General features: G+C 25.2%; 12 protein-coding genes across 13 annotated transcripts in view; 8 read left to right on the plus strand and 4 right to left on the minus strand.

Moving 5' to 3' along the window:
- The first annotated feature begins 11,950 nt into the window (after positions 1-11,950).
- Positions 11,951-14,608, plus strand: LOC128953365 (peptidoglycan-recognition protein 1-like). Its single transcript, XM_054298849.1, has 4 exons — positions 11,951-11,987; positions 13,616-13,630; positions 13,768-13,821; positions 14,028-14,608. The coding sequence occupies exons 1-4, from the start codon at positions 11,951-11,953 to the stop codon at positions 14,606-14,608; spliced, it is 687 nt and encodes a 228-aa protein (XP_054154824.1).
- Positions 14,609-17,454: 2,846 nt separating this feature from the next.
- LOC128953239 (uncharacterized) lies at positions 17,455-19,515 on the minus strand. Its single transcript, XM_054298715.1, has 2 exons — positions 19,413-19,515; positions 17,455-19,140 (listed from the first exon to the last, which is right to left on the minus strand). Exons 1-2 carry the CDS (start codon positions 19,459-19,461, stop codon positions 17,510-17,512), a joined length of 1,680 nt encoding a protein of 559 aa, XP_054154690.1. The 5' UTR covers positions 19,462-19,515; the 3' UTR covers positions 17,455-17,509.
- Positions 19,516-20,643: 1,128 nt separating this feature from the next.
- LOC128953367 (uncharacterized oxidoreductase MexAM1_META1p0182-like) lies at positions 20,644-21,991 on the plus strand. The gene is made up of 3 exons (XM_054298850.1): positions 20,644-21,147; positions 21,206-21,312; positions 21,745-21,991. Exons 1-3 carry the CDS (start codon positions 20,644-20,646, stop codon positions 21,989-21,991), a joined length of 858 nt encoding a protein of 285 aa, XP_054154825.1.
- A 4,344-nt stretch (positions 21,992-26,335) lies between these two features.
- LOC128953368 (uncharacterized oxidoreductase MexAM1_META1p0182-like) lies at positions 26,336-27,719 on the plus strand. Its single transcript, XM_054298851.1, has 3 exons — positions 26,336-26,839; positions 27,279-27,385; positions 27,491-27,719. Exons 1-3 carry the CDS (start codon positions 26,336-26,338, stop codon positions 27,717-27,719), a joined length of 840 nt encoding a protein of 279 aa, XP_054154826.1.
- Positions 27,720-31,271: 3,552 nt separating this feature from the next.
- LOC128953253 (uncharacterized) lies at positions 31,272-32,790 on the minus strand. 2 transcript variants are annotated; one of them, XM_054298729.1, is made up of 3 exons: positions 32,659-32,790; positions 31,866-32,447; positions 31,272-31,409 (listed from the first exon to the last, which is right to left on the minus strand). In XM_054298729.1, the coding sequence occupies exons 1-2, from the start codon at positions 32,720-32,722 to the stop codon at positions 31,897-31,899; spliced, it is 615 nt and encodes a 204-aa protein (XP_054154704.1). In that variant the 5' UTR covers positions 32,723-32,790; the 3' UTR covers positions 31,272-31,409; positions 31,866-31,896. The 2 variants fall into 2 exon arrangements, with proteins under 2 accessions (XP_054154704.1, XP_054154703.1); XM_054298728.1 differs by having other exon boundaries at positions 31,272-31,414.
- Positions 32,791-38,675: 5,885 nt separating this feature from the next.
- On the plus strand, positions 38,676-40,185 carry LOC128953369 (uncharacterized). The gene is made up of 3 exons (XM_054298852.1): positions 38,676-38,729; positions 39,086-39,624; positions 40,051-40,185. Exons 1-3 carry the CDS (start codon positions 38,681-38,683, stop codon positions 40,183-40,185), a joined length of 723 nt encoding a protein of 240 aa, XP_054154827.1. The 5' UTR covers positions 38,676-38,680.
- Positions 40,186-42,559: 2,374 nt separating this feature from the next.
- On the plus strand, positions 42,560-43,898 carry LOC128953370 (uncharacterized). Its single transcript, XM_054298854.1, has 3 exons — positions 42,560-42,588; positions 42,764-43,290; positions 43,761-43,898. The coding sequence occupies exons 2-3, from the start codon at positions 42,766-42,768 to the stop codon at positions 43,896-43,898; spliced, it is 663 nt and encodes a 220-aa protein (XP_054154829.1). The 5' UTR covers positions 42,560-42,588; positions 42,764-42,765.
- Positions 43,899-44,469: 571 nt separating this feature from the next.
- On the plus strand, positions 44,470-48,022 carry LOC128953312 (uncharacterized PE-PGRS family protein PE_PGRS54-like). Its single transcript, XM_054298798.1, has 4 exons — positions 44,470-44,734; positions 44,828-45,844; positions 45,919-46,398; positions 46,475-48,022. The coding sequence occupies exons 1-4, from the start codon at positions 44,659-44,661 to the stop codon at positions 47,953-47,955; spliced, it is 3,054 nt and encodes a 1,017-aa protein (XP_054154773.1). The 5' UTR covers positions 44,470-44,658; the 3' UTR covers positions 47,956-48,022.
- Positions 48,023-48,716: 694 nt separating this feature from the next.
- LOC128953371 (ctenidin-1-like) lies at positions 48,717-50,314 on the plus strand. The gene is made up of 3 exons (XM_054298855.1): positions 48,717-48,723; positions 48,899-49,531; positions 50,194-50,314. The coding sequence occupies exons 1-3, from the start codon at positions 48,717-48,719 to the stop codon at positions 50,277-50,279; spliced, it is 726 nt and encodes a 241-aa protein (XP_054154830.1). The 3' UTR covers positions 50,280-50,314.
- A 13,172-nt stretch (positions 50,315-63,486) lies between these two features.
- Positions 63,487-65,358, minus strand: LOC128953372 (zinc finger protein 271-like). The gene has a single exon (XM_054298856.1). It carries the CDS (start codon positions 65,356-65,358, stop codon positions 63,487-63,489), a length of 1,872 nt encoding a protein of 623 aa, XP_054154831.1.
- A 285-nt stretch (positions 65,359-65,643) lies between these two features.
- Positions 65,644-66,300, minus strand: LOC128953373 (deoxynucleoside kinase-like). Its single transcript, XM_054298857.1, has one exon. It carries the CDS (start codon positions 66,298-66,300, stop codon positions 65,644-65,646), a length of 657 nt encoding a protein of 218 aa, XP_054154832.1.
- Positions 66,301-71,053: 4,753 nt separating this feature from the next.
- LOC128953374 (uncharacterized) overlaps positions 71,054-72,089 on the plus strand; it is a 1,253-nt gene continuing 217 nt past the window's right edge. Inside the window, exons 1-2 of the mRNA XM_054298858.1 lie at positions 71,054-71,089; positions 71,169-71,686. Of these exons, the coding sequence (XP_054154833.1) occupies positions 71,171-71,686 (516 nt within the window). The 5' untranslated portion in view covers positions 71,054-71,089; positions 71,169-71,170. The remainder of the gene's footprint in view (positions 71,090-71,168; positions 71,687-72,089) is intronic.

The raw sequence follows: 72,089 nt of genomic DNA on the forward strand, positions 1-72,089 counted from the left end.
CATAGTCATGTAGGGTATCAAATGACTCGGTATGACAAAATAAACAACCATAGTCATGTAGGGTATCAAATGACTCGGTATGACAAAACAAACTCAACCATAGTCATGTAGGGTATCAAATTACTCTGTATGACAAAATAAACTCAACTCTAGTCATGTAGAGTATCAGATGATTAATATAATGAAATAAACAAATATAATCATGTTTGGTATTAAATGATTTAGTATAACAAAATAAACAGTTAAAATCATACTTTTGCTGCCATTTTTTGAAAAAATAATATAATTTTGATCTATTATATCTTATTTTTAATACTATATACAATTCTAAGCGCTAAAATTTACCTTAATTTTTTATACGTCACCATTTTTTTAAAAAAAATAATTTTAATTTATTATATCTTATTTTTGATGCTCTATACAATTCTAAACGTTAAAATTTTTACCTAAATTTTTTTATTTTGGCCGCCATTTTCTCTATGTTCCTGAAGAGATATCAAAATTTTAATGCATATTTTTATGCTTGCTTTTGATGCTCTATTCAAATTTATACTTAAAATATTTTTTCTTAAAATTTTCTTTACTTTGGCCGCCATTTTCTATATGATCCCGAAGAGATATCAAAATTTTAATGCAACTTTTCAATACATTATTAGTAGTCCTCTAACCGAATCTGAAGTCAGAATTTCAAAATTCGCAAAAAAATTGCTACACACACACACACACACACACAAAAAAGGCTCGTATAGATTTCAGAAAACAAAACTTTTCAAGTTTTTTTTGAATATATATATTATTGATTGAAATTAGACTTAAAACATACTGTTTTATTGTATTTTATATTTTGACTAAATTTGTTTAGTAAAAATAGATTAACCAAAACAATTGATTTTTATTAAATTACAATACAAATAGAAAAATTACCTAGTACATATACTATATATATATATATATATAACATAATATATTTATACACTGACCTAATTAAATTTAGTAAAACAATTAATTAGCATACTTAAAAAATATTATTTTTTTCTAAAAATAAATGCTAATATAAATTAGCTAGTTTATTTTATTAGTTATTTTATTTGTTAGTTTAATTTATAAATAAATTAAATTTAAGCATTTTTTTGAGGCTATTTTTTTGGTGTTAAAATTTAATTACCAAAACTAGCTAATTATTTGTTGAAATGTATGAAAATAAAAAAAACAAACAACAAATAATTTATACAAAAATAATAATAATTTAACTATTTTTAAAAAAAAAATCTCTTAAATAATATTTTATTTTTTACTATTATTTTTATTTCAATTGTTGATTAACTATTAGTAGCTATAATTAAACACACATTAAAATATGTACAGTAAATATTGTATATCAATAGTTATTGTTTAACAAAACAATATATATATATATGTATATTATAATCACTACTAAAAATACTATACTAATAATACAATACATTGAATAAACTATACATTATATACTGTATATATACAGTATATTATCATATAATATAAATATTGTAATTGTATTGTTATACTAACATTGATATAATAGTTATGTAATATTGATATTATATATAAATAGATACATATTTTGTTAGACAATAAAACAAATATATATATATATATATATTATATTTGATATCAATTAGCTATATTAATAAATAAATAAATAGTGATTTTGATGAAAACCTAAATTTATCATAAAATGTTAGATTAGTTAGTAATATGTATGTATTTTTTATTAATAATAATAATTATTATTATTAAAAATAGTAAAAATTATTATATAAATTATAATAAAATATTATAGCGGAAATAAACATATTATTTATTTTTAAATAAAATATTAATTTAATATTTTTATAGTAAACATATTTTCCACTGAATATTTATGATGTATTTATTTACCAGAATATTACGGAAATAATAAATATTTATTATTATTATTGAGATTAAAATTTTTGATTTGAAATAATAATAATATAAAATTTGTTACAAAATTTAAATTTAATATAAACTAAATTATTATAATATTATATGTAAATATATATTAATAATAATAAAATATTATTTCTGATGTACTAATCGTTTAAATTATATATTATTATTATTATTATTATAAGTAATAATATAAATATTTCTATTGATTTAATTTATATTAAACTCAATAATACTAATAATAATAATAATAATAATTTTTCTTTATATATAAATATAGAAATACTGTATAATTTATTATTTTTGTTAAATTCAATATAATTTATTATTATAAAACATATGGTGGACATTGATTTTGGACATTAATTAATAATATTATTGCACGCAATAATAGTCTAGATTACACAATATTATATTACACAATATATATATATATATACTATATATATATATATACTATATATATATATATACTGTATATATATATATAGTGTATATACAGTACTATATATATATATAATAGATTACAGTAATTGTTGATAATTAATTCAACTTAATTTATTATTGAACACTATCTTATACTATACTAATAGATAAGACATTATATACAGTATCTACAGTATAGTATATAATATATATTAAATATATATACAATATATATATATATATATATATATATATAATTTATACTGTATATATATATATAGACTATATATATATAGTTAGATATATATATTAAAATATATATACACACACACATATATATATATACAATATATATACACATACAATATATATATACACACATATATATATACATATATACATACATATATATATATACACACACATATACATGCATATATATACACACACACACACATACATGCATATATATATACACACACACACACACACACACATATATATATATACAAACACATACACATACACATACATACATACACACACACATACATACATACACACATACATGCATAGACATACACACACACATACATACATACACACATACATGCATAGACATACACACACACATACATACATACACACATACATGCATAGACATACACACACACACACACATACACACACAYACACAYACACACACACRCACATACACACACACACACACACAYACAYAYACATACACACACATACAAACAAACACATGAAAAAAATATGTTTGACATTTAAAAAGTGTAGTTTATATTTATTTGCATCAAATTGTACCCAAAAGGATATCATTTAACTATAAATACAGTGATTTTTTTTGGTAGACTTTTATATCAAATCTAATGATGAGATTTATTTGAGTCAATGAAATAAAATTTATACAAAAATATTTAATGATAGATTAAAGTATCTAGATAAAATTTTTGTTTCTAACTAGATGATAAATAAAAATAAGAAAATTTTGTTAAAATATTTTTCTAGTTTACAAAAAAAAACATATTTAATATATTAAAAAAAAAAATTAATAGTTTTATAAATTTTTGTTATATAAAATATTTTTATTGTTTATATAAAAACTTGAATTTTTTTTAATAACTTTAAAATCTAAATATTTTTTTTCAACAAAAAAAACTTATATACAAACATAAAATAATTATATAATTTTTTTTATATAACTGTATAAATTAATTAATTTAAAAATAATTATGTTTATTAAAAATACATTTTTATTATTTAAAAAATACTAAATAAATTAAATAAATAATTTTTTTTCTAACAAATCATTTTAATTATTTTATAATAATTAATTAATTATAATAATTATATTATTTTTGTTATATAACTGTGTAAATAAATTAATTACAATATATATATCTTTATTAAAAATATATTTTAATTTTTTTAAAAAAAAATTAATTAATTAATTAATTTAACATAAATACCTTATCTTTACGATTTTCGTGACTAATATCCCGCTGCAGATCAGGATTACCGGGTATACCGTGACGCCAGATATTGTAGCCAATACGGGCGTAAACATAGGTCAGTATAGCCAATGGTAGGGCAAATGTGGCCACAAATATAATCAGTGTATAGATACGGCCCCAGTAGTCGTCGAAAGTTTCCCGACAATCGTGCAGCCGTTGGCCACCGTAATCAAACGGGACGGCCCTTGAAAATACTAGTTCAGCCGATCCGATCAGTGCACCGGACGTCCAGATTAGTCCGATTGCCCAGAGTTTGTGTTTGCGAAATATGATGACTACCGGTGCCAGCGGTCGCAGCGGATGTATGATTGCATTATATCTGTTGGTTATGTAATAATAATTAATAATAAAAATAATAATAATATTGTAAATAAAAATAATATTGAAAATAATATTTAGTAATAATATTGGAAATAATAATAATATTGTAAATAATAATAATATTGTAAATAATAATAATATTGTAAATAATAATAATATTGGAAATAATAATAATATTGTAAATAATAATAATATTGTAAATAATAATAATATTGGAAATAATAATAATATTGTAAATAATAATAATATTGTAAATAATAATAATAATATTGAAAATAATATTTAGTAATAATATTGGAAATAATAATAATAATAAATTAGATAAAATCAATTAAGTTAATTGCCAATAGTTTTATTTTATTTATTTTAATGTTTTTATTTTTTTTTTATTAATTTTGTAGTTGTTGTTGTTATTGATAATACTAATTGCAATATAATAGTAATAATGTTGGATTATCATTGTTAAATGTAACAAGATTATTTTATTTTTATATGTCTGCTATTTATTGATTGAATATAAATCTAATAAAAAAATTTTTTTATAGTATAATCGTTTTATACTGTTTATATATATAATAATAATAGAAAATCTATTATAACATATTTTTTATATATATATATATATATATATATATGTATATATGTATATAATAAAAATTTATAAAATTTAAAAAATAAATGTAATATCAATATTAAAAAAAAATTATGTAATCAATAAATGTATCATTAAGTTATTATATTGAACTTTTATATATTGAAAAATATTTTTTAATAATAATAAAAAAAATCTAATTTTTTATTTATCAATAAAACTATATTTATTTTTTTGATATTAATATCATTAATTCAAAAAAATAAAATAAAAATATTTCATCCCAAAATTTCATTGATAGCTAACAACATATATAAAATTATATATATATATATACTATATATATATACTGTATATATATATTAAATAATCGATAAAATATAATATAATGGGTATGTAAGTGTGTGCGTGTGTGAGCTTAACACTGATTTATTATATTATCATTTTATTATTATTATTATTATTATTATTATTATTATTATTATTATTATTATTAAAGTGTTTTATTAGTATAATAAAATACTATTATTATTAATAACATATTAGTTAAACAAAATAACAACAACAAAAAATAAAAGTATAATAACAAACAATAGTAAATCATAGACACTTAAACACAAACACACACACAAATACACACACATACACATACACACACATACACACACACACACATACACACACACACACATACACAYACACATACACATACACATACACATACACATACACATACACATACACACAYACACATACACATACACATACACATACACACACATACACATACACATACACATACACATACACATACACATACACATACACACAAATACACTCATAGACACTATGATTAATGATATAAAATTTAATTTTTAATATAAAATAATAATAATAATATTATTATTATTAAATTGTGTTTAAGTCAATGCTAAAAGTTAATCCAAAATTTATTATTAAATATTATATTATTATTATTATTATTATGAAAACAAATTCAAGTGAATCTATGTTTTAATTAAAAATATTTTTCAACTTTATTTTATAATGTGATAGAAATTAATATATCATTTAGTTTATTATTGTTTTACTCTAATATATATATATATATATATATATATATATATAATATATAAATTAATTAGATATTTTCATTACCCTAATGTAAGTTTTTTAGTTTTTATATTTTAGGTATAATAAAGCTATTTTTAGATATAAAATAAAGTATATTTTTAAAAAAAAAGTGTTATAATAATACTTATTTTACATAAAATGTTTTGGTATTAAAAATATTTTAATAATCTGTGTTATAGTGTAACAAAAAAAAATTTTGTAATTATTTTTCACATATAATAGTAATAATAATAAATCATATAAACTGTATATTATATAGTTATATATATAACACTAGTTTATTATTATATGAAAAAAATTTATTATAATATATATATAATATTATATCATTATGTCATACAATGCATATAAATATACTGTAATAATACTAATGATATATAAATATTTAATACACACTTTATATTATTTTTATAATAAAATTTTAGAGAAAAATATTTTATCATATTTTATATAAAACAATTATTATAATTTATTTTTTTGTAAAATTTTATTTAAATAAAATAATTAATTAAATAGTATTTTATTTTATATAAAAAAAACAATAAGACAAATGTATTAAAAAACAATATAATTGATTAAATTTATATCTTATAGTTTTTTTTTGGTAAAATCTATTTATAGTTTTAAAATCATATAAAATATTTAAAATTTTAAAACTGCTTATTTCAGTAAAATAAATTAGTTTAAAATAACTTATAAAATATTAATATAACAATAATACTAAACTAAATATATATATATATATATTTATATATGTATATATGTTAATTGAATTTAATAAATTAATTTTATTCAATCTAATAACAATTTATCACAATTAAAATTTATTTAAAAAATTTTTATTAATAATAATTAAGATATATTATACTGTTTATTTCAAACAACAAAAAATTATCTTTAAAAATATATATTTATTATTATTATTATTATTATTTAAATTTCATTTTTATTAAAAAAAAGTAATAATTATTTGCAATTAATATGCAAAAATATTTAAAGATATATAAAATAAATAATTTATATATAAAATTTTAAATATAATTTATTTTAATAAAATTCAATTTAGTTCTACAGTTGTTGTAAATATTTATATGTTTATTAAAAAAATAATGTTTATTTAAAAATAATGCAAATAAAACTAGTTTTAACTAAAATTAAAAACTAATAATAATTTTACACTTTTATAAGCAATATTTTTTTTAAGAAATAGTAATTATATTTTTTTATATATAAATAATATTTACATTATTATAATTATTTTCGATATAAAAAGATTAAAAAAAGATAATAACTTTAGGCAAAAATAAACACAAAAAAGTATTTGTTATAATAATAATAATAATAATGTATATCTCTATATGTATTTAAATGGATCATTAATAACATGCAAAATAAATGCTATATATATATATATATATATCAATATTATTTATTGTATATATATATATATATATATATCAATATTATTATATGCATGATAAACTTTATTTTTTATTTTGATTATGATTATTATTATTATTATTATTACAAGTAATATCCAGAAAATTGTCTTTCTAGAAATTTAGAAAACTAAAAATAATAAAATTTTATTATTTTTAGTTTTTTTTAAAAAGAAATATATGTATGACTCAGATATATATATATATATATATATATATATATATTTCCAATAAAATATTAAGTTTTTATTTTCTTATTATTCTTATTCATAGAAAAAAAACATATAAATCACAGAATATATATATATATCTATTATATAAAAATCCATTTAATATAACGACTATTTGTTTGGGAAATATGTCCATAAATAAGACACTCCTATCTCTAACTCTATTTTATTATCAATTTTTTATTTAAAATACATATTATATATATATATATATATATATATATATATATATATATATATAAAGTTTATATTAAATGTCACGCATATTATAAAAATATGTGTGAATATATCTATTGATAGTAAAAATATCTATATATATATACATTGTTTCTACAGTATATATAAAAAAGTAAAAAATATAAATAATATATTGTTTTTATCTATATTATTGCAGATATTTTAAATTTATATATATATATATATATAGTTTATATTTAAAACAACAAAACAAAAAAAGTTTTTAAAAAATAAATTATTTAATCTTATTGATTTTTTTTCATACATAACTATTTATTTACCTTAAATAAACCTACGCTAAATTTTTTTTTATATTTTTTAGTTTTCCTCTTTAAATTGATAGCCAAATGTTTAAATACTAAAGTATATAGTACTTACTAAACAAAATAGCTAAAAAAAAATTTAACATAAAAAATAAATAAAATTAACTAGATAAAAGTAAATATACTGCAATAAAACATTTTTTTATATATATATATTTGAAATTTCTATGCATATATGTATATATATAAGTAAAATAAATTTTATTTAGTAAAAAAAACTAAAAAAATGATACTGTAAAAAAATCTAAATTTTTGTTTATCTAGTTAATAAAAAATTTATATATAAAAGTATAACATTTTATAATAATAATACAGTATTTTTCATATATATGCAAAAAATAAAATAAATACATTTATATTTTATTATATGTATTGTATTGTATTGTATGCATTATATATTTTGTTAAGGTAAGCGCAAAAAATAATAATAAAATAAAAATAAAAATTTAAATTACAAAAAATAAATAATAAAATGAATCAAACTTTAATTTACACAAAAAAATAAATCAAACTTTAATTTACAAAATAAATAAAACTTAAATTTACACACAAATAAAATAATAATTACCTTATTCTAACACTTAATACATTACTCATTACATATCGTATACACATAAACACACACACACACACACACACACACACATACATACATACATACATACACACACATACACACACATACACACACATACACACACATACACACACATACACACACATACACACACATACACACACATACACACACATACACACACATACACACACATACACACACATACACACACATACACACACACACACACACACATACACACACATACACACACATACACACACATACACACACATACACACACATACACACACATACACACACATACACACACATACACACACATACACACACATACACACACATACACACACATACACACACATACACACACATACACACACATACACACACATACACACACATACACACACATACACACACACACACACACACACACACACATACACACACATACACACACATACACACACATACACACACACACACACACACACACACACACACACACACACACACACACACACACACACACACACACACACACACATACACACACATACACACACATACACACACATACACACACATACACACACATACACACACATACACACACATACACACACATACATACACACACATACAAACACTTACCTATCGATGCCGATGATAGTCAGTGTCCAGTTGCTGACAAAAACGGCACATAACTGTGCAAAGTTGACAACCGGACACAATTCCAGTGGAAATATCCACCGATTCAACATAAACCCCGTATAGGTAAACGGTATGCTAAATATGGACATCGATATATCGGATACGGACAGATTGATTAGGTATTGCCATATTTCGGTAGAAATACGGCCACCTTTCCATAGGACTGCAATGGTTATCATATTACTGGCCAACGATATGAATGCCGTAGTCGAGTACAGTAGTATCAGTAGGACCTGATAGGGCCAGAACTCCAGGGAATCCAATACTGGCAACTCTACTATCCATTCATAATCTTCATCTAAATTGTTATTTGAATTGTTTGCTGATAATGCTATGAACGAGTGATTATATGTGAGGTTATACGGTATTTCCGTTGGATAGGTATGTTTATATTTGTCTTGTAATATTTTTATCCAGTCCATTTTTGTTTTGTTTTTTATTTTATTTATTGATGATGATGATGATGCTAACTTTAATTGATATATAGTGGAAAATTATTAATTTTAATTTTTTAAATGTACAATATTCAAATTTTTATGATTTTTTTTTAATTAATTATTTTAATTAATTAAAATTAATTTTCTATAAACTAAAAATTGTTATTATTATTATTTAAATTATTTATTTTAGTTTTGTGTTATTGTTTTATATTTTGAATTAATTTAAAAATAAAATAATCATATTTTTTTCAATAATTATAGCTAATATTTTATGATATTAAGTTTTTAAAATAAATAAATTAATTAATTAATTATTTTTTAATTATAAGTAATTTTCTATAAAAAATTATTATCATTATTATTTTAATTATTTATTTTAGTTTTGTGATATTGTTTTCTATTTTGAATTAATTTAATTTTTTTTCAATAATTATAGTTAATATTTTATGATATTTATTTTTTTTTTAAATGTTACTAAAATATTTTTGTTTGAGTTTTTTTTTGCAATTTACTAATACATAATAAATTTATTTTTTCTTAAAATTTACAAAAATAAAAAATAAAAACAATATATATTTATTAATTAAAATAACAACAAAAAATCAATTTATAAATATTTTTTATATGATTTAAAATATAAAAAAAAATTATTATATTTAACCAAGTTAAATTATTAATACTTACATTATTTGAACAATTGAATATTGATGATAAAATTTGTTATTATTATTATCATATATTTTTTGGTTATCATTGACTTATTATTATTATTATTATTATTATTAAATATTTATTAAACTAATATTATATCAAATAATTTTATTTTATTTTTCTACTTGAATTCACATATAAATAAATAAAATATTTTTTTTGTGGGTGATATGTTTTTAGATGTTATTGACGACAACAAAAAAAATATTTATTATATATACAGTATATATTAATTATATTATATTTATGATTACTATGTTTATATGTGTTACTATATTTCAAATCATTTATTATATTATTATTATTATTATTAGACAGTTAGATAGTATTTAGATATTACTTGATATTAGTTTAGTGTATATATTACTGTATATTACTGTATATACACATAATCATTGACACATCCGACTCATGTATTAAATAATGATAAATAAAATAGTAGTGTCTGACTATACATACACAACTGTCCACACAATATATACTAGTATATATATATATATATATATATATATATATATATATATATATATATATACTGTATATATAAAAGAGTTAGTAGTAGTCGTAATAGTTGTCTGTATTATAGACAGACACCGACAGAGAGAGAGAGAGAGAGAGAGAGAGATCTGTTAAAAGTCACTATAAAAACACGTAATAAAGAGTTATATATATATATACAGTATATTTGATTTATTTTTGTTGGTTTTTTTTGTCACACTTTTTTTTATATATACAGTATATATACCGGTATATATATATCAGTATATATTAGTAGCAATGGTTTACTATTGGGAAAAAATAACGAAATGATATTATTATTATTATTATTATTATTTCTAATGTTATTTCACACACATATATACTGTATAAACTTGTTTCCCATTGCTTAATGAAAAAAAACCAAAAAAAAATTACAATTACAAACAAAATTTTTGTTGGTAATAATATTAGGTTGTATAATATTGATAGTAGTATAGCACATATACTTATCAAAAAAAATAATAGCTAACTGTCCAAATATATACTGTATATATATATTGTATAAATTACAGCATAGTATTAAACTGTATATTTAGGTGAAAGTTTTTTTTGTTGTTGATTTAAAAGTATTATTATTATTATTATTATTATTATTATTAGATAGTATTTAACAAAAATTTCAAATGTAATTGATATCTATTTGGATATACAGTAAAAAAAATGTTTTTTTCAAGTTAGTTATACTTAAAAAAATAGTGTATATATAATATATTGAATATATATATATATACTGTATATACTTTATATATATACTACTATTTTGAGTGGGAAAGGGATGTACTATCCTTTTGAATGGCGCGCACACTCTCATAGTCAGTGCACCGGTAGATGATATATATCAATGATTGATATATAATATTATATAATATGATAAATATATCAAATTTAAATATATAAATGCCTATTATTTAATATAATATATATTTTTTTTTAAAAATAAATATTTTTAAGCCTATTTTTTATAAATATTATTATTATTATCTAAATAATTTATATTATTTAATGTTATGTATTATTATTATTATTATTATTATTATTATTATTATTATTATTATTATTAATGATTATTATAAAATAATCTATTGAGATTATTTTTAAAAAAAAATATATTCAATAATAATAAATCTATAAAAAAATAAATATTTTTTATATATAATTTTAATGATTAAAATTTATAAATATATTTATTACTCAATAAATAAATTTACTGACTTTTATTTAATATATTTATAAAAAAAAGGTTATTTTGAATTAAGTACTTATTATTATTATTATTATTATTATTAAAAATATTGAAAATATAAATAATAATAATAATTTTTTAGTTTATATAAAATGTGCTATTTTTATACATTACTTATTTTTTAAAAAAATATATATATAATAACTAAAATAACAATGAAATATTAAATAAGTTTACATGTCAAATATATTTAATACATTATTATTATTATTATTATTATTATCTAAAAAAATATTTAGACTCAAAATTTAATATATATATTGACACATAATATACTACATTAATATTATATAAATATCAATATTATTATTTAAAAAATGTAAGTAATATAAAGAAATATAAAATAAAAATTTAGATTTTTATATAAATTATATTAAAATTTTATTTTCAATTAAATTCTAATATAGAAAATATAGTAAACATATTTCATATAATTTAAAATTATATATTTAATAAAAAATTTTGTGAAAAATTATATTGAATTGAATAAAAACATATAAATATCTTAATATAATATCAAAAAATAATATAATTAGATATTTTAATAAATAAAATATTTAGAAAAAAATATTAGTATAAAAATTAAGATCTATTGTCTAATGTTAATTTTATTTTATTTTTTAATTTAAAATAAATTTTTTACTTATTTGAAAATTTGTTTGTTTTTTATTGTTGATTATTACTTTATATTTAATTTAATATAAAATTTTAAGTAAATTAAACTATTTGTTGTATAATACTGTAAATTACTAGAATTAAAATTTAATAATTAAATTGTTTTAACAAAATTAAATTAGTATTTTAATTTTATGAGTATTATTAAAAAAAATAATAATAGTACAATAGTAATATACTTTATAAGTAAATTATTTTTATTGCATAAATAAAACTAAAAATGTTAAACAAAAATAATTATTTCAATAATATTTCAAAAAAACTACTATTTTATTATTTATTATATAATATTAAAGTAAATAAAGTGCCATCTGTGTATTATTAGATATATTTTTTTTATTAAATTAAATAAAAAAATAAATAAATTAAATTTTATAAATTATAATTAATTCATAAAAATAATTAGTTAATTTTAACATTTTTAAAAAATGCTAATTAAGCAAGTTGATTTATTATTATTATTATTATTATTATTATTATTACTAACAGTATTTAGTTATATCTATTGTACACAACAACAACAACAACAAGCTCAAGGTAATTTATTTATTATTATAATTTTAGTATAGATAAGTGTAAACATTTTTAAACAACATATTATATTATTATATATAAATATATATTTTTTAAAAAAATTTTAATTAATCAAGTTAGTTTTTAATTATTTCATACAGTAGTTAATAATATCTATTATACACAACAACAACAACAACAACAACAAGCTCAAGGTAATTTATTTATTATTAATAAAAATTAATTTAATTGTAATTATTAAGTTTTATTATTATTATTATTAAATATAAATTAAATTTGCTAAAAAAAAACTTTAAAATATTAATATTAGTAATAGAATTAAAACATATTATTTTTTATATAATTTTAAAAATTAAATTAATTAAAAAATATCTGTTTTTTTCTGGGCTATCATTTAAAGTATGCAATGAAATACAATGGGTATCGCGTAATGAATGGGCTGGCCGTCCGCCCAGACAACCGGCTAAAACATTGCCACTGCCTGTCGGACACGCATTCATACATCACACAGTTAGTCCCCTAAACTGTCTGAACCATAGCTCATGTATTCAAGCCGTCAAATGGGCACAAAACCTACATATGGATGGAAACGGTTGGGACGATATCGGCTATAATTTCCTATTAGGTGGTGACCATCGGATATATATAGCCAGGGGTTGGTCAGCTCAAGGTAGTCATACATTGGGTATGAATGACCGGTCAATAAATCTGGCATTTATTGGTAACTATGACCTCGAATGGCCAACCGCTGGGATGCTTGAAATGGCCCAAAAATGGCTGAAATGTTCACTAGCTATGGGTATACTAACCCCAGATTATCAACTGCATGGACACCGGGATCAGTCGTGTTTGTTTTCAAGTCCCGGTCAACATGTCTATGATCTAATTAAACAGTGGCCACATTTTCTAGGCGGACCGTTACCAACGTCTAAGTGCTATAAATCTAATATAACTACTACTACTACAAGTAGTAGCCATTGATAATGATTTTTATGATTTTAATTTTGATTAATTAAAATATCAATTAAATTATTTGATACTTATTTTTTTTGTTTGTTTGAAAATCTTGTAATAATATTATTATAGCTATAATTTGATGGACAGTTGTTGTTGTTTGTTGTCGGGCACCAGTAGTTCAATAGTAATAAATAGCAATAAAGTTAATATAACTACTACTACTACTACTACAAGTAGCCATTGATAATGATTTTTATGATTTTAATTTTGATTAATTAAAAATATCAATTAAATTATTTGATACTTATTTTTTTGTTTGTTTGAAAATCTTGTAATAATATTATTATTGCAATAATTTTATGGACAGTTGTTGTTGTTTGTTGTCGGGCACCAGTAGTTCAATAGTTTTGAAATTTTTTCAAATTAATAAATAAATAAAAATAAATAGTAGTTTCAATTTTAACAGTTAATTATATAATAGTTAACATACCTGTCCTGTTGTTGTTGAACTGTTGTCTATATCTGTAAAATGTGTTTATTTGAATCAATAAGTTTTTTTAATAGTCGACCTCCACCTCCAGATGCTGAGGGATGTCAACAAATTATTTTTTGAGTTATTTCTTTAAAAAAATTAAAAAGTTATTATAGCTATCAATATTTATTTTTAAAAAAATTATTTGAATTTATAAATATTAATTAAAAACATATATCAATATATATTTAGTAGTTTTAAAGTTGATTTTTTTAAAAAATAAATAAAAGTATAGTAAGTATTTAAGTTAAATTTATTTTAATTTTTTTAAATATATAAAATTTATATAAAATATCAGATAAATTGTTGACAATTTTTAAACAAACTAACTGAACGTTTAACGATCTCTGAATAAATTTTAAATTGTAATAATAATTACATATAATATTCAATCACAAAAAAACCGTTAAGCGCTTAGTTAGCTGTTTTAGGGTGTGTTTCATCCAAATATCATAATAAATATATTATTTTGATATCAACTAAACTGATTACATGTATATATATATAAGATATGTTTTATAAAACAAATAGTATTAATATTACTAATAATAGTGTAATAAATAAACTATATTTAATAATAAATAATAATATCATTAATGACTTTTTAAATAACAATTTCTAAATAATATATATTTATAATAGATTTTATTGTACTTAATATTATTATTAAAAATTTCTATTGAAATATGTAACTGGTACATTTATTATATTAATAAATATTATTTTTTAAAAATAGATATTTAATGAGTTAGCTAGATAATAAATAGAAATATTTTATATTATATTTTATATTCAATAATAATATTTTTGTCAGTTAATGCAAAAGTTTGATAATTATATTATTAGATATTAAATACTGTTTTGATATATATATATATATATATATATTTGTTATAATAAAAGTTATATTAATGATATAATATTCAATTAAATATATATATATAAATAATTAATAACTTTAAATATCTAAATAAGTATTATTTAAGTATATTTATCATCAAAAATAAACTAAATGTTAATTAAAAAGTAAATTAGTACTGAAAATGATAATAACTTTTTTATTACGTTAATATTAATTGAGATTTTTAAATATATATATATTAATAATCTTTATAAATATATTATATTTTTTTAATAAGATTAAACTGATTAAACAAAAAAAAAATTAGTTTTTTATATATGTTATATAAAAATAAAAAATTAAAAAACATTTATAATTTATATAGTTTTTTTTATTAGAAATAATAAATATTTATAATTGTGTGTTAGTTTAAATAATAAAAAAATTTAGCTAAAAAAATTCATTAATTATATAACATTTGTCCATATGTTTGTTAATTATATAAAAATAAAATCAATTAAATTACATTTTTTTCAAGTAAAATATATTAGTATACGATTTAACAAAATTTTTTATATTTATATCAATCGCAAACTATTGTAATCACTAATAGACTACAAACTAAAAACTAAAAAATTTTAATTAAATTTTATAAAGTTATTAATGGCCTACAAAATGCTAGTAAAACTATTGATAATTATTTCAGTAATAATACTAATCGTATTCATGGATTATTGTCAATCGATTCCAGGTAATTATTTATTTTTTTAGTTTATTTAAAAGAAAATAATTTATATATATATATATATATTTGATGTAATTTTTTTTAAAAAAAATATTAATTAAATATATATTTTTTTTTTAAAAATTAGGTAAAAATGTGCAATCCAATTTGCCTAGAAATGCAATATGTGATGAAAATAAACAATTTAAAAAGTGGAAAATGTTTACAGAATTCTGGTTCATGTTTTTAATTAAAAAAAACTTTAAAAAAAAATTCAATCAAATTAAAAACAAATTAATTACAAGAATATTATTAATTATTAATTTTTATTGCTATAAAGAGTTTCTGTTATATATATATATTGATATTATTATTATTATTATATATTAAATAAACTTTTTTATTGTAAATAATATAATGATAAATTGCAATTCAATTAGATATATGACTCATAAATATAATTTTAAATGTTTTTTTTTATATTACTTAAACTACATTTATATTATTAGATAAAAAGTTTTAATAATATTTTTTTTTGTTTAGAAAAAACTTTTTATAATAAAACAAAAAATATTTTTTATAAGTTACTAATAGTTGTTTATTTTTTTAAAAAAAATAATATATTTTTATTTAAATTCATAACTATAGTTTTAGTAACATTTATTTATTGACTTATATTTTTTTAGTTAACTTTTAATAAAATTTTAGGAATTTTTTTTTGATAATTATTTTTAACATTTATTTATTAAAAAATAATACATTCAACTAACAATTATTATTATTATTATTATCATATAATTGTTTCATATTTTTTCATTAATATTTAAATTACTTTAACAGCTTCTGTATGTAATCGTCTAATTTATTTTCAGCCCATTTCAGCGCATCGGCTAAACCTCGTTGTATGGCCCGTCCTATAGCTGACTTTGGATGATAATCCCGGAGCTTTTGCATGCCGTCAATAACCCCGTCCTCCAACAGTGTCAGTGCCTGGGCTTCAACTGTACGTCCTTTCAGCTCCAGTTCCTCGACTAACAGTTTGGCCTTTTCTACTAACATTTCACACGTTTTCAGTAAATCCGAAAATATATCATTACTATCATTGGACAGTTGTTGTTGGGCACCGTTAGGTATAAGCTTATGTATGTAATCATCTAGTTTTTGTTCAGCCCATTTCAGTAGGCGTTCCAATTCCTGTTGAATGAGGCGATCGTGCGGTAGTATGGGATGAAAATCCCGGAGCTTTTGCATGCCGTCAATAACCGCGTCCTCCAGCAGTTGCAGTGCCTTGGCTTCAACTGTATGGCCTTTAAGCTCCAGTTCCTCGACTAACTGTTTGGCTGTCTCGACAAGCTTTTCACCTTGTTTCATTAGATCCCCTATTATATCATTACTGTTGTCGTTGACTACCAGTTGTTGTTGGGCACCGGTAGCTGATGATAATGTAGGTATAAGCTTATGTATGTAATCATCCAGTTTAGTTTCAGCCCATTTCAGCGCATCGGCTAAACCTCGTTGTATGGCCCGTCCTATAGCTGACTTTGGATGATAATCCCGGAGCTTTTGCATGGCATCGATAACCCCGTCCTCCAACAGTGTCAGTGCCTGGGCTTCAACACTGCGACCTTTAAGCTCCAGTTCCTCGACTAACAGTTTGGCCTTTTCTACTAACATTTCACACGTTTTCAGTAAATCCGAAAATATATCATTACTATCATTGGACAGTTGTTGTTGTTGTTGGGCACCGGTAGGTATAAGCTTATGTATGTAATCATCTAGTTTTTGTTCAGCCCATTTCAGTAGGCGTTCCAATTCCTGTTGAATTAGTCGATCGTGCGGTAGTATAGGATGAAAATCCCGGAGCTTTTGCATGCCGTCAATAACCGCGTCCTCCAGCAGTTGCAGTGCCTTGGCTTCAACACTGTGACCTTTTAGCTCCAGTTCCTCGACTAACTGTTTAGCTGTCTCGACAAGTTTTTCACCTTGTTTCATTAGATCCCCAATTATATCATTACCTCCCGGAGCTGTTACCGGTCTATTCAATTCATCATTAATACGCTGAATCTCCCTATCCAGAGCCAGTTCCTCATCGGCTACCTGTGCCGTCAATCCCTCCAGGGCTAACCTACCGACCTCCGACCCCGGATCTAACTGATCATCGGTGCGTATCTGACTGTCCAAACCCAGGAGCCGTGCGTCCAATTTTTCCAGACCATCGGCCCATACGGACTGGTGTTGTTTGGCTAGACTTTCCTCAACGGTCTTAGAGTTGAGCATCAAATCATCGATTTTAGCCAATAACTGATCCCTGGTTAACATACCAGTCCTGTTGAACACTGGTTTACGCAGTTCATCGATCAGTTTGAGGACCTCCTGGTCCACCTCCTGGACAGTGCCATCGATAACGGTGTCGACTTCACGGCGCAAATCGTCGCCTAAATCGCCCGCAGTTTCCGAAACTATAAATTAATTTATTTAAAAAAAAATTATTAAAAATAATTATTTGTTTTTTTAATAAATTAAAATATAGTAATAATACAAATAATAATAATTATTATAATAATTATAATAATGATAATTATACTAATAATATTAATTTTAATAATAATAATAATAATTATAAAATAAATTAATAATAATAATAATAAGTATAAAATAAATTAATAATAATAATAATAATTATAAAATAAATTAATAATAATAATAATAATTTTAATAAAAATTTAATTACAATATGTTGAGCATAATAATGCTAGAAATAATAATATTATAGTTTTCATTATTGAATTTTTTTTACTGTATTTTTATTATTTTTATAAAATTAGTGATTAATTTAATTTTTTATATTATATATATATATATATTTATATACTGTTTAATTAATTTTTATAAACTATTTTATCTATAAAATAAAAAACACCTGGTTTAATTTTTGTTTTTCTTTGTTTAAAATCCTATTAATTATATATACAGTAATTTCAAGTTTATATTAAAATTATAGAGAAATGTTTTTATATATGATATATATTTTTTAATCAATAATTTTTTTAGACTTTAAACATTGATTAATAAAAATAATATATACTTTTTTCAAAAACAAAAAATTATGATAAATTTTGTATTATTATTATAATACCAGATAATTAAGTTGTTATATAATATGTTATTTAAAGTTTAATTATTTATTTAATAGTTATCTAAATACTAAAACTATAATTCAAACCTTATTATTAATTTATACTGTAGTTGAAAAAAAAATTAAAAGTTATTGATTTATAATTAAATAGTTTTTAAAAATTAATTTTAAAAAAAATAATCAAATAATTTTAAATATTTATAAAATGTAAAGTAAATTACATAAACATTATATTGTAAACTCAACTGCAATATTGTTAATAATTTTTTTTTAATTAATTAAACTATTTTTTGAAAACTTTTTTATTACAGAATTTTTTTTTATTTAACAGTAAAATTTTTATATTGTATTTAATAAATGTCAACTAAAAATATTTTGTATTACTTTATAATTAATTAGAAAAAAATGTTACTTTATATAACTTAATATATGTTTTTATACTTTATATACTGTATAATATACAGTGTATATATTAATACAGTACTATACTAATAGTGCATTAATAAGTGCAACTACAGTATTACGCAATAATTGTTATACACACATACATAAACACATACATACATAAATAAACACACATACATACATAAACACACACACATATACACTATAATAATAATATTATCAATGTCAATTTAATTATTTTTTTATCTAGTGCTACAATAGTACATAATATTACATATAAAATATATACATTACTAGTAAAAAACACTATAAATATAAAAACAAATATTATTTATTTAATATTATATTTATTAAATAAATATTTTATATAAAGTACTATAAAAAAGAAACTTTTAATTGAAAATAAATAATAATAATAATAATGTCTATTAAATATAATTTTGCGGGTAAAGTAGCCTTGATAACCGGGTCCAGTAGTGGTATAGGTGCCCAAATTGCCCGTATGTTTGCCCAATCGGGTGCCCAGGGAGTAGTCGTTACCGGTCGTAATGCCCGAAAAGTTACCGAAATTGGCCAACAGTGTCGCCAATTTTACCCACCAATAGGTACCGGTAGTTATTCCGATACTAATGATGACCCGGTACTCGAAATTGTAGCCGATTTGAACCTGGAGTCAGATATGCGTCGATTAGCCGACACGACTGTCCATCGATTTGGTCGTATCGATATACTAGTAAATAATGCCGGTTTCAGTACCCGATCGGGTATTCTAGAGGACAATTATGTCCGAAATTTTAGGAGTGTTTACCAAACAAATTTGGATTCCGTAGTATATCTAACACATTATTGTCTGAAATTTATGTGTCAACATCCGGGCACTGGTAGTTGTATTGTTAATATATCCAGTGTTCGCAGTACTCATACGGTAAGTCATACTATATTTTTTTTAATTAGTTTTAATTTTTTTTTTAAATTTTTATTAGAGATTAACGGCTTCGGCCTATTGTATGGCCAAAGCAGCGCTGGATATGTTTACCAAATGTATGGCCGCCGAGTTGGGACCGTTAGGTATCCGAGTTAATAGTGTTAAGTATGTATATATATTATATTATTTAAAAATTTAATTAATTTTTTTAAAAAATAAATATATTATTAGCATGCTAAGTTTTGTTGTTGTTGATACATTTAATTTTTAATTTAATTTTAAAAATAAATATTATTAGCATGCTAAGTTTTTATTTGTTGTTGATACATTTAATTTTAATTTAATTTTTAAATAAATATTATTAGCATTCTATTTTTTTTTATAAATTTACTTTTTAATTTATTTTTAAATAAATAATATTATAATGCTAATTAATCTTGATTGACATTTAATTTTTATTTAATTTTAAAAATAAATGTTAGCATGTTAAGTTTTTTTTAAACATTTAATTTTTAAATTATTATTTAAAAATATTATCAGCATGCTAATTTTTGTTTTTGTTAATATCTTTAATAGTAATTTTGTTTTTTTCAAAAGTCCCGGTACTGTTGTAACCAATTTTGCGTCGGTAGGCGCCACTGATGGTAACCCGACTGTGGCCAATAAAATTGCTGAGCAATATGAGCAATGGGCCCRGGTATACCCGATTGGCCGACCCGGTCAGCCCAGTGATATAGCATCGGCTGTACTGTATTTGGCCAGTCAGTCGGCCGAGTTTCTGACCGGTACGTTGTTGGTGGCCGACGGCGGACACCTTGCAGCCAATGCACAGATTAATTACTAATTAATTAATAAAAAATTAATAAATTATTAATTATTTTTTTTTTGAATTTAATATCTGTTATTCTAGTCTATTAGTATAATTAAAAAATTGTATTTTATTTAAAATTATTTACTAAAAAATAGTAAAATAAAATTATTAATAAATAATCCTATATTAATAGTTAATTTTTTTAATAATAAAAATTAAAAAAAACAGTTTTATATTTTCTAATTAATATAAATATAATTTAATATTTTTTTAGAAAACATTTTATTTTAAATCTATAATCAGATTTTTTTTTAAATTTAACTAATATAATATTTATAAATTGCATATAAATTAGTATTTTATTATAATATTAAAATTGTCTAGACAATATTTAGTTAAATATTAATAGTGTACTAAATAATCATTAATTTTATAATAAAATTAAAAAAAATTATATTACACAATTTGTTGACAAATATTTATTAAAACTTATTTAAATTTTTCAACAGTAAAAAACTATATTAAATTTTTCTATTTTTTAATTGTTTTTATTAATTTGTAAATTAAAATCTATTTTATAAACAAAAAAATCCATGATAATTGGACTAGTTGAATATATACTTAAATATTTTTAAAATCAATTTACAATAAATTGAAATCAACAATAAATATAATTGTGTTGAAAAAAATATAGTAATTTATTTTTCAAAATCAATATTTCTATAAATAATTAAAATTTTTATATTATACAATAATGATATCCTAGTATACTATTAATATTTAACTAGAATATAAAATTTAAAAATAATTTATATGCAACTATTATTTATTTATTAAAAATATATTTCATAAAATTTAATATTTAATTAGTTATTATTATAGATTGTCTATTAAACTATAAATTTCAATCATATATAAAGCATGTTTATTTCATTATATTTTAAATTTAAATAAAATAATATTATATTGAAAAATTTAAAATTTATTTTTAAAAAATTGTTTAAATAATATTGTAAAGTGTAAATTTAAAAAAAAATTACAAATGCTTGCTAATAGGATAATCAGAAATTTTAAATCAAAATTTATCAATTTAAATGCACTATTTAATTGTGCTAAAATTGTACTAGATGATGCAATAAATTTATTTGATAATTATAATAATACTACACCATTGATTGGCAACATTAGTGTCTATTTTAACCAAATTGTAATGTATTTTTTTTGTAAATTATAATTATAGTACTTAATTGTAAAATTTGTTTTTTGACATCTATTGAGTTAACAAAATTTTTTTAAATAATTTAATTAAAATTTGTTTTTAATTGTCTCAACAATCAAAAAAAAATAATTTATATAATGTTATTAAAAAATTTATTTATATAGATAAATTTGCATAATGGTTTTTATTTAATATGTTCAAGTCCAATGTTGATTATGGATACACTAGTTAAACGTACTAGACATAGGTAAAAATAATTTTAATTTTTTAAAAAATATTATATATTTATAAATATATATAAAAACATATAATTAATATATTTATACAAAAAAACTCAATAAATATTATTTAACTAAAAAATAAGATATATAATTTATTTATTTATTTTTGCAAATTTCATATAGTATCAAATTTATTAAAACTAACCATGATCAACATCAAAAAGATTTAACATTAGTATTGTTAAAAAATCAAGTATTTATTTAATAATTTTCATACAAAAAAAAATTTATTTGAAAATTTCTAATTTTTAGCTAATAATCAATTAATATATTTAATTTTTTAAAAATAATTCTTAAATAATTATAATTATTTTTGCAGACAATTAACCTAACAATAGATGTTAATTCAATAAATTATAAATCATTAAAATTTGCCGATAGTTTATCAACAATGATTGAAAATAGGCTAATAATAATGGGTAGTGTCTATCGTAAAACAATATCAACTAGCTACTTTGGATTTTTTAGCATATATGATTGGCAGGTCAGTATTTTTAATTAATAAAAAAATTACCAAGTAGTTTTTAAAAAATAAATTATTACTTTTATATATATAGACTTGGCTATCAATTATAATGTTATTAGTATCAAGTACAATCATACTAACAATACATAAATGTTTATTGAATAAAATTAGTAATATAATTATTAATAATAATAATTATTATTTATTTAAACTTATAATTAACTATTTAATTGATACAATTGATGTATTGACAATATCAAGTATATATAAAAAATATTTTTTTAGTTAATTTATTATCAATTATTACTAAAAAATTTATATTTATTTATTTATCTAGGTACAAAATTTTTCAAAATAGAAAAACAATTATTATTAATATGTTTCGTATTAATAATTGGTAAAACATTTATATTAAATTTTCTCAACAATGATATAACATCGGGAATGATTGAAATACCTGTCCAATTGATCGATTCGTTTCAAAATTTAGATAAAATTCAAATCAATAATAATAAAAAATTGCAACCAATTTGGTATCAAAATCCTATTGACGATTTTTCAACAAATGTAAATAAACTATTCATTAAAAAATATTATTAATTGTTTAGTATTTAGAATACAATTTTATTTTTATTAATTTTTTTAAAATTTAATAATTATATAATTTTTTAATTTTTAATAAGTTTATTAATTAATTAAATTTTTTAATTAGTTTATTTATTTTTTTTTAAATAAGTTTATTAATTTATTTAATTTTTTAATGAATTTATTAATTTATTTAATTTTTTTAAATAAGTTAATTAATTTATTTAATTTTTTTATTGAATTTATTAATTTATTTAATTTTATAAATAAGTTAATTAAATTATTTAATTTTTATTTTTATACGCAGAGTAAACTAACAAAAATTGAGAAAAAATATTATGATCAATCTAGATTAAATAATAATAATAATACTAAATATCAAATTGTTAGTACGTTTAAAAATTTTTTCCAAAATAATATCAGCAAAATTATACGATTGATACGCACCGATCGTACGCACGTACTAATTGGTCCAAATTTTTTGCGTAATATTTACACGTATTTACGCGATTCGCGTAATATTCATATATCTAAAGAGGAAACCTATTATCGTATTTTGGGTTATCTTATACATAAACAATACGCTAAATCATTAGTAGCTAAAGCATATAAATCAATGTATTTTTTTTATTAATTTTAAAAATATTTTCTAATTATTTTTTTTTTAAATTTTAATAATTAAAATTTTTTAATTTTAACTATTTTATTCAAAAGTCTAGTAAGTATGAAGGAAACAGGTATTACACGAAAAATGTATGAAATAGTTATTAAAAATATGATGACACTGTGGAGTAAACCAAAAATCAACAATAATAATAACCATAATGATTTTGATGATGATAATGCTAACAATATAAATTACATAATGCATATTAAAGATTTACATATAGCTATGGGACCAGTATTTTGTGGTTTATTTCTAACAATTTTTGTATTTTATTTTGAATTTTATTTAATTTATTATTAATTGTTTTATTTTGTGGTCTATTATTTATTTAATTTTAATTTTATTAAGTAGTAAATAAAAATTATAAAAAAACTATAATAATTTGTAATAGAATAAATTAAATATTTGTTTTAAAAAATTATTATAATTAATTTTATTTAACTAAAAATTTTATTTATTTATTTTTTTTGCAAATATAAATAAATTATTACATTAAATATTATTATTAAATTCAGTTATCAGTACTATTTTTTTTAAAAATTATTTTAATATTCAAAAAATTATTAATTATTAAAAAGTATTAAATATTATTATTAAAATTATATTATCTATTAATAAAAAAAAAATTTATCCAATAAACTCTAGTTTAGTTTATAAACAGTGTTACAGTATATACATGTACCAGTATATTGATTTCAATATAAATGTAATTATTTATATATATACTTAATTTTAACATTGAAAAAAATAACCTTGAATATAAAGAGTACTAAAAATTAAGTTTATCAAAATGTATGTATTGTTTATTTATAATATTTTATAAATCAAAATAATAATAATATTAATTAATGTTTTATTAAATAAAATAATATTTAATAATGTTTTATTAAATAAAATAATATTTAATAATGTTTTATTAAATAAAATAATATTTAATAATATATATATATATATATATATATATATATATATATAGTTATAAATACTGTATTTATTATAATAATAATACTGTAATATCAATATCAATAAATTAATGTTTTATTTAAAAAAAATAATAATATTTAAAAATATATTTAGTTATAAATACTGTATTAATAATAATAATAATAATTTGAATTAATATAATAATAAAATTATTTATTTATTTATTTAAATAATAATGTCGTCAATAGCCTATAATTTTTCAAATAAGATAGCCCTGGTTACAGGTTCATCATCGGGTATCGGTGCTGAAACATGTAGACAATTGGCCAAATCGGGTGCACGTGTAGTAGTAACGGGTCGATCGGCCGAGAAAATCTCGGAAGTGGCCACCGATTGTCGTCGGCTATTACCGCCCGTATCGTTACCGATAACCAAATCGGCCAGCGATTCACGTGTATTGGAATTAGTGGCCGATTTGACCCGTGATTCCGATCGTAGACGACTTGTTGCAGAAACTGTCCGACATTTTGGCGACCAAATTGATATACTGGTCAACAATGCTGGGTTCGCCCAGACGGCTGCCATTACCGATGGTTCATATATGACTGTCTATCGCCAGACAATGGACACACATTTGACAGCATCGGTATCTCTGACCCATTTGTGTGTACCGTATTTGCGCCGATCATCAACTGGCGGATCGGTAGTTAACGTGTCGAGTGTACGAAGCCGTCAAACGGTTAGTCTATCTATAAAATAATTTTTAATGTTTAATGTTTGAGAGGACAGTTAGGTTTGTTTTTTCTAATTAATAATTTTTTTTTTCTATTTATTACATGTATTGTTAATAATTTTTTTCTATAAAAAATTATTATTACATATATATTCAATAATTTAAAAAAAAATATTAAATTATTTATTTTTTAAATTATTAATACATGTATTGTCAATAATTTATTTTTTTAAAATTATTATTACAAGTATTGTCAATATTTTTTAAAAAGTATTACATGTTTTGTCAATAATTTATTTTTTTTTAAAATTATTATTTACATGTATTGTTAATAATTTTTTAAAAAATAATTATTTTACATGTATTGTCAATAATTTTTTTAATAAAATTATTATTACATGTATTGTCAATAATTTTTTTTTGTAAATTTTTTATATATATATAGAGACCCGAAGTTTCCGCTTATTGTATGTCCAAAGCAGCGCTGGATATGTTTACTAGATGTATGGCCGCCGAATTGGGCCCATTTGGTATACGTGTTAATAGTGTTAAGTAAGCAGTAACAGTTGATTATAAATAGTACTAATTTTCTACAAAAATATTTAGCATGCTAATTAAGTGTATATTTATTTATTTATTTTTTAAATAATAATATAGTCCCGGTGCTACCCGTACCAATTTGGCCATAACTGCGGGTATGACCCGGCAACAGTCGGACGAGTTTTACGATATGTATGCCTCAGTCTATCCGGTTGGCCGGTGCGCTGAACCCGGCGATATTGCCCGCGCCGTACTCTATTTGGCCAGCGATTCGGCCGCATTTGTTACGGGCAGTAATTTTCTGGTAGATGGCGGCCATTTAGCCGCTAATGTTTCAAAATATTAATTACGCAAAATAAAACAATAAATTTAAACTATTTAATTAATTTACAAATAAAATCAAAGTAATGATTATTATTATTATATATATATATATAWAAATATATGATTTAAAATATTTAATGTAAAAAAATGTTATACAAATTTTTATAGTGTATTAACTTAATAATGGACTGTAATTTTTTTTTTAAAAATAATTTTGTCTTGATAATTTATATTATAATATTTTATATTATGTCATTTTCTAAAAAAAATAAATATATTAAACTATAAATAAATTTTTAAAAAAATAATAATTTAATTTTTTAATAAAAATTAATTTATATATTTAGTTTTTTAATTTGAAAATTTATAAAAAATATTAGTAGTTGTTATTTTATAATTTATAATTTTTTATGGTAATTTTAATTATTTTCATTATTTATGATTTAAAATATGCAAATGAATAAAAAAATAATTTATTAAAAATTAAAAAACAGTTTATTATTGAATTTTTTATGACTATTAAATAATATATTAAGAAATTAAATTATTTATATAAAGTATAAGATTATATATATTGTATCGTATTATTAAACTTTTTTTATAACAATTAATCATTAAATAATAATAATAATTTGTTTATCAAAATTTTATTAAATAATACAATTATAATATTTTTCTATTGTATTTTTTATAATAAATAATACTAGTATTTACATAATTTTTCAAAAATCTATTATTTGTTATTTTTTATTGTAAATTTTCTGTTAATATTTAAAAATATTTTCTTTTTGTATTATAGTAAACATGCATTAATTATTTTTTTTAAAAAAATATAAATGCAATTGTTAAAAAAAATGTTATTTTTATGTTTATACTTATAATACAATATAGTAGTACTAATACTAAACAAAAATTATATTTTACCAAAAAAAAGTTGTTTTTGTATTTATATCAACAAAAAAAAAATTAAATACTAATAATTTGCGTTATTTATTGCTTATTTAAATTTTTGCTGTAATGATAATTGTATAAACTGTATGTTTAGGTGCAACTAATTTATTTAACTAAGCTTATTTTTTTATTTTTTTAAATAATATTTTTATTTTTTTAATTAATATTTTTAAAAAAATAAATAAAATTTAAATACCAATGTTATACTACAGTGAACTATTTCAACCGTTAGTCTCAACAATGTACCTGGTTGGTTTTCGTACTAGGCACGTCTATCAAAAATTACGTTATCAATTAATAATGTACTGGATACGTTCAATCTATATGGTGGCCATCCTATTATTCCTATACAATAGTTTCAGTAAACTGGTCACCATACAATCGCTAATTGTTATGCTAATAATTACCTTGCGTATAGTGGCTACCCAATATATTGTCTATACGCATACATGCGATCAGTATATAATTAATACGCAACTAACCACGTATCGCGTGTATAATTGTCTATTTAAATGGCGTGCGTACGTATTATTTAGCATGATAATTTTATCGGTCCTATTGTATGTAGTAATGGATGGGATAAAAATATTTTATTTCCATAAATTGTATATTATATGGACACTAACCCATCAGCAGCTACATGAGCCCATCGATAGTGATACTAGTTTGTCTATAATTGGCGATTGTCTACTATTTCTATTGTCGGCACAGTTACCACTAATATTATTTAGTTTACATTTATCATTGAAATGTCAAGCTATTAGCCTAATGTATAGTCAACTATACGCTGAGTTATTGGTGGCAATGGGCGACAGGGAGTCGATAGATAATAATGGTTTTATTATAAGCCCGGGTAGTCTAGTCGATCTACAGCGTCGACACTATCGTATCGGTGAACAGGTAGCCAAACTTCAGGGTCAGTCATCCAAATCGTTGCTTATTGTCTACGCTATAACTATCTACGATCTCTGTAAATATACGTTTCATTTGGTCAGTTATGTAAGATTCCCGGAATATTCTGGTAAAGTTTACTTATTAATAAAATCATTTTTTTTTGACTAATTTATTTTAATTACTTTAAAATATTTAATTTTTTTTAATTGATTTAATTGATTTACATTAACAACAAAAATAATAATAATAAGAAAATAAGTATTTATTTATTTATTTAACAATAATAATTATTATTTTCATAAAATGTTAGAATATTTTTTTTGAATATAATTATTAATAGATTTAAAAAAAAAACTATATCTATTAATTGAAATTTTTATTAATTTAATTATTTTACATTACATTTAATTATATAACATATTTTTATATTAAATTAATTGATCTATTATTTAATTATTAAAAAAAAAGTTTTTTGTTAAAATATTGTATTTAAATTTAATTTACAACAATAACAATAGCAAAATAATTCAAACATTTATTTATAATTAAGTTATTATTAAAACAATTATAAAAATTTCAGATTTTTTTTTGTATTATTTTTTTATAAAAAAAATAATTTTTTAAATAGATTTATAAATAAGATATTTATAATTAATTAATTGTTTTTTTAATTGTATTTAATTATCTAAATTTAGGCGATTGGTTTGATCTGCTAATGTCTAGCCATAGACTAATATTTATGACATTTATCTATCTATTGCTGACAGTAAGTGCCGCCCAAATGACTAGCCGTGCCCGCCGACTCCAGTCAATTGTAATGGCTATAATCAATAGGGAAAACATTTCTATACCCATCGATTGTTATCCCCAATTGAATCTACTATTAAATTATATATCCAGAGCACCGGTAGAATTGAATGCCGGTTCACTGTTTAGCATTAGATTGTCATTGTTGTGGACAACCATCAGTATTGTTATTACCTATTCGGTAGTCTATATACAGTTAGCAATATAAATATAAATTATTTAATATTTTAATAAACACTAAAATTTTAATTACTAATTAAAATTTTTAACAATTTTTAAAAAAAGTAATAAGTATTTATGTAATATTAATACACTTAAAATTATTTTTTAAAAAAAATAATACTATTTTTAACCGTTTATTCTAAACATAATATATATATAAATTAATAATGTATTAGTTATTTATAAAAAAATGTTACAATATTTTTTTGATTAAATTTTTTTTTAATAATTATTATTGTATGAAAAAAATAAGTTTTTTTTAATTAAAATAAATATTGTATTTATTATACTATTTAGAGAATTATTAAATAAATAATGATTTTATTTTTTTAGAAAGATATATAACTTTTTTTTATAAAAAAAATTATTTTATTTTCTAATTTTCATTCAAACTTATATTTTGACTGTAATTTATTTTTATTATATTTTTTTTATTATCAAATAGACATTTACTAAAAACAACATAATTTAAAAAAAACAAAATTAATATCATTTTCATTGACATAAACTAGAAAAAAGCAAATGTTTTTTATTTATTTATTAATAATTTTAAAAAAATTATTATTAATATTATATTTCCCTTTTAATGTTTGTATTAAAAAATAATGTTAAAAAACATATATATATATTTTCATATATAGTATTAATATATATATTTCTCCTTTATTATAATAATAGTTTTAATAACAAATAAAAAAAAATTATACATAAATACAGAATCTTGAATATTATAAATAAATTAAATTTAAAAATATTATTATTGATGGACATAATTGAAACCAAAAAATGGAGCTTGATAATAAAAATATATGTTTGTAACACATAGTAAATGATCACGCTACACTTTTAATATTTTAAATAAAACAAAAATATAAAATAAAATCAATAACAAGATTAATAAATAAAAATTAACAAAAAAAAAATAATATTATAGTCAATAAATGTACTATTTTTTCCACAAGCTGATTTATTTATATATATTAAAAAAAAAATTATCTAATTTTTAATTTAATTTTTTTCTAATTAATAAATACTACATTCAAACAAACAAAAAAAAACTTTATAAAATTAAGTAAATATTTTTTAATAAATATTAGTTACTATTAATTTTTTTTAATAAAAAATATTATTAAAATTTTTTAATTAATTATTAAAATTTTTTAATTAATTATTAAAATTTTTTAATTAATTATTAAAATTTTTTAATTAATTATTAAAATTTTTTAATTAATTATTTTTAAAAAAATATTTGAATTTTTTTATTTTTTTAAAAAAAGTTATTTATGTTACTTACTTTTAGAGGTCCACCGATATCTCCTTAGCCTCTAACCTTTTTGTCCGCCATTTTGTCCGCCATTTTGTCCACCATTTCGAACGCCGCCGCCGCCGCCGCCATTTACTTTGACATTATATCCGCCATTTTGACGGCCATTTTGTCGGCCATTTCGACCTCTATTTCGACGGCCATTTCGACGTCTATTTTGTCCGTTTCCTTGTCGACCACCACCACCACCACCACCACCACCACCACCGCCGCCGCCACCGCCAGGTCGACGTTTTTTTGATGTGATATCTTCACCGACCCGAAGCACTGGTCCAGCACCACCACCAGCAGCAGCAGCATCTCCTTCACCACCATCATCGCCATCATCTCCTCCTCCATCATCTCCACCTCCATCACCACCAGCATCGGGAGGACCACCAGCATCGGCAGCACCAACAGGACCGGCACTATCACCAACAGGACCGGCAGCAGCTGTACCAACAGCACCGGCAGCTGAACCAACAGCACCGGAAGCACCGGTAGCAGCAGCAGCACCACCAACAACGACAACAACAACATTGGGATTTAATTTTTTACTATCATCAGCGTTACCTGTTTGTTAAAATAATAATAATAATAATAATATTTTTAGCTAGTTAACTAGTTAATGTTTTTAGTTTCTAGTTAAAAATTATGTACATAGTAAATAAATGTTATATTTTAATAATAATAATAATAATAATAATAATAATAATAATAATAATAATAATAAAATATTAATTAGCTAGCTTAATTATATATATATATATTGAATAAAACTTACCATCATATATTGTTATTATAATACTAATAATTAAAAATAGTACTAGCTTAAAGTTTAATTTCATATTTTTTTCTTATTAATTAGTTAAATTATGTATTATATTTTTTGTTGCGATATCAATTAAATTGAAACTTAATTGATAGTTTTTTTTATAAAAAACTTTTAGATATACTTTTTTTACAAAAAAAATAATTAAAATAATACTAATTTATTTTTTAATATAATTTTTTTCATATGACGTTAGTTAGTAAGCAGGGATGGCTAAAAATAAAAATTATTTTAACTTAATTCTCAAAAATTACAAATAAAAAACAATTTTTTTAAACAATTATATTGTCAATGAAATAATTTTATTTATTTTTTTGAACATAATATATATATTAATATTTTTAAAAAGTGTATTAATATATACACAATATATTATTATACTATAATTGTATTTTTACAACCCTGATAATTTATTACTTATACTTATATTTTATGTTTAAAAATTAAATATAAAATTTATTTACTTATGTTTTAGTGTTTCGTTTAAAAAAAATTAATTAATAAATACTTATTTTTTATTCAATTAATGTTTTTTTTTATTTACGTCAATCTGATTACAATATGGTAACTAAACTATATATAATATAATATAATATAATATTATATAATATTATATAATATATTTTATATTAAATAAAAAAATATTTATCTAAACATCAATTTTTACTCTATAAAGTTTAGATTAAATTTTATTTTACAACAATATATAATATTTTTTTTATAAAAATATTTATTTGAAAAAATTATCTATATTTTTAATAAATTAAAAATAACATTATAATATATATCTATATATAATTATACAGTATATACAGTATATATAAATAATATAATAATTAATATATATATATATTTATATAATTATATTATAGATAATTTTATTTTCTTGATTAAAAAATAGTTTATAATAAAATATGTAAAATTTTATTTATTTTTTTAGTGATATTTATTTTTAAAAAAGCTAGTATCAATAATAATGATAAAAATAAAAAATGTTATTTAATAAATATATATATAATATTTAAAAAAATGTTGTATTATTATTATCTTAATTTATGTTAATTTCAATTTCCAGTTATTTTTAGAAATTATTACAAAATTTACGATTTTTTTTTAAAACATTTATGTTATTTTAGTAAATAATTTATTTAATATGTAAAATATTTATAACATAATATATCAATACATGTTTTACAAATTTTTATTACAATATATATGAATTCTAAAATAAAAGTTATTTATTATATATTAGGGGTGGTACACATATTACGTTCGCAATTAGATATTTAATATTTTTTAGTATTGCGGGGGAGGGGGTTTATAAAAATTTGAACGTAATTTTTTAAAAATAATTACTATATCTATTAGACATTTGGAAACAATAGGAGAGGGTGGAGGGAGTGAGCGGGTGTTGATTTTTTAAAAAAAGTGCGAACGTACTATGTGAACAGTCCCTTAGAAAAAAACTAGTAACTAGTTACTTATTTTTTTTTAAAAATATATTTATTATAATATTTAGCTAATAAATTAAAATACATTTATTATTTTATTTTTTTTTAAATAATATTATACTTATATTTAGACTTTTACGTTATATCGACCGCCATTTCCGCCGCCATTTTGACCGGCATTTCGTCGTCTATTTCGACGCCTCCTACGACGGCCATTTCGACCGCCGCCGCCCTGTTGTCTACCTCCACCTCCGCCGCCCCCACCCCTACCGCCTCCGCCCCCACCGCCGCCGCCCCCGCCATTTCGTCGACGCATTATTTTAACGACATCTGAACCGACCCGTAGTACCGGTGCTCCAGTATCTCCATCATCACTACCACCATCATCGCCATCATCTCCTCCTCCTCCTCCGTCATCACCATCATCTCCACCACCACCAGCATCGGGAGGACCACCAGCATCGGCAGCACCAACAGGACCGGCAGCTGAACCAACAGCACCGGCACCTATAGAACCGTTTACTACTTTTTTACTATCATCAGCATTACCTATACATTTGTAATGATAATAATAATAATAATTAATTATTTATTCAAAAAAAAATTATTACTAAATAAAAATTTATTTTTATAATAATAATAATAATAATAATAATAGCATATTTAGCTAAATAATAATTTATAATTTTTATATTTTTTTAATATTTAGTTAAAACGTTATATACAGTATATATATATATAATTACAAACTTACCATCGTATATTATTATAGCACTTAACATAATACAAATTAATAATAAAAGCTTAAAATTTAGTTTCATTTTTAGTTTAAATAAAAAAATTTTAATAATAAATTAGTATATTATTTGTTGATATTTAATTGTTGTTAGTTTTATGCTGTTTTTAGATCTAATTTTTTTTCTTTTTTTAAAAAAAATAAGTAAAAAATTAATTTACAAAACAAAAGTAATTTAATAAATAGTTTATTTTTATAATATTCATATGACGTTAGTTAGTTAGCAGGGATGGCAACGACAAACAAAATAAAAAGTGTATTATGTATAATCTATATAATACATGACAAATTTTGCCATACAAATACAAAAGTCATAGTATCAATAAACATTGATATAAGTAAAATTTAGCATGTTGTATTAGTAAAATCCAAAAATTGATTTTAATTTTCTATTTTATTACTATTATCTTAATTTATTTAAATTTAATTAACAAGTATATACAAAATATTACGAAATTAATGAATTTAAAAAAAAATATAATTTTTATATAATTTTTTTAATACACTATATATTAGTTTATTTTTTAAAAAATGTATAAATCATCACGTACATTTTATTATACTATTTAAAACAAAACCAAAAAATAAAACTTATATTTTTACAACCCTAATAATTATTATAGTTTATAATTTTATGTATATAAAAAATTTATAAAGTTTTATAAATAGTTTTTTTTACTTATGTTTATTAGTATTTAAAAATAAATTATATTTTTTATTATATAAAAAATTTACGTCAATCTGATAACAATATGGTAACAATAAAATTATATATTTTGAATGAATAGTATATTTAAAATATAAAACTTTTTTTTTTAAAAGTTAACAATAAAATTAAACAAATATGAAAATTCTAATATAAATATTAGTTTAATAAATAAATAATAATTTATTAAAACTTTTTTCACATTTTATTATATTATTTCAATAATTTATTTAAAAGTTTTTAAATACAACTATTTAAAAAAAACTAAAATTTTATGTTTAGCTATAGTATAATGAAAAATAATATCTTTTTAAATAAATAAATATATATTTAAATTATTATATTCAAAAAAATTAATTTAATGAAATTGTATTGAATATAATACAGTATTATTTTAAATGTATATTATTATTAGTATATTAAATAATTATTAAATATATATATATATTTTTTAATATTTATGTTGAATTCCTAGAATAATAATAGATTAAAATTATAATTAATTTTTATTTTAATAATATTTTAGAAAATATTTTTTTTAAACTATACTAACTATTATTATTATTATTATTATTATTATGATAATTATTAAAAATATATATATATTATTAGTATATATATTGTTTTATTTTAATATTTATGTTGAATTCCTAGAATAAAAATTAAAAAAAAATAATAATAGATTAAAATTATAATTAAATTTAAATTTTAATAATTTTTAACTAATACTAACTATTATTATTATTATAATTATTATGACTTATAGGATGCACCCGTTGTTGTTGTGTATGTTGTTGTTGTTGGTTAGCAGCAGCACCAGGTACTGGATATCTATCGCACAGGTAGGCATAATAACCAGTTAAAAAAGCTATACAAACACCCAATAGTCCATAACCGAAACCACGGCTCATTGTATTGATAATTATAGCCAACGATGCTATACAAAGAAATACGACCAAAAGAAACCGGATTTGTCGGTAAATACCATACAAACCAAACATTTCGATACCAGTGCTGATAGCGGTAAACATTATCATCAAATGATATTCAGATTGTCTGGATTCATAATCGCCGCCATTGTTTGTGTTGGTGTTAGGATCAGTAGATCCCGGTGCTTGACCCGGTGCTGATAGATATAGCATTATGTAGTACATGAGCGCAATTACCAAGCTCAAAACAAGTAGCCCGTGTATGGTTAGTAATATTAATTTTAATAATTTAAATGTTTCAAGGCTATCGATTTTAAAAGCCATTATTTATATATATATTTTTTTAATATATAAATATTATTATTATTATTGAATTATTATTTATTAATAAACTTATTAATTATTTCATTTAATTTTATAATTATAATTATAAATATTTATTTATTTTTTTAAATAATTGATTATTATTATAACTATATTATAACTAATATTTATTTATAAAAAAAAATAGTTAAATATTTATAACCGAATTTAGTTAAAAAAAAATAATTTTATATTTATTTCATTAATTAAAAATAAATTATTTATTTTTGTAAAAATATAGAAACATTTAAACTTTAGATAATATTATATATTAATTGTTAGAAATAATTTTTTTTAAAACACTTTTTTATTTATTATTTGTTTTGTTTATTCAAACATTATATACAGTTTGTTGTTTTGATCACTAATAACAACAACAATAGTTAGTTATTTTTTTATTATTGTTGTTTAGTATGTTTTTTTTGAGAGGATTAATATAAAAAAAAATTATTATTTTGATAATAATATAATTATGTATTCAATAAGTGTTTACATTAATGATAGCGCAAAGAGAGAGAGAGAGAGAGAGAGAGAGAGAGAGAGAGAGAGAGAGAGAGAGAGAGAGAGAGAGAGAGAGAGAGAGAGAGAGAGAGAGTAATTGCATTTTATTTAATATGTGATACGATTTTGTAATAATAATAATAATAATATTTTTTTAGACATTATTATATTATATTAGCATATAATCAATAAATAAAATAATGTTAATATTAAAAAAAATATATATATTATTAAAAATATTATTTAAAAATTTCATACAAAAAAAATATTTTTAAATTTATTTATTTTTAACTACTGTTTTTTTTTGTTGGATATAATGATCAATTAATTTTTAAAAATTATTTACAATTACTATTGTATAAATAAAAAAGATATTTTTTTGATAAAATAAATATATTAATAACTTTGCACTTAAAAAAAATTACTATAATTATATAAACACTTGATTTTAGTTTTATATTTAACAAAAAAATATATTTTTATTATATTCCCTTTTTTCCCCTCCTATTATCTAAATATACTAAATTGTTTTTAACCTTGAAACAATATTTATATACTTTAATTTTATAAAATATTTCATAAATTAATTTATATATTACATAAGATGTTTTTTATTATTTAAAAATATTATTTTAATAATACAAATATTAGTAATCAGTATAACAATTATAATAGAAATAAATAATTACAGTAATTAATTAACTAAAATTTTTAACTTTTTAAATTAGTAATGTATTTTATATAAAAATATTGTTTTTTAAATATTTATCTTTATAAATTATATAATTGTTTTTATATTTAATTAAAAAATTAAATGTTTTATTTTTAGAAAAATAAATTTTTAAACAAAAATCAATCAATCATTTATTTAAATTTTTTATAATAATAATACTAAAAGTTATGTTTTTAAAATCATTATTTTTGTTTATTAAGTATTAATATAAATATAACAACTAATAAAAAAAAGTAATATTTATTTTTTTTGATGATATAATTATGTATTCAATATATAATTTGATTTCAAATTTTAAAATATTAATATATAAATTTTTCAAGGCTAAAAATACTTAAAAATATTACATATATATAAAATTATATTCAATTTTTTTTATTAAATATTATATACAACTTATTTTGTTGTAAGTCGACTAAAATATTCAATAAAAATTATTAATTATTTTTACAATTGCTTATAAACATAGTTTTATAAAATATTAAAATCATCAGGATGAAAGTTTACTTAACACTATTATCAACATTATTATTAGTTGACTATGGTAAGTTTTTTTTCTATTAAAAAATAAATAAATAAATAAATGTATAATTATTTTAAACTATAATTTTATATTTAATAAAAAATCATTAATAAAATAATTTACTCGAAAATTAAATTAAAAAAATTTTTTTAAAATAATTTTATTTAATACAAAAAAACTATTTAAAAAAAATCTTATTTATTAATCAAAAAAAATAAATTATTAATAATTATTAAGATTTTCAATTAAAAATATAAATATTTTTTGTTTAATATAAAATTTTTGAATTTTAATTATATTTAATTAAAAAAAACAATTAACTAATTTTTTTTGCAATTTAATAATAATAATAATAATATTAATTAATTAATTATTAGTTATGTCCGCACAGTTGTTGTTGAACGATACTAAGCCCAGTGCCGATCCCCGACATAACACTGACTACTATGAGAAGCTAACTATAACTCAAATCAAGGATCAGATGGACAGGGATATGCTATACGTTAGCAGATTGATGGATACGGCCGAGCAGTTAGCAGTGGCCACTGGACTCATAATACCGCCGATGTTTTATCGGGACGCGCGTGAGTTTGTCCTGCAAACACTGGCACCGGAAACCTTGTGCACACTAGACTCGTGTCAATCGGATACTAATAAGACATTGTATGCTATGATAGCACGCGATGTATACGGTTTCCGACATATGACTGACCGGATAGTCAATGATAGGCAACACCAACAACAGTCGGTGTTCAGTACTACTACCGATACTACCGGTGCCGATGCCGATGAACAGCAACTGTTGGCTGATCTCGAGGCTCGTGAGGAATCACTGTTTCAGGCACTGACCTATATTGCCGATGTCAAGTCCCGTGGACCCAATGGACTGGTATTTATGTCAACGTTTCATAAAATGGTAATAATTTATTTTTGTTGTTGTTTCTATTGAGAAAATAGTTTATTATTATTATTATTATTATATAAATTTATTTTTTTTTTGAAATAGTAATAAAAGTAATACAAGTTTTTTTTATTTAAAAAATAACATTATTTCGATGCTTATGTCATATTGAAAATTATATTGTTTTTGTTTTTTATCCAAAAAAAAATAGTATTTTTGTTTAATTTTATTAAACAGTTTAGAAAATTAGATCTATTTATTATTATTATTATTATTATTATCATATTTTAGTATAATTTAAAATTATTTTTATTATTATTATTATTATATTTTAGTATAATTTAAAATTATTTTCAAAAAATAAATTAAATATTAAATAAATTATTTTTTAAATATTTATATATATATATATAATTTTTTATTAATATACAATATCTATAGATCTATACATATTTGGAAAAAGAGTTTCCCAAAATTAACCAGGCTATTCAACAATTGCCAACCAGTGATATACGTATCAAAAATATACAATTGCTCCTGGATGATTTACTATTGCTTACAAAAGAACCATGGTGATTTTTTAAATATAAATTCTGAAACTATTTTTTTTATTTTGTACTTTTTTTTTAAATAATGTAATATTAAACTACTGTTTTTTGATATAATAATAATAATCATCATTTGATTTATTTGATAGCTTCTACAGTAGATAGATTATACTGTATTTTATATATATATATATATATATTTGAATTATTTACAATTACTATTGTATAAAAAAAAATACAATTTTTTTATTTATCAAAAGATTATAAGATTTATAACCTTGCAAAAAAATATATTACCTATAATTATATAAAAATTAAATATTGTTTTATATTTGAATTATATATTTATATGTTTATTATAATCTTTTTATATTTTTTTCCCTAATATAGCTAAATATATTTAAATTGTTTTAACCTTGAAACAAAATATACATTTTATTAAAAAAAATTTTTTTATAAATTTAATTTTCTATTACATAAGATAATGTTTTTAACATTATTTTTAATTTTTTTTCAAATTGTATTAGTCATTGCTATTATTACTATTTTTATTTATGTAACTACTATATATTATATATATATTATATATTTTTTCAAAACTATAAAAACATTAAATATTTTAAAAATTTAATTTTCATACTTATATAATAGATTATTGAACTATTGTATTTATATTTATAAATTTAATTGATTTTTTTTTATTTTATTAGAATAAAATTTATTTTAAAAAAAATATTATACATTATTTAAAAATTATTTTTACTAATAATTTTGTAAAATTTTATTTATTATTAGTATATTTTTTAAAAAAATAAAATCATTTATAATTTATAAACTGTAAATAATAAATTTTTTGAAAATAATATTAAATTTATTAACTTATTTGTATTAATTATTATGACTAACAAGGCCAAGTTGATAAAAATAATTAAATTTTAGTATTATTTTGTAAATTATATTTGTTACAATTTTTTTTTAGTTAATAATACTAATAATACTAAAAAAATTTTTAACTGCTATTATTTATTATATAAAACTATAAATTTTTATAAATAATTTACTAATTTTTAAAATAATAATTAATCAACACATTTGTTATTTTTATTAATGTTAACTATTTTATAATGTATAATGTCATCACTTTTATATTGAAATAATAATTAATTAATTATTAATATACTTTACACTGTATTGACATACATATAAAGTTATAATATATAAAATAAATTGTTAAACAAAAACAACAACAAAAAATCAATAAAATTGCAAAAAATGTGATTTGAATTTTTTAGATAAAAAAATTGCTTATATTATTTTGTTGTTATTTTTATTAATTATACTAAAAGCATATGGTTTACAATTTTTAATATCTATATATAATAATCATACAAAAAACATGTAATAAATTAATTGAATACTACTATAAAATATTTATTATATATAAAATTATTATTATTATTATTACTTTTTTATTTTAAGTACAAATTAAACATTGCTTAGCAAATAATTTATTGATTAGATATTTATATATAATATATATAAAATATAAAATTATTTTTATTACAATTTGTTTATATAAACACTACTAATAAATTATTATCAAATTAACTAATATTTTTTTTAGTAAAATTGTTATCAAGTACAAATTTTGTTCATATGCACATTGATTTGATATGATATAATATTGTGTAAAACATAGGAAAAATCTTTATTATAATTAAATAAATAAAAAATAGTATGTAATTAATAGTTGAAATGACTATTTAATTATAATCGTATTAAATAGACTACTAGTACAGTTTTAGTGTGTGTGTGTGTGTGTGTGTGTGTGTGTGTGTGTGTGTTAATGTAGGTGTTAATATATGTGTTATTGTATATATGTTTGTTTATGTATGTATAAGTATATATATATATGCGTGTGTGTTTCTATGTAATACATAGTATGTATGTATGTGTGTGTATGTGTGTGTATGTATGAGTGTGTGTTGAGAGAGAGAGAGAGAGAGAGAGAGAGAGAGAGAGAGAGAGAGAGAGAGAGAGAGAGAGAGAGAGTATGTAAGTGCATAATAATTAATGTATTATATAATTATTAATAATATCTGGTAATTATATAAATACCCATGCTCATGTAGCTAAATTATTAAAAAATAATATAATTAAGTTTATATTATATATATAAATATTGAAAGTTAGGAATAACTTTCCTTTAAAAAAAAAAATTTAAAAATATTATAAATATATAAAAAAATTATTTAAATTTAAATTATTAAAAAATTATATACTATTTTTTGTGTGCGACTAAAATATAGTCAAATAAATCTATATTTGTTTTAATTGTCTAAAAATATTATTTAAAAAAAATATTAAGTTATAATCATCATAATGAAAGTTTACTTGACACTATTATCAACAATATTATCAGTTAACTATGGTAATAAGTTTTTTAAAAAATAAATAATTAATTATTAATATTTTTTTCATATAAAATTTTCGAATATTAATTAAAATATTTTAAATAATACAATTAACTAAAATTTATTTTCTAATTTATTACTAATAATTACTAATATTATTTTAATTTATTTTTTTTGTCACTTAATTATTAGTTATGTCGACACTGTTGGCGGATACTAAGCCCAGTGCCGATCCCCGACATAACAATGACTACTACGAGAAGCTAACTATACCTGAAATCAAGGATCAGATGCGTGAAGATATGCAATACGTCGGCCGTATGATGGACTCGGCTCAGTCTATACTGGCGGCCACTGGGCTATCGGTACCCAATATGCTGTATCGGGACGCGCGTGAGTTTGTCCGGAAAATTCTGGCACCGGAAACTCTGTGCGCACTCGACGCGTGTCAATCGGAACAAAATAAGACATTGTTTGCTATGATTGCACGTGAAGTATACGGTTTCCGACATATGAGTGACAGGATATTCAAGGAACGACAACAACAGTCGGTATTCAGTACTACTACTACTACTACTACCGGTGCCGACTATGAACAGCAACTGTTGGCTGATCTCAAGGTTCGGGAGGAATCACTGTTTCAGGCACTGACCTATATTGCCGATGTCAAGTCCCGCGGACCCAATGGCTATGCATTTTTGACACCATTTCACAAAATGGTAAGTTTTTTCAGGAAAATAAAAATTGTTTTATAATTTTTTTTAAAAAAAAATAGTTATAATAGTTAATAGTTATAATAATAGTTATAATTATAGTTATAATAATAGTTATAATAGTTAATAATATTTTTTAATATTTTAACAGATTAATTGATAACTGATTTTAGTAAATAATTATTTAAAATAAAGTTTTATATTATAAATTTAATTATAAAACTAATTATATTGAATAGATTACTAAACTATTATACTTATATAAATTTAATAAATAGTAATTTTAGATTTTCAAAATTTTTTTTAATGATTTATTAATATTGTTAAAAATTATTTACTATTAGATATATCTATATATTATAATAGAAAAAATAATTATTTAAAAATTTAAAAATAGTAATTTTAATTTAATTTATATCATAAATGTTAAATAATTATTTTATTTTTTTATTTTTTGAAAAATTATTATTATATAGATCTATACATTTTTGGAAACTGAGTTTCCCAAAATTAACCAGGCTATTCAACAATTGCCAACAAACAATGATATACGTATAAAAAATTTACAATTGCTCCTGGATGATTTACTATTGCTCACTATAGAACCATGGTGAATTTTTAATATTAATGAAATATTTTAAATATTTTATTTAGTTGATATATTATTATTTTTTTTAATTGTATTATTTATTTAGCATTCATTACAAATTGTTTTTTTTTGTTGTTTGTTTTCAAATAAATAGCATTTATTTAATTTTTAGAAAAAATTCTATTAAATAGACATTTTTAATTTAATTGTAATAATAAACTAAAAAATTTTATTTTAAATTAAATAGTTTAGATAATAATACTTATAATACTAATTATAAGATTATTTAACTAAAATTAAATTTATGCATGTTTAATTTTTTTTTTATAAATTATAACAAATGATTGTAGTATTAATTAACATTTTATAAAGCATTTTAAATGCTAAAAATATAATGATATGTAAAATAATTTAGCATAGATCATTATTATAAACAAATATTATATAATTTACAATTTTTCAAAAAAAATATATTAGTAATAAATATGATTACGTAATATAATATATATATATATAATTTACTATGTAAATATAATTAATTTTTTAATTTAAATTTGCCATTATTATTTATATACAGTTTATTTATTTTTAATTATTTTTTAATATCTAAATTTTGTATGTTTGTTTATGTTTAATTTATCTAGCATGGTTCATAAAAACTAATGAAAAATTAATGTACTAGTGGAAAAAATAGACTATTAGTTTTTAGTAGTAATATTTTTAAAAAATAATAAAAATTTTAAAAATATTTAATTTTTTTTAGTTTTTTTTACTAAACTAACATAATGAATTTTAATAATAAACTAGTATTGTTTCTATTAATATTTTCCATCATGTTAAATGTTATAAAATGGCAGCATGGTAAGTTTTTTAATTTATAATCTAAAGTTTATTATTATTAATATAGTTTAATAAATTAGAAATTAACTTGCTAATTTATTTATTCAAATAAAGTTATGGCTGATGAAGATGGCGGTAATAAAGGTGGTGGTGATGGAGTAGGAGGAGGAGGAGGTGGTGATAATGGACAAGCAGGAGGAGGTGGTGGTGGTGATGGACACGCAGGTGGAGGTGGTGGTGATGGACAAGCAGGTGGAGGTAGTGGTGATGGACAAGCAGGTGGAGGTGGTGGTGATGGACAAGCAGGTGGAGGTGGTGGTGATGGACAAGCAGGTGGAGGTAGTGGTGATGGACAAGCAGGTGGAGGTGGTGGTGATGGACAAGCAGGTGGAGGTGGTGGTAATGGACAAGCAGGAGGAGGAGGTAGTGGTGATAATGCTAAAGGAGGTGATGGACAAACAGGTGGAGGTGGTGGTGATGGACAAGCAGGTGGAGGAGGTAGTGGTGATAATGCTAAAGGTGGTGATGAACAAGCAGGTGGAGGAGGTAGTGGTGATAATGCTAAAGGTGGTGATGGACAAGCAGGTGGAGGAGGTAGTGGTGATAATGCTAAAGGAGGTGATGGTCAAGTAGGAGAAGGTGGTGGTGGTGATGGACAAGCAGGAGGAGGAGGTAGTGGTGATAATGTTAAAGGTGATGGACAAGCAGGTGGAGGTGGTGGTGATAATGCTAAAGGAGGTGATGGTCAAGCAGGAGAAGGTGGTGGTGGTGATGGACAAGCAGGAGGAGGAGGTAGTGGTGATAATGCTAAAGGAGGTGATGGACAAGCAGGTGGAGGAGGTAGTGGTGATAATGCTAAAGGAGGTGATGGTCAAGCAGGAGAAGGTGGTGGTGGTGATGGACAAGCAGGAGGAGGAGGTAGTGGTGATAATGCTAAAGGAGGTGATGGACAAGCAGGTGGAGGAGGTAGTGGTGATAGTGCTAAAGGAGGTGATGGTGAACAAGAGGGAGGTAGTGGTGCTGAAAATAAAGAAGGTAGTGATGGAGAGGGAGGAGTAGGAGGAGGAAGAGGTAATGATGATAATGGTAGTAGCGGTGGCGGTAGTGATAAAGGAGATGATGGTCCAATAGGTATTAATAGTAGTATTAAAGTTTAAAATTATTTTCATTTTTTAGCTAACAATTTATTTAACTTGATTAAATAGTTTTGGGTAAACAACCGTCTAAAAATACAGCCGGTAATAGTAGTAGTAGTAGTGGCGATGATGTTAAACTTAAAGGTGGTAATGCTAAAAGTGGCCCGGGAGGTGCCAGAGATCATGGACTTAAAAGTCGTGGTAATAAAGGTGGTTCTGGACCTAAAGGTGGTGCTGGGCCTAAAGGTGGTGCTGGGCCTAAAGGAGGTGCTGGGCCTAAAGGAGGTGCTGGGCCTARAGGTGGTGCTGGGCCTAAAGGAGGTGCTGGGCCTAAAGGAGGTSCTGGGCCTAAAGGAGGTGCTGGGCCTAAAGGAGGTGCTGGGCCTAAAGGTGGTGCTGGGCCTAAAGGTGGTGCTGGGCCTAAAGGTGGTGCTGGGCCTAAAGGTGGTACTGGGCCTAAAAAAGGTCCTGGCCCTAAAGGAGGTCCGGGGCCTAAAAAAGGTCCTGGGCCTAAAGGAGGTCCTGGACCTAAAGGTGGTAGTTCTGGAGGTATTAAACTATTATTAACAGTTATTTTTAACTATTTATTAACTATTTATTAACTATATATTTTAAATTTAACTAGGCAAATGTATAAGTTCTCATGAAATATGTAGTTTTGATTATGTATGTTGCGGTAATATGATATGCAATGAAGAATATACCAGATGCTATGATCCAAAGGGTAGTGTCCAACATCTACAAGGTCTACAACGCTTTAAAAAACTTAATCTTGATGACCTACCCAATAGAAACGGTAGATTAATGGGCTCAAAAGGTGGCCCAATGGGTGGTGCTAAAGGCGGTGGTGGACCGAAAGGACCTGGTGGACCTAAAGGACCTGGTGGACCTAAAGGACCTGGTGGCCCTAAAGGACCTGGTGGACCTAAAGGACCTGGTGGACCTAAAGGACCTGGTGGCCCTAAAGGACCTGGTGGACCTAAAGGACCTGGTGGACCTAAAGGACCTAAAGGACCTGGTGGCCCTAAAGGACCTAAAGGACCTGGTGGCCCTAAAGGACCTGGTGGCCCTAAAGGACCTGGTGGACCTAAAGGACCTAAAGGACCTGGTGGACCTAAAGGACCTAAAGGACCTGGTGGACCTAAAGGACCTAAAGGACCTGGTGGACCTAAAGGACCTGGTGGACCTAAAGGACCTAAAGGACCTAAAGGACCTAAAGGACCTAAAGGAGCTGTTGGCCCTAAAGGACCTGGTGGCCCTAAAGGACCTGGTGGCCCTAAAGGATCTGGTGGACCTAAAGGACCTAAAGGACCTGGTGGCCCTAAAGGACCTGGAGGACCTAAAGGACCTGGTGGACCTAAAGGATCTGGTGGACCTAAAGGAACTGGTGGACCTAAAGGTCCTGGTGGCCCTAAAGGACCTGGTGGCTCTAAAGCGGGTGCCAGACCAACACCTAAACCTACTGATACTAAATTAAGAGCGCCTGGAGCTGGTGGTGATAGTAATGATGGAAATGGTGCTCCTGGTTCTGATAATGATTCCAAAGGTGACGTTAATAAAAGTTTTAAACCTACAAATACTGGTGCACCAAGTGGTGGTGGTGGTAGTAATGATGAAAGTAGTAGTAATGGAGCTGGGCCAACTGTAAATAATGCAAATGGACCTGGTACAAATGGTAATGATGGAAATGGACCTGGTTCAACTGGAAATAATGGTAATGGACCTGGTATATTTGATAATAATGGAAACGGTGCTGATACATACGGAAATAATAGAAATGGCCCTGGTACATATGGAAATAATGGAAATGGGCCTGGTACATATGGAAATGGTGCTGGTACATTTGGAAATAATGGAAACGGTGCTGATACATACGGAAATAATGGAAATGGACCTGATACATATGGAAATAATGGAAATGGACCTGATACATATGGAAATAATGGTAATGGAGCTGGTACATATGATAGTGGTGGTGGTTATGATAATGGGGGTAATAACTATAGACGTCCTAATCGTTGGGGGGGTCTTCTTAATCGTTGGCGTAATCGTGGAAATACAAGAAATGGTGGCCTTAGAAGTCGATTGTGGGGGTTCTGGGGTTAAAGAAAATATTTATCAAAAGTATATTGATTATTTTTTTTAAATAAATAATTTATATTAATTTTTTTTCAATAAAAACATGAAAATTTATGATAATTTGATTATTCAATAATTTTTTATTTTTAAATTAATAAAGATAACATTATTGATATATTAGTTTATTATAGATATATGATGCAAAAATTATATAATTATGATAAAATATTACTTAATATTATTTATCATAATCAACATAAATTATCTTGTTCACTTTATTTTTTATTTATATACAAATTTTTTAAGATAATATTTTTTTTCAATCATTTAATATATTTTTATTTATTTATTAATTATAACCAATTAATTATTAATTATATTAACTATATAAATGATAGTTATGCTAAATAATATACATATAAATAAAATAAAACAAATATATAATATAATTTAAAAATTTTATATATTATTTGTATATTACGATATATATATAGTTTAGATTTTTTTTTAAAAAATTTTGCAATAATTATTCATATGTAATATAAATAGTGAGTATATAAAAGCATTTAATTAATTTTTTTTAATTGAATTTTAAGATTATTTTTATATTATATGATATACAAAATTTTTTATGTATTTTATTTTAAAATGGCTATAAAAATTAAAATCAATTTAATATAATAATAGAAAACTACTTTTTAGGATTTAAATTTTAGTTTAAAAATTAATAATAATGTATAATGTTAAGCTATTATTATTATTCATCATATTAATTGCTATAATTTGGCATGGTAAGTTAATAATATATATATATATACATATATTTAACTAAATTTACTTAAAATTATTTAATAATATAAAAATCATTATATAATAAAATAATATTTTTATTGTTATCTAATATTTTTTTTATGTATTTAACTATTAATAAATAAAACAAATATTTATTTATTTAATCATTAATTACTAGTTAAGGCTCAAAATAGGTCTAAAAATAAAGTAGGAGGTGGGGGTGGGGGTGGTGCTGGTGGTGCTGGCAGAGACCGTGGTGTTAAAAGTCGTGGTAATAGAAATGGTGGTGGTGGTGGTGGTGGTAGAGGAGGAGGAGCCAATCGTGGAGGTGATGGTGGTAATGGTGGTGGTCGTCGTGGGGGTGGTGGTGGGCCTGGAGGTGATGGTGGTGGACGTCCTGGAGGTGCTGGAGGTCCAAAAGGAGGGCGAAATGGAGGTTCTGGTGGTGCTGGAGGTCCAAAAGGAGGGCGTAATGGAGGTGCTGGTGGTACTGGAGGTCCAAAAGCAGGGCGAAATGGAGGTGCTGGTGGTCCTGGAGGTGGTGGTGGTGGCCGGCCTGGAGGTGCTGGTGGTCCAAAAGGAGGTCGAAATGGAGGTGCTGGTAGACCTGGAGGTGGTGGTGGTCGACCAGGAGGTGCTGGTGGTAAAGGTGGTGGAAAAGGAGGTAAAAATGGTGGAAAAGGAGGTAAAAATGGTGGAAAAGGAGGACCCGGTGGTAAAAAAACAGTCGATGGTTTTAGTAGTCTTGCGGAAAAAAAGAAATGGATGGCTACCTGGTGTTGTCCACCAATGTGTTATATTATGAATGATGGTAAGGTATATGTGTGTATGTGTATGTGTATGTGTATGTGTATGTGTATGTGTATGTGTATGTGTATGTGTATGTGTATGTGTATGTGTATGTGTATGTGTATGTGTATGTGTATGTGTATGTGTATGTGTATGTGTATGTGTATGTGTATGTGTATGTGTATGTGTATGTGTATGTGTATGTGTATGTGTATGTGTATGTGTATGTGTATGTGTATGTGTATGTGTATGTGTATGTGTATGTGTATGTGTATGTGTATGTGTATGTGTATGTGTATGTGTATGTGTATGTGTATGTGTATGTGTATGTGTATGTGTATGTGTATGTGTATGTGTATGTGTATGTGTATGTGTATGTGTATGTGTATGTGTATGTGTATGTGTATGTGTATGTGTATGTGTATGTGTATGTGTATGTGTATGTGTATGTGTATGTGTATGTGTATGTGTATGTGTATGTGTATGTGTATGTGTATGTGTATGTGTATGTGTATGTGTATGTGTATGTGTATGTGTATGTGTATGTGTATGTGTATGTGTAATTTAACTAATTCATTTTTATGTGTATATGTCCTAGGTACTTTTAATGCTGGTTGGAGACCAAATGTATGTGTATGTGTATGTGTAATTTAACTAATTCATTTTTATGTGTATATGTCCTAGGTACTTTTAATGCTGGTTGGAGACCAAATCAGAGACCAGTTGAAGCTGGTGGAACAGCTGATAAGCCTAATTGTCCTGCAGGTTAAAAAATACAATCAAAATAAGGTGGCGATGCTAGAGATCGAGAATAAAAATTTATAATAAAAAATTAGTACTAAAAACTATTTAATAATAATAAGTTAATAAAATATTAATATTTCTATTAAATTAAAACACATACATTTAAATTATTTAATAAGTTAAATTAAAAGTAGATATATAAATAAATGAAAAACTAAAATTTATAAATGTTTTCAGATATTTTACTTAATATATAATTTTGTAAAATATACTAAAATTTTTTTGTAACAATCAGTAATTTTAATTAAAAATAATAAATAAATAACCGATATTTATTTTTTTTAAAAAGATTTATGATTTTATCATTATAATTAAATAATTTATTATTATACTTAATATGAAATATAAAAAATTTAATAATTAATTAAATAATATTTTTTTTTTAGTTATTTTCTAAATATTTTATTATTAGTTTTTTGTTGTTGTTCAAAATGAAGTTTATTATTAATTTTTTATTTATATTATTTATAATAATCATCGTATTGGATAGTATAATATGGCAGCATGGTAAAAATTTGTTATTTAATTAATAATGGACAAATTTATTTTTATATTTCAACTATTGAAATATTTCGAATATTATAGAAAAAATTAAATTATATTACAATACATTACAAAAAAATTATTATATATATATTGTAGCGGAATAATAATAGATCACTTAAAACAATAGTAAACAATAATATGCAAGATAAATTGAAATCACTTTTTACAATTTATTAGTAGTAGTGAAAATATTTAATCTTATTAAAAAAAAATTTTATATTGTCTAGTATAATTCTAATATAATCAGTCAAAAAAAAATGTAAATTTTTTACTTAAAAATAACAAATAAATATTTTAATAAATAAATAAGTATTTTTTATTAAGATTTATATAATTATTATAATTAATTAATAAATTATATAAAAAAATATGCATACATAATAACATATTTAAAAAAAATTAATTAATTAAATTAATAATTATTTTTTATTTATTTTCTAAATTTTTATTATTAGTTTTGTTGTTGTTGTTGTTGTTGAAAATTCAAAATGAAGTCAAGTATTAATATTTTATTTATATTATTTATTTTAATCGTATTGTATGGCATAATATGGCAGCATGGTAAATTTAGATTTATACTAATAATTTATAACGTTTCATATATTTATATAAATTATTATATTATAGAAAAATTAACAAATTACATTTTAGAAAAAACAATTTTTACAATTAGTATAAATATGAGAGAGTGTCTTAAACAGCGGCGCCGACGACGACAGCGGCGATGCTTTTAATTTGTAAATATCTGGTCAACAATACGTTGGTCAACTTAAAAGTGATTAATGGCAATGTTTTTATATTGATATAGATAATTTTTTTTAAACTGGATAATATTGTGATTGGTCATTTATTTTATTGATTATACTGTATGATTGGTCATAAAAAAAATTGTAAAAATGATAGTCAACTGCAATTATCTGTCCAATGATGCAATTAATGCATTAAAAAAAATGACCAATTACAATCTTATCCAGTTTAAAATTATCAACAACATTGCCCTTGGTCAGTTTTAAGTCCAACAAGTATTGTTGATCAGTTCATTGAAATTAAAAGCATCGCCGCTAGTCGTCGTCGGCGCCGCTGTTTAAGACTCTCACTATATTAATACTATATATATTGTAACGGTCTAGAGAGACGATTGAAAGAGATAGCGTACCACTACTGTGTGTAATTGGTAATTGGCTATTGAAAGAGATAGCGTACCACTACATTTGGTATCGGTAATTGGCTATCGAAAGGGATAGCGTACCACTACTTTGGGTATAATCGGTAATTGGCTATCGAAAGGGATAGCGTACCACTACTTTGGGTATAATCGGTAATTGGCTATCGAAAGGGATAGCGTACCACTACTTTGGGTATAATCGGTAATTGGCTATCGAAAGGGATAGCGTACCACTACTTCAAGAGTATTGAACTATTTTAATTAAACAGTTAATTTAGGCTTACTGTTAAATTTGTGGTAAACGGTTAGGTGATAGTGACCGCCTCCTTGTTGTTGTTATCTCTTGAGAACAGTTCGGTAGTAGTGATCGCCTCTTTGTTGTTGTTATCTCTTGAGAACAGTTCGGTAGTAGTGATCGACTCTCTGTTGTTGTTATCTCTTGAGAACAGTTCGGTAGTAGTGATCGACTCTCTGTTGTTGTTATCTCTTGAGAACAGTTCGGTAGTAGTGATCGACTCTCTGTTGTTGTTATCTCTTGAGAACAGTTCGGTAGTAGTGATCGACTCTTTGTTGTTGTTATCTCTTGAGAACAGTTCGGTGGTAGTGATCGACTCTTTGTTGTTGTTATCTCTTGAGAACAGTTCGGTAGTAGTGATCAACTCTTTGTTGTTGTTATCTCTTGAGAACAGTTCGGTAGTAGTGATCGCCTCTTTGTTGTTGTTATCTCTTGAGAACAGTTCGGTAGTAGTGATCGACTCTCTGTTGTTGTTATCTCTTGAGAACAGTTCGGTAGTAGTGATCAACTCTTTGTTGTTGTTATCTCTTGAGAACAGTTCGGTGGTAGTGATCGACTCTTTGTTGTTGTTATCTCTTGAGAACAGTTCGGTAGTAGTGATCGACTCTTTGTTGTTGTTGTCTCTTGAGAACAGTTCGGGAGTAACAATCAAATTTGTATTTAATTTTAAGTTAAATCAATAATGAAAACACATATTTTTGTCTTTAAAATTCATTTATTCTGATATAAAAACACTTTTCTGATGTTCACTCATACACTGTTAACAACCGACTCGATCGGGAACTTGTGAGTCAAACAGTTTTGTTGGACGACCAGTACGGGTGGGGTTTCATACATTCATACCATTCAAGGAATGGTATGCTGTTTGCGTAATGTTATGTCTATTGCGTGTATACTGAAGTTATTTTTGTAAAAATAGTTTATTTCAAAATAGAAACTATTTTTGAAACTACTTTACTGGCATCCTGACCTCGAGATCGGTCCCCGATCGATTACATAATCTTTTATTTTTATTTCTTTTGTATTTTTTTTTTTGGTATTTTAGAATGCTTAAAACAACACAAATTAAAACAACAATAAGATAATAATAAACATCAAATGTTTTAAATGCTACAATAATTAAAGCAGATAAATAAGTTCAAGCTATACTTAAGATAAACATTTAAAGTCGAATCGATCACTAAAAGAGTAATTGATGTGAGTCCAAATATTTTACGCGTAAAACTTCAAAAACCACCAGTGTAGAACACCTCTTCTTTACTGGTTAAACGACGTCGATACAACAGCTGGCGAAATGATGTCTTCATTTCCCACTGCCAAGAAATTAACGGACTGTGGAAGTTCGCAGACGACCACTCCTTTGTCAGGGATCTCATAAGCTTCCCCTGTATTATTATTACTATCAGTTCGCAGACTGATTTGCGAACATGAAACACCATTGGTTTCATGCGGGATATCGTTGATATTTGGGTTATTATTTTCTTCAAAATATTCTGTTTCGATAGGTTCTCTTAAATACCATGATTTAAGTTGTTCTATGGGGACTTTAGATCTTTCTCTTGGGTCTGAAAGACTTTCAATAGTATAGTTGTTTGGTGGGTCACCGTGTATTTTGACCACTTTATACGGTCCAAAATATTTTAACTGCATTTTAGTGTTGACCCCCTTTTGTCGTAAAAGTTTGTATCGTCCAACCGTGTCTCCGATAGCGAAAAATTGTGGACTTCGTTTTTGATCGTAATAGAATTTTTGTTTGTCCTGAGCTGACTTTAGAAACTCTCTAGCAACTTCTCGGGCGTCGGCTAAATAGTCGCCAGTTGTTTGTTTGGGGTGGTCAAATGGTAGACCAAAGGCAACATCTATAGGTTTACGAACATGAAAACCGTGCATCAAATAAAATGGTGATTTTCCCGTAGAAGATTGGGTGGAGGCGTTGATGGCAAACTCTATGTACGGAATGACTGATGACCAGTTATCTTGATTGCTATGACAATATAATGAGAGAGAGTTTATTATTGTCCTGTTTGTTCTCTCTACTAGTCCTTGTGTTGATGGCTTGTAAGGTGCACATAGACTGTGTTGTGTTTGAAAGCTTAGAAATACTACTTCCATTGCTTGTGATATTAATTCCCTTGCTTGGTCAGTCAATATTCGTCTTGGACAACCAAATCTTAAACAAATTTCCTTTATAAAGAACTCAGCTATTCCTTGTGGTTGCCTATCTTTGATTTTTCCCAGAATTACAAATCGTGTAGCATAGTCGACGGCATCAATGAGATAACGATAGTCATTGCTACGGGGTAACGGTCCGACCAGATCCATGCCTATGAGGTCCATTGGGTGTTCAATAGAGATTGAATGTAGTAATCCTCTCGGATATGTTGTCTCATGTTTACGTCGTTGGCAACAATTACAGCTCCTTACGAATTTATCCACATCTTTCTTTCTTTCTGGCCAATAGAATCGACGGTAAACTTCACTCATAGTACGATCTCTTCCCATATGTCCAGATGTAAGTGATCCGTGTAAATCGGAAAGAACTAATTCTCTCAAGTGTTTCGGTAGGCAAAACAAATAAACAGGGTGTCCCTCAAAATAGAATATTCGGTAAACGCATCCATCAATGAGTACATGTCTTTTTTGTGTTTCTAATTCGTTTCTTTCCAATGATTCGATGAGAGACCGAGTCCAAGAATCTTTTAGCTGTTCTTCGCGGGTGTTTATTAATTCTTGAGCGTTAGACTCTGTTATTTGATTATTGTGTATTTTAACAGTTTTGACATTTGTTAAACTGTTTAGAGTGAATTCCCGGCGGAATATTTACTAGCGTCTGTGTAGAGAATTATCGGCCCATCGGGCTTATAGTGACCAACGACAGGGTATGTAGACAATTTTTCTTTTAATTTATTAAATGCAATATCACATTCATGTGTCCAATTAATTTTGATGACCTTTGCAGCGATTGTCTTTTTTAATAAATCTGTGATTGGTTTAGCTATTTTTGCGAAGTCTTTAATCAAACATCGATAATAATTACATAATCCTAGGAAGCGTCGCACGTGTTTTAGTGTCTTTGGTTCAGGCATATTTGTTATCTTCTCGACGTTAGTAGGGTTAGGGCTGATACCGTCCATGCTTACTATATATCCTAAGTACTGTAATTTCTTTGCTAAGAATTGACATTTCTTTGAATTAACTCGTAAATTTGCTTGTTTGAGGCGGTCAAAGGCAAAATCTAAGTGCTTGAGAGTTCTTCAAAAGTCTTAGAGTAAACCACTATGTCGTCTAAATAGACTAGGACAAATTTGAATAAGTATCCAGCGAAAGCCTTCTGCATCATTCTTTCGAAAGTAGCCGGGGCGTTGGTCAGACCAAAACTTAAGACGTTATACTCGTAAAATCCTTCGCTGCATATGAATGCAGTTTTGTGTTTGTCCTTTTCTGCTATTTTGATTTGATGAAATCCCGAAAATAGGTCGAGACTGGAGTAATAATTACTGGAACCCAATGCATGCAACAAATCGTCTATAAGTGGCAACGGAAAGCGGTCTTTAATGGTTGCAGTGTTGAGTTCTCGGTAGTCAATGCAAAACCTCATGTCTCCATTTTTCTTGTAAGCTACTACTACAGGGGCGGCATAACAGCTTCTTGACTCGCGAATTAATCCTTCTTTTAATAGTTGTTGCACATGATTTTTGATAAATTCAGCCTTGATTGGATTTGTGTGATACGGTTTCCTATAGAAAGGCACATCTGTGGTTAATTCAATAGTATGCTCCAAAATGTCGGTCGTGCCTATGTCTTTTAAAGAGGTGACAAAGAAATGCATTTTTGTTATTAAGAAGTCTTTCATTTGATTGAATTCATCGACGTTTGTTTTGTCTATCATGCTGTCAATGTCAACTTCTTCAGGTAAATCGATAAGATCTCTTTCTTCAATTTCATAATCTGTAGTGTCATCCATATGTATATTCATAATTTTTAACTTTGTTTTTTCTTCGGTTATTGTGAGCATCATTGAGCTAATGATGTCTTGCGTGTAGTTGTCACTAGGTTTGTAGTAAGGCGACATAGTGAGTAGCTCATTGACATCCATGGTATCAGTAGGGTCGGGTAATTTAAAAGTAATTTTTGGTGCGTCTTCTGTAAGGTTTATTATGTCTATATGTTTATTTATAAAGTCCATTCCTAACAGAATCTCTTCGTTTTGACCGAAATGTAATAACATGTCTTGATTAAATTGATAAATATTCTTGCCTTCTTCTATTGTGAATACCAATGGACTCCAATACGAAATGATTTGTTTATGACCGGCTATCATCTCAGCTACATAGTTAATTTTTGTTTTGTGAATTTGTAATTTAGAGTTGCGTGCAGTATCTATAGGCATAAGTGATCGCTCACTGCCTGTGTCCAAAAGCGTTAGATATTTAACTGAGTTAATTGTTATATAAATTTGTAAAGTATTTGAAGGCGAACTTCGATAAATTCGATGGGGTACAACGCCTACAGATTGTACCTTCGCGACTAGTTTCCCTGTTTACTTCGTGGACATTGTGGGGATTTATGACCCACCTCTTTGCATCTGTAACATACCGGTTCCTTTTTGTCTTTTGTACAGGTATTTGACATGTGACCATATTCGTGGCAATTCCAACATTGAATTTTTCCTCGAGTGTCACGCACGACGTTCGATGGTCGTACTACATCTTGTCTCTGATTGCTACCGGCTGCCTTGGGGATAGTATTCTGCAAACTTCCTCCAAAAGTTCTAGCGTTTCGCAAGTCGTTACGTAACCGTCGTAAGTCCATTCGTATTGTCTGTAATTCTTGAGAGTGGTCAATACCTATATTTGATATAGCATTGGGGCCAATAAGCTTTTCTTCTAGACATTGTCTTTCTATCGGGACTACGACTTGTATTAATTCTTCAATTGAGTTTATTTGCGTTGGTAGTTTGCTTCGGATAGGGTAAAGTAAGCCTTTTCTTATCAGTTCAATGCCAAGTTCATCTGGTATAGGATGGCTACAGTAGGATATCATGCTTTCTTTCTCCATAATGTATTTTTTTGCACTTTCATTGTTGGTTTGCTTGAAGTCAACTAACTGTTCGAAACTGCATTCGAAGTGATCTGTGTGTCTTGCGAGGAATACGGCTTTTGCTTCCGGCCAGTTATTTAAGAGATTAGATTTCTTTAGCTTTGAGTAGTAGTCATAATAGTCTGTTTTATCAAAACAATAAAACAGGTGGTTAAGGCGATCATAGTCGGTATATCCCGCGGTCGCGTTTTCATACTTTTCGATCCAACGTTTAATGTTGAAAGGATCATAGGGAGGACAATTATTTTTATTAAGACTATAAGGAGCCCGATATCTTGTTAAGTCTATGTCAGAAATTGTTGGAGCTGTTGGCAGGTCGGTCTGCTGTGGGTTGAATCCGTGTAGGTCCGTGAATTGGTTAGTGTATCTTATAGGTTTATCATTATACAGTGGCGGAGTCTGAATTTCTTTACTTGTTGATTCTCTTGTTAAATCGATAGCGTGTGGCATAGGCGCGGCGGCGGTGATAGTTGATAACTCTTCTAATATTGCGTCGGGGTTAAGCATCTAGGCAAATAATTGGTTAATTAGTGAGTGTATAGACTTAGACGTGTATCGCATTAACGATACATCGTCCGCACAAAATCGTATGACAGGTTATGTCAGGTTTGACTTGATTTGTTGTAGGTAGTTGCCATGATATTCTGTGAATGGGTAACTTGACATTAAGGTTGTATTTCTTAACAATTCTCCCCAAATTATCTAACCCAACTATCATAACCAATTCGGCTAGTTCCAGGTGTTTGTTTCGTATTAGCCATTGATTGTAAAGGTTTACTACTTCAACACGACATACATCCGGTCCAAAATCAGTTTCAACTATTGAATTTTCGCTATTAAGTCCTTTCATTAGCGGGATTCTTAAATTGATTGTTTCAAAAAGCTTATATCTGAAATAATGGGCCTTATGTTCGAGACTGATAACCAATGCAAAATTGTTTGATGTACTGCGTGCCGTACACTGTCCTTCATAAGATGCTAACCGTATTGTCCTAAAGTAGGCCAGTTTTACGTATAGACCTAACATAACTATACAAGTTATTACGAATAGAAAGTTGATAGTGATATCAAAGCTTCCAACATATGTAGTTATACTATCGAAAGAAAGCGCATCAGTTCGACGGCTGTGGATAATTAACACTGTTCCAGCTATGCGTCCAAACGGCCTTGTATATGTCATTATTCCAAATAACACAATCAGAGTCGCAAAAGTTTTCAAACAATCGGCAATTATGGTTATATAGGTGTAGAATGTGGTGTGTTCTTCATGTGAAACAAAGTTATCATCAATATCTATCACCATCGCTTCCAGCTCTTTGGTTGATTCCATTAAATAATTTGAAATTGCAGTAAGTTTAGAATTATCAAATTCAACTTGTAGTTTGTATCTATCTGGATCAAAGATACGGAAATTTCGCTTCCTCCCTTTTATTTTCGAAAAAATATCCTGATCTGGTGTGAAAGACGCGTATTTTGCAAAGTCATCAATTGTCTCTTGATTTACTGTATTTATGGTTTCGTTGCTTTCCGAACGCATTTCCTTATCATATGGTCCTATAAGTGTTAGTTTGAGTGATGGTATAAATACTTCATTAAATGGAGGGATAGTAACGACATCGGCAAATCCGCTGTTTATTATTTCAGTGTCCAACCCGCGTTTGTTAATTAATACGTAATTGGGTATGATTTTTGAGTGCAGTATGAATTTATTGCTCGTTATGGCAATAGGTAAGTAGGTTTTTATATTTCGCTGCATGAGTTTGCATTCTTGAACAATTAATGAAGCAGACCAGTCCATCAGGGCCTGGCTGCAATCAGAGGGCATTCTAAGAGTGTGAGATTGAAAGGTGAAACAAACTTCATTAGCACCTGTAGCTTTACACGCAAAGTCAGTTTTATAAGTCTCTCTATGTAGGCGTTGATTATGTACTAGCCATAGGCTGATTGGGGTATCTATGACCACTAGATTGTTGTTGTCTTTGGTTGTATTGCCGCATATAGATTGATGGCAAGGAAATCCGGTTGAACGGAGCGATACCATATCAAATTTATTTGGCTTGATTGGCTTCCGAAGAGGTATTTGTAGGTGGACATATAAGGCATTTTCAGTCAAGTCAATTCGATAAGTTACGAGGGGCAAAACGTAATATAGGTGGTAATCCTCATAATCGATTCCAAGTTCATATGTGTATTGTATATGTTCTTTTATTCCATCAAGTATCGGTTTTAAACTTGTCCAAGGAATTAGTTGATGACTTAGAACCGATCTTCTTAGATCTGCCATTATGTTTTCAAAGTTTTGAAACATATCCATTATAAGCAATGATAGCTGTTGTAGTGCGTTTAATTTTAAAATTTTAAACATATTTGTGTGAGTGAGTAGAGCTAATAGATATTGCTGTTCATTAAGCAAATCAATCTCTCTTCAACAAAGTCTGAGAGAGCCCTCAGTTGATTCTCCGTAGTAGTCTTCAAACTTTCTAACTTCTGATTTAGAAGTCTATTACTTTCGTCCAACACATTATTTATCCCTTTTAGTTTATCTCTCAAAATTTCGATGTTTTGCTTGTTTAGATCAAGTTGTCCTTTTAGTTTTCTAAAGTCGTTTTCTAATTCCCTGATATCAGAATCCTGATTCACATTCCACCCGGCTAAGAAGGCTATTCCGGAAGCTATCGCGACCCCAGCACCCACAACCGCCATTGTTATCGGTTCGAATCGCTGCACCCTTATTAATTGTCTTTCTTTAAATTGTGTATGAGCTGACTTTAATGTCAATATTGTCGTTTCCATTATGCTTTTAACCTCATTTTCAAGTTGGTTACAACTTTCGTTTAGCTGCTTATACAGATCTTTTGAATTTTCGTCAAATATCTTTTTAGTAATGTTGTCATTAAGTAATGCAAGAAAATCTAAACAGTCAGTTGGCATAACTGTGTTAATAAGTTGAGGTCTGAAAGTCGGTAGCTCGACACGTATAAAGTGATCCCAAACTGAGTCAAAGACGTATCCGACTCCATTGCGTATAAATTGTACTCCAAATATTCCTGCTTTGGTAACATAGTCTTCACTCAGAAAGGATGGGTTATAAGTAAGTAGTTCATCCTTTGTTGTTATTATTGTCGATTCGTTATTGAATTGTTCGGGAATAAATGATTGGTTTAAGTGTTTAGTTAAGAGTTTTCGTGAGGTYTTTCTTTGCTTTATACTTTCGATAAATCTTTGTTTGTGTATCTCATCGTACACGCCTACGTTAGGGAATCGATCAAAATCGTAGGTACCAAATGGTAAATCATCCATGGTTACGAGATAATCACCGTCAGTGTATGCATATGAAAAAGTGCTTTGAAGTCTTTGTAAATTTTTGGTTTTATCGAATCTATTCGGGTCACTTTCTAATAAATATACGGCTTCGGGTTCCGGACCAAATTCGGTTTTGGAGATGGTTAGTATTGCTGCACTTTTATACAGAGTCGGGTCTGTACTTATAGTAGTACCCAATAAGTTATAAACTCGTAATTCCTTATCTGTTATTTGAGCGTCTTTGAGAAACAACATTCGCCAAGCCTTAAAATATATAATCACTTCAAGACCATCCATACATTTCTTACAGTGTGTTTTATATACGGATTCATCACAGCCCACCGGGGTGGGTGGACAACTCAATATTTCGAGATCAGCTCCAGTTATGTTTAAAAAATACGTATCGAAAGGCTCTCGTATAAAATGCCTTGTTTCGTTATAACACCACGTGTGCATAGATAGTATATGGTCTTTGTAATCTTCCGCTATCATATAACTGTCGAGGTTTAAACTCTTATCTTCTGAGCCGAAAGTTCTGCGTGACCATGATTTTGGTAGTGAGGGAGGTCCTCGTGAAACAACATTGGCGAGAGTGAAGCAGAGCAGTAAAAGTATAATCTTCGAAAACATTGACTGTAAAGTATAAAGTAGCGTAAAGTTAATCTAACAATCGGGTTCATAGTCAGGTTCAAAGTTGTCGTAAAATCTTATTAGAGGAGAGTCAGGGCATCTAATTGTAATCCCCAAAGGTTGTCTAGTCGGGTCGACCCAGTGATCACTCGGGATTAATTTATAGAGTTGGAGGGTAACGCATGCATCAGTTACAGGACTGTGAGATTTAATTGCTTTGTTGTTTTGAATGTCTGTATCCAATATGTATTTGGCTAGCCATTCCAATTTTACTGACTGAATGCCGGCGTCCATTGGTCGACGATAATAGTCTTGTATGTCCTTGTAGTTAATTTCAGATTGGTTTATTTCTAAAGCTTTAAGGTCGCTTTCATGATTGCAGGTGACTAAAATTTTGTTTTGAATTATTTTAAGGAAATTTGTTTTAGCCAGTGATCGCACCATCATCTGATCTGAATGTTCCATTAAGTCTCTGAAGTTATAACCAGTTATTGGTTTCCAACAGTTAATGCGACCTGTCGACGGGGGTGACCAGAATGAATGATATAGCAGTTTGTAGTCGGGTACGTGTGATCGTCCCTTCAAATGTTTTCTATCTTTTTTTGGCACTTCACACATTAATGCTACGCGTATTGCGATTGGTTTACCCCTTTTCGCGTTATTGGGTATAAGTTCGGCTGACTCGACATCTACGGCAACAGCAGACATGTCTGGCAACATCTTAAGTGTCTCCTCGTCTATAACTTCCGGCCTACTTATAGTATCCTCCGGTCTAATATGAGTTCGACAAACGAATATCGATTTTCTACATTCATTACAATTTGTTTTATCAGGTATACTAAAATGATTATCATATTCAATTATTATTGAGTCTAAATTGATATCATGATAATCAGCTATTCTTGTTAGTTCGTGTTTATAGTATTCTAATTTTAATCGACAATCGTTATATCTTTCTATAGCTTGTTTATAATAATTAGTTAGTGTAGTTAACCAATATTCAGAAAATCTGAATTGAATAGGTTTGGGAAACACAATTACAGGAAACTGAGGTTTGACGGCTACATTGAATGTTGGTTTCCCTTTCTTAACCTTTTCAACCTGTCGGTATAACTCTTTTCTGATGTAAGTAATTTTCTCTCTTTCTTTAGTGACTTCTCTTTTAATCTGACGGTAGTCGGGAAAAATCTTTTCGATCTCGCTGATAATTTGTTTTGTTTGGTTTGACATCTAATGTAAATATAAAATCAATGCGGGCTTTGATTATCAAAGTCTACATTAATTGTTGATCTATTTATTTAAACGTTATTCTAAACTAACTAGTCAAAATCTTATTCTATTTATTTGGTAGACCTTCCCACTATTGTATTAAGCTTACTGTAATGACCTCTCATATCCGAGTCCATACATCCACACAACAAAAAAAACAATTTAATTAATTTGCATAAAACATTTATTTTAACTATACTGATAAAATCATACATTAGTTAGAAAGTAATTATTTAAATAAGCAGCTTTAAAACAATTTATTATTTAACTGAGCGTTTTTTAAAACAAATAAAACATTTTGTGTTTTGTATAATTGCAGAATGATCGGTGTTAAAGGGACAAATCTGACGTAGCCGTGGTTCGAGTGAAGTCAGATTTCGAACTTGGAGTCTTTTTAAACTTCTGTACTTGTCGTAATGTTTCCATGTCTCAGGTCGTTTTTCAGGTCTTGCAAATTGATATAATTCGATGTAATGTGAACAATCTGCTATCGTTTTTAGATGTAATCTCAACTGTTCTCTTAACGTTCCTATTCTTCTGCCTTGTTCGCCATTAGTCGGGTTCGGGTTTGCAGCAATATAATTCTCGATGGCTTCTAATCTGGCTTTGACACGTCTATATAGCTTATTGTTGTTTTTTTGAATCATTCGTGATCCTCTATGTGTTGGGATAAACGGTTCGTCGGGATCGACTTGTCCTTCGTTATCGCTGTCCGAGATATCCATATTCTGGCTTTTGTTATCCGACATCTATTAGTAGGGTAGGTAAGTGGAAACAAAGAAAAGCATTAATTCATGCACAAAAACTCAATATTCAGTATTACATCTGGGTTTAATGTCGATAAGCAAGTAAAAAGGTAATTGTTTTAGTCAGTAAATGGCAACTGAATAGACGACGAATTATGAGTGTTAAAATGTTCCACCATTTTTCTAATTGATGAAAACATCATTGGACAGCCTGAGTGATCGCATTTAATGGTACACGTATTAACACTTGATAATGTCCGAACTTGGTTAACTCGAAATCTCGTGATTAGAGGTGGTGAAGGTGTCGGGACATATGGCGTCATTGACGAGTCACTTATATCATCAAGACTTATGGTGTCGGTGTCTTTGGCCAATGGGTTACATGAACTATTATGTTTTTCCCAATCGTTAAAGGAGTCAAAAGATCTTATGCAAAACACGCAGTCGAAATTATTAGTTCCGTGTTGTCGTCTTTCATGTTCGTTTAAAGAGATGATCGACTCGAATTTCGCATGACAGATAACACAAGGATATCTAGGATGGTGTCGAAGATAAACATGTATGTTCAAGTCTTCATCAGTTAAAAAGCTTTCGACGCAACCCTCCTTTTGACATTTTATTAATTGTAATTCCACCGGAGAGTAATCTGGGGATCTATGACCGTTGTTCATCGTAAGAAATAAGGTTTCACGCGATGTGTCACTATCATCTATTGTTATTGTTTCGGGGTTTATCCGGACTGATTTACAAATTATTTTATGTGAATCTAAATCTTCCTTTGTACTGAATTTTTCATCGCAATATATGCAATCAAACAAATCCAACCCATGATGAGTTTCCTTGTGATCGCGTAAGGTTTTGGGTGATCTGAAGTCTTTGTTGCAATCACAACATCTATATGAGTTTGGAAATTTTCGAAATTTAATTTTGTGATTACGTTGGCGGTGTAGAACAAGATCTCCCTTTTCAGTGAAAAATTCGGGGCATAGGTCACATTTCCTTGCCGACTTGAGCTTTCGGTTATGCATAGCTTTCTTGTGATTGTATAAATCGTAGCCACTTGAGAACTTTCTTTCACATAATAAACAATAAAATGGTTTTGCTTGTTGTTTGGGTGTATTTTTATTTTTTGTCAAACGTTTAGTCCGTTCAACTAAAGGATCAGGTGGTAATTTGGGCCTGCCGTTGTTGAGCTGACGGATACAGTCAGCCGAGTAAGTGTCGAGATGTCTAAACGATGCGTTTTGCCAGCAAAACCTTTGCTCACATGAGCCTGTAATGCAATGATACTTAGGTTCCCTATTGTGTTTATATACCAGGTGATGATCAAGTTTTTCTTGATTTATAAAAGTTTCATCACATTTGTGACAAACACCGTGCTCAAGTTTGCCGTGTTGATTTAATTCTCTTAGATTAAGAAATAATTTGCTGCAGGTTTCGTCTTTGCACGTGAAAGAAGATTGGATTGGCTTTGGCCAATTCTTGTCGCCGCTATACTTAGTAGTCGTAAATGTTTGAAGCAAAGTGTTACCGCCAGTCGTATTGGACTGATGACAGACAATGGGAACTTTGTTTTTATAGAAGGGACTGCTTATTCTTTTTTTGTCCGGTAATTTCATAACATTTAGCTCATCATTGCAGTGTCTACTTTCAACTTGATGATTATGCAGTTTTATGTAATCATAAAATTCTTCATTGCAGTTGTTACAGATTATTGGTGGTTCAAAACCGTGATGTATCATTTCGTCAATGAATTTGCGTGCTTGGAAAGCGCTAAAATCGTGTTTGTAGACCAAATGTTTGTAATATAAACCCGGTTCAATAAATTTCCCTCTACATCTCACGCATTCGATGGCTTCTAGACAACGTCGGTCGTTAGGTGTAAATATATAGGTTATCACGTTTGTCTTTTCTGATTTGTCACGTATTAGTTCTTCAACACTGGACAATGAATCCCTACTGTAGCTACTAACGTCATATAGGCCCGACATTGTATACTATTGAATATCAAGATTATGTTAGTTGGTGTATAGGTAAATGTTAGCAAATAAAATAATTAAAGCATAAAATATTAGGTATAACATCGGGTGACCGGCTTTGACTTCACCGAAAACACCTAAGTATACCTTAGAATTAAGCATATTACAGATACTACATATACACACACACACATACAATAACATACACAATACTACCTACAAATTGCATCTAACATTTTTAGGTTGTAACGCGGACGCCCAGCAGTGCCGTCACACGGGTCGCCTACCCACAACCTCTTAAATGTCAAGTGCTCTGACAATGGACTCGGCATAAGTAGGGGTCATTAACTCTAATTGTTTTCTTGTTGAATTATTCATAACCTTAATAACCGGTATATTCTCTGGTAGGTTTTCTAACCATTGATTATAATAGTGATTAAGCTCAAGGAGGTAAGGGACACGTATGTAACCACTTTCCTCGGCCCGCGCTCGACAATATATATTGTTTGTGAGTTTATCTATAGAGGTTTCGATATAAACTACCAGATCGTATTTCAAGGCGTCCGCATTTTGAGATAACTGTTCATTAACTATAGCATCGAATACCTCACTTTCATAGTTAGACATGAGGTGTTGATCAACAAGTGTGGGTTTGAACACGCGAATAGCGGAGAAATACGATCTCTCCATAACCTTAATGTCTGTCCCGTCACAAGGCAATGCTCTGTGATGGTCAATCATTGTAAGTGCAACATAACTTTCAAATAAAAAGGCTCTCTTATCAGGTTTCCTATAGTAGGCTTTTAATAAGTTAAGGCCGTTTAGGTCCCTCCACTTTTCTATAGGTTCATTATGTATTGAAAGTCTGTTCGCTATCTGAGATTGCTTCAAATAATGACTAAAGGTTGTCTTTCCTGACCCTATATTCCCCTCAAGTAATATAGTTTTATACATTATAGCCCAAAATCAACAACGGTATACCACTAGGCCCTAAAGATTACTAAATTAAAATAGTAAAATAATTGAAATAAACCGGTTAAATAACTTAATTGATTGATTTTAAAATTAAATCATGGAATGGTCAGTTTCGATTGAGACAATTATGCTCAAGTGTTTTTAACTTAATGTTTAACAAGTAAATCAAAAGTGAGTTACTACGGCCGTTCGTGACTCACGATTACATACACTTGTTTATAAAATTAGTAAATGAATTGATAAAAAAAAATTGAAACATAAAATAAAAGGATAGGGTTATTGTGTTGGATACACCTCGACCACCGGGATCAAGCACCCGGCCCAAGGCACAACTGCCCGGGTCAGTCAAGGGAAGCAAATAAAAAGACAAAACATAAGCAAAATACATTTAATTGAATTAAATAAATATAAATTTCAAATTAAAATTAAATTAAAACAAATAAATCAAATGTGGGGCTTTTGGGAGTTTAATATCCCACTTCTGAAAATTAGATCTCATGTAACGGTCTAGAGAGACGATTGAAAGAGATAGCGTACCACTACTGTGTGTAATTGGTAATTGGCTATTGAAAGAGATAGCGTACCACTACATTTGGTATCGGTAATTGGCTATCGAAAGGGATAGCGTACCACTACTTTGGGTATAATCGGTAATTGGCTATCGAAAGGGATAGCGTACCACTACTTTGGGTATAATCGGTAATTGGCTATCGAAAGGGATAGCGTACCACTACTTTGGGTATAATCGGTAATTGGCTATCGAAAGGGATAGCGTACCACTACTTCAAGAGTATTGAACTATTTTAATTAAACAGTTAATTTAGGCTTACTGTTAAATTTGTGGTAAACGGTTAGGTGATAGTGACCGCCTCCTTGTTGTTGTTATCTCTTGAGAACAGTTCGGTAGTAGTGATCGCCTCTTTGTTGTTGTTATCTCTTGAGAACAGTTCGGTAGTAGTGATCGACTCTCTGTTGTTGTTATCTCTTGAGAACAGTTCGGTAGTAGTGATCGACTCTCTGTTGTTGTTATCTCTTGAGAACAGTTCGGTAGTAGTGATCGACTCTCTGTTGTTGTTATCTCTTGAGAACAGTTCGGTAGTAGTGATCGACTCTTTGTTGTTGTTATCTCTTGAGAACAGTTCGGTGGTAGTGATCGACTCTTTGTTGTTGTTATCTCTTGAGAACAGTTCGGTAGTAGTGTTCTTTGTTGTTGTAGTAGTGATCAACTCTTTGTTGTTGTTATCTCTTGAGAACAGTTCGGTAGTAGTGATCGCCTCTTTGTTGTTGTTATCTCTTGAGAACAGTTCGGTAGTAGTGATCAACTCTTTGTTGTTGTTATCTCTTGAGAACAGTTCGGTGGTAGTGATCGACTCTTTGTTGTTGTTATCTCTTGAGAACAGTTCGGTAGTAGTGATCGACTCTTTGTTGTTGTTGTCTCTTGAGAACAGTTCGGGAGTAACAATCAAATTTGTATTTAATTTTAAGTTAAATCAATAATGAAAACACATATTTTTGTCTTTAAAATTCATTTATTCTGATATAAAAACACTTTTCTGATGTTCACTCATACACTGTTAACAACCGACTCGATCGGGAACTTGTGAGTCAAACAGTTTTGTTGGACGACCAGTACGGGTGGGGTTTCATACATTCATACCATTCAAGGAATGGTATGCTGTTTGCGTAATGTTATGTCTATTGCGTGTATACTGAAGTTATTTTTGTAAAAATAGTTTATTTCAAAATAGAAACTATTTTTGAAACTACTTTAATATATATATATATATATATATATTTAAATAATTTTTTTTTAATTTTATATTTATCTAAAATAATTTTATTATTATTATTATAAGAAAATATTGTATAAGTAATTAATTAATTAAATAACTATTTATTTTTTGAATTTATTTGCTAATAAAGTAAATGCTGATGAAGATGGCGGTGATGGTGGAGGAGGAGGAGGTGATGATAGAGAAGGTAGTAGTGGTGGTAATGAAGGAGGAGGAGGAAGAGGAGGAGGTGGTGATGGTGGTGGTGGTGGTAGTGGTGAAGGAAGTGATGATGCTATAGGTAATTGTATTAGTATTAAAATTGTTTTTTATGAAATCACATTATTTACTAACAAATTATTTATTTCTTTCTTAAATAGTTTTGTCTAAAGATAGTGGTGGCGGTGGTGGAGGTCCTAAAGGTGGTGGTGGTGGTGGTCGTAATGGTGGCGGTGGTSGAGGTCCTAAAGGTGGCGGTGGTGGGGGTCGTAATGGTGGCGGTGGTGGTGGTCCTAAAGGTGGCGGTGGTGGTGGTCCTAAAGGTGGCGGTGGTGGGGGTCGTAATGGTGGCGCTGGCGGTGGTAGCGGTCGTAATGGTGGCGGTGGTGGCGGTCGTAATGTTGGCGGTGGTGGAGGTATTAAAGGTGGCGGTGGTAAAGGTTCCAGAAGAGATCGTGGCGTTCAAAGTCGTGGTAATAAAGATTATACGCCTTCTCGACTATCAGGAGATAGTTATTTGGAAATGGATGCTAAATGTAAAAATCCAGCCGGTTGTATACCTAAAGCAGAAAAAGGTCGTCACGGTGCTACAAAATGTAGGTATTAGTAATTAGTAATTAGTAATTAGTAATTAGTAATTAGTAATTAGTAATTAGTAATTAGTAATTAGTAATTAGTAATTAGTAATTAGTATTTAGTATTTAATATTTAGTAATTTGTAATTTGTAATTTGTAATTAGTAATTAGTAATTAGTAATTAGTAATTAGTAATTAGTAATTAGTAATTAGTAATTAGTAATTAGTATTTAGTATTTAATATTTAGTAATTTGTAATTTGTAATTTGTAATTAGTAATTAGTAATTAGTAATTAGTAATTAGTAATTAGTAATTAGTAATTAGTAATTAGTAATTAGTAATTAGTAATTAGTAATTAGTAATTAGTAATTAGTAATTAGTAATTAGTAATTAGTAATTAGTAATTAGTAATTAGTAATTAGTAATTAGTAATTAGTAATTAGTAATTAGTAATTAGTAATTAGTATTTAGTATTTAGTATTTAGTATTTAGTATTTAGTATTTAGTATTTAGTATTTAGTATTTAGTATTTAGTATTTAGTATTTAGTATTTAGTATTTAGTATTTAGTATTTAGTATTTAGTATTTAGTATTTAGTATTTAGTATTTAGTATTTAGTATTTAGTATTTAGTATTTAGTATTTAGTATTTAGTATTTAGTATTTAGTATTTAGTATTTAGTATTTAGTATTTAGTATTTAGTATTGTTTTTTTATATGTATTTTTATTATATATAGATAAAAAATGTAATAAATTGGGCGGAAATTGTTTTATGCATCCCCAATGTTGCGGTAAATTAGTATGCAATTGGTATAGTAAATGCGATACCGATAGACGTATACCAGCCTGTCTTAATAAAACTTGTTAATAATAATAATAATTTATTAATAATAATAATTTATTAATAATAATAATTTATTAATAATAATAATTTAATAATAATAATAATTTATTAATAATAATAATTTAATAATAATAATAATTTATTAATAATAATAATAATAATTTATTAWTAATAATAATTTAWTAATAATAATAATTTAATATTATAATAATAATAATAATAATTTATTAATAATAATAATTTATTAATAATAATAATTTATTAATAATAATAATTTATTAATAATAATAATTTATTAATAATAATAATTTATTAATAATAATAATTTATTAATAATAATAATTTATTAATAATAATAATTTATTAATAATAATAATTTATTAATAATAATTTAATAATTCTATGTTTTTATTATCAATAATTAATAATAAATATAGTATCACTAAACTATTGTTTATAATATAGACAAAAATTAATAATTATTTTGCAATATTTATTTAAAAATAAATAGTACCATATTTTATAAATAATTTTATTAATTAAACTAAATATAATAAAAAATGACTAATTAATATCTTAATTTTATTTCATTTTTTTTTTTAATTTAAAATTTGAAAAATACTAAAAACAGAGTTATTTATTAAATTAATATATAATATATATTTTTCTAAAAAAATATAGTTAATAAATAGTTAATAAAATATAATATAAAAATATTACTAATAATTAATTGCTTCATACATAGTGCAAACTTAGATTATAAAAACAATCATCTATCAAAATTAACAAGTACAAATTACAAGTTCATGTTAACATTGGTTTTGATAATATTGTTTTTTTTTTGTAAAAAAAAACATAAGAAACACATTATTTTACAAATTTTTTAAATGTAATTAATTAGTTTAAATAACTATTAATTATAATATTGTATGTGATTGTGTGTGTGTATGTATGTGTGTGTGTGTGTGTGTGTGTGTGTGTGTGTGTGTGTGTGTGTGTGTGTGTATTTGTGTGTATGTATGTATATGTATGTGTTTATATGTATGTGTGTATGTGTGTGTGTGTGTGTGTGTGTGTGTGTGTGTGTGTGTGTGTGTGTGTGTGTGTGTGTGTGTGTGTGTGTGTGTGTGTAAAATATACTGTTTAACTATTGAAAAATATCTTACTGAATAAGTATATAAATAGCGATGCTTATTTAAAAAAAATATTAAACTAATTGAATTTATACAAAAAAAAATTATTATATTAGTAATTTTATATAAAAAAATTTTATATTTAAAATTTTTATTAAAATAATAATCATGATGAAACTTTATTTGCCACTATTAACAACAACAATATTATCAGTTAACATTGGTAAGTTTTATTATTTATTTATTAAGTAATAATATTTTAACAATAATATTTATATAATTATTTTTATGTTAATTACAAGTTATGTCGACACTGTTAACGGATACTAAGCCCAGTGCCGATCCCCGACATAACAATGACTACTATAAACAGTTAACTATACCCGTAATCAAGGATCAGATGCGCCAGAATATGCAATACGTCGGCCGTATGATGGACTCGGCTCAGGCTATACTGGCGGCCACTGGGCTATCGGTACCCAATATGCTGTATACGGACGCGCGTGAGTTTGTCCTGAAAACTCTGGCACCGGAAACCCTGTGCGCACTCGACGCGTGTCAATCGGAACAAAATAAGACATTGTTTGCTATGATTGCACGTGAAGTATACGGTTTCCGACATATGAGTGACAGGATATTCAAGGAACGACAGCAACAGTCGGTATTCAATACGACGGCTACCGGTGCCGACTATGAACAGGAATTGTGGACTGATTTGAAAGCTAGAGAGGAATCACTGTATCAGGCACTGACCTATATTGCCGATGTCAAGTCCCGGGGTCCCAATGGGTTTGCTTTTTTGATACCATTTCACAAAATGGTTAGTATTTTTAAAAAGATATTTAAAAATATTTAACTTAAACTTTTTAATAATTGTGAACTTAATTTTTAGAATAATTTAAAAATTTTTAGTTTTAATAATAAGTTTTTTAGTTATTTATAAGTTATTCTATATTTAATTAATAGAGTAATAATAATATAAATACTAGATATAAGTATTTAATTTATTTTCCAAACAAACATTTATTTTTTAGTATAAAAAATAATTATATAATTTTTATAATATTTGTTTTCAATAACAAAAAAATACCATATATATTTTAAATGAAAATTTAATTAGAAACTGTAAACTAATTTAATTAATTTTTACACAATTATTATTTACAAACTATTTTATTATAGTAGCAAAATAATTAAAATTTATAAAACTTTAATTTTGTCTT

This window comes from Oppia nitens, unplaced genomic scaffold, assembly GCF_028296485.1.
Source record: "Oppia nitens isolate AA-2021 unplaced genomic scaffold, nextdenovo-longstitch-racon4-pilon3 scaffold21_pilon_pilon_pilon, whole genome shotgun sequence".
NCBI classification, from domain to species: Eukaryota; Metazoa; Arthropoda; class Arachnida; order Sarcoptiformes; family Oppiidae; genus Oppia; species Oppia nitens.

What these genes read in the sequence shown, in the direction of transcription:
- LOC128953365 (XM_054298849.1), top strand. Translation starts at nt 11,951, where the DNA reads ATGTACTATCCTTTTGAATGGCGCGCACACTCTCATA. An exon ending in ACAACAACAACAAGCTCAAG is followed by an intron (nt 13,822 to 14,027) that starts GTAATTTATTTA and finishes TATCATTTAAAG; the next exon opens with TATGCAATGAAATACAATGG.
- LOC128953239 (XM_054298715.1), bottom strand. Translation starts at nt 19,461, where the DNA reads ATGAAAACTATAATATTATTATTTCTAGCATTATTATGCTCAACATAT. An exon ending in ATTATTATGCTCAACATATT is followed by an intron (nt 19,141 to 19,412) that starts GTAATTAAATTT and finishes ATTAATTTATAG; the next exon opens with TTTCGGAAACTGCGGGCGAT.
- LOC128953368 (XM_054298851.1), top strand. Translation starts at nt 26,336, where the DNA reads ATGTCGTCAATAGCCTATAATTTTTCAAATAAGATAGCCCTGGTTACA. An exon ending in GTGTACGAAGCCGTCAAACG is followed by an intron (nt 26,840 to 27,278) that starts GTTAGTCTATCT and finishes ATATATATATAG; the next exon opens with AGACCCGAAGTTTCCGCTTA. An exon ending in ATACGTGTTAATAGTGTTAA is followed by an intron (nt 27,386 to 27,490) that starts GTAAGCAGTAAC and finishes ATAATAATATAG; the next exon opens with TCCCGGTGCTACCCGTACCA.
- LOC128953253 (XM_054298729.1), bottom strand. Translation starts at nt 32,722, where the DNA reads ATGAAATTAAACTTTAAGCTAGTACTATTTTTAATTATTAGTATTATA. An exon ending in TATAATAACAATATATGATG is followed by an intron (nt 32,448 to 32,658) that starts GTAAGTTTTATT and finishes TTTAACAAACAG; the next exon opens with GTAACGCTGATGATAGTAAA.
- LOC128953369 (XM_054298852.1), top strand. Translation starts at nt 38,681, where the DNA reads ATGAAAGTTTACTTAACACTATTATCAACATTATTATTAGTTGACTAT. An exon ending in ATTATTATTAGTTGACTATG is followed by an intron (nt 38,730 to 39,085) that starts GTAAGTTTTTTT and finishes ATTAATTATTAG; the next exon opens with TTATGTCCGCACAGTTGTTG. An exon ending in TGTCAACGTTTCATAAAATG is followed by an intron (nt 39,625 to 40,050) that starts GTAATAATTTAT and finishes CAATATCTATAG; the next exon opens with ATCTATACATATTTGGAAAA.
- LOC128953370 (XM_054298854.1), top strand. Translation starts at nt 42,766, where the DNA reads ATGTCGACACTGTTGGCGGATACTAAGCCCAGTGCCGATCCCCGACAT. An exon ending in TGACACCATTTCACAAAATG is followed by an intron (nt 43,291 to 43,760) that starts GTAAGTTTTTTC and finishes ATTATTATATAG; the next exon opens with ATCTATACATTTTTGGAAAC.
- LOC128953371 (XM_054298855.1), top strand. An exon ending in GTGTTATATTATGAATGATG is followed by an intron (nt 49,532 to 50,193) that starts GTAAGGTATATG and finishes TATATGTCCTAG; the next exon opens with GTACTTTTAATGCTGGTTGG.
- LOC128953372 (XM_054298856.1), bottom strand. Translation starts at nt 65,358, where the DNA reads ATGTCGGGCCTATATGACGTTAGTAGCTACAGTAGGGATTCATTGTCC.
- LOC128953373 (XM_054298857.1), bottom strand. Translation starts at nt 66,300, where the DNA reads ATGTATAAAACTATATTACTTGAGGGGAATATAGGGTCAGGAAAGACA.